Below are 70,466 nucleotides of genomic sequence, written 5' to 3'. Positions count from 1 at the left end.
GATTCTTCCTCAGGGCCTTCCAAGGGTTCACGGCCCTAACAACACTGATTTTGTACTTTTGCCCTCCAGAACTGAGATGTAATACATTTCTGTTGTTTTAAGCCACTAAGTGTGTGGTCATTTGTCACAGCCGCCCTAGGAAATTATTACACATATGAACACTTATCAGAAGGATTAGGAGCAAAAAAAAAACAAACCAGTTTTAACAACCAAGTAAATCCATCCATATGCCATGGACGGCTCAGAGCATCTTGCACTCGAGGTGGGGCCCAGGAGCCCAGAACTTAGGAGTTGTCATTGCTGCTGGAGCCAATTGTCAGGATGTGGGAGTTGAGCTTCTCCTGCAAAAATGTCCTGGGACATCCAAAAGGCAAACGCCTGGAAGTTACTGAATAGACTCGATTGAACTTCTTTCTGCAATCTGAGGAATTCAGTGAGCTCTGACAGGGGGAGGCCTCGCCTGATTTGAGCTTGCATTCCTGGGCAAATCACTCAGAAGCCACCATCAAAGCCCGGGCAGGCCTCTACCTTGATCTAATATGGCCTTCCTCGACTACAGCCCTTGATCTAGGAATTATTTTACCACCCACATAATAGAGGACAGGACAGACCATTAGGGAATGGTGTGCCTTACCTCTCATAGGCAGCCCTGTAGACTGAGAGGTAGAATAGGGCGTTGAAGACCGGCTTGACCGGGATACCATGGGTAGCAATTCCAGACCCGTGGTGACTTGCAGGAAATTATATGCAGCTGGAGTCCTGCAACTGCTTTTATCTTAGTACGAGCATCCCCCTGCATCTCGGGGGCTGGGTGTAAGGAAGGAGAAGTCATTATGAGCCACCTAATACCTACCACAACAGGGAAATAATTTGACTCATAACACTGGGCACTGCATTAGTTGGATGATGTTTACTTATGAGATTTTGTTTGAAGAATAACTGTCATTTGCCTGGTGTCAAAAGAAGAGATAGTTGCTAATCCCTTCAGCCAGGGGAGTGGGACAAGCAAGCCTACCTGGGCAAAGAATAGCACTGGTGTGTCTGTTCCCTCCCCCTTTAAGGCAACTGGCGTGGTTTAGTGATATTGCACAACACAAAGTTACCCTACTGAATATTTCTTATCCTATTTGGAGTCAGTGGATCTCAAAAGCAGAAGAGAAGCTCTCAGAACCAGACCATATGGATAACAATCCATTCACAAAGCCAGCCTGGTATGACAATCACGAGGTTTTGGGGGAAAAAAAGAAAACAATGTTTAATAGGTCTGCAAGCTTACCCATTTAACCTGAGGGTGAGAATGATCCCTGAGACTAGTAGAATGGTCCTTGAGGCTGGTGCCCCAGCATTTTGGCATCAAACCCCACCCAGTTCAGTGTGATGGTATCACACAATCCACTGGGTGATTACCCCAGAGGTAACATACTATATGAAATCAATCTACTACTGGCTATTCAACTTGCCTGTTTGAGGGAGCTCAAGCTTAGTCATGATTCCTCTTCATTGCAGGGGGTTGGATGGAGGAAATATTCCTTGACATAGGCAGAGCATACGGTTTAGATCTTTTTCCTGTCACCAAATGGTGTCTAAACCACACAATGAATGAGCCAGAGAGCAATGAGCAAGGCACTCTTGCCCCAAAAGAGTGAGAGGACTGCTTCACACCTGCACCAGGGGAAAGAGACCAGGGAGGGGGAAGAGGGGCTGATCCTGAAGCTGTAAACAGGGAAGATTTAAAATGTCAAATATAGGCGTTTGGGGTTGACAGATGCACCTTGCTATGTATAAAATAGATGAACAACAGGGACCTACTGTATGGCACAGAGAGCTGTATTCAGTTTATTGTAATAAGCTGTAATGGAAAAGTATCTGCATATATATATATATATGTATATATATATAACCAAATTGCTTTGCTATACACCTGAAACTAACATTGTAAATCAACTACACTTCAATTTAAAAAAGATAAAACTTAAAAAATAAATAAAACAAAATGTCAAATATTGTGAGAAAGAGGGAAAGAGACAGAGAGAAAAAGAAGTAAGTTAAACCTCACAAGTAGAGGTACAGAAACAGCTTGGATTAAACATATTCAAAATAAAACAAAGTTAAGCTAAATTTAAATTCAAATAAAAATCCAGTGCCAAATGGATAACAAATTAACAACTGAGTTTATGAAGTAAAGGTGGGCTTTATTTTGCCTGTCCTCTCTAACGCATTTAATGTTGCCCATGCTTTTAACCAGTTCCTGTGCTGGTCAGGGTTTACCAGGTGTGCTGCCCAAACCTTCATACCAGAAAAGGCTGAACCTGTGGTGAATTATCGTAGAGTTATGCCAAAGGTTTCATTAGCCTTTACCACCAGACATGGCAGAATGAGAAGTCATACCAGGGGTTCCTCTCATTCTACCCATATTTCTCCAGGCTTCTGTTATAGTGGATCCTACTCAGGCATCACTTTTTTGCAACAAACAGAAGTCACATCATTGGCTAGACCTCACCAAACTGCTCTTCCCAGGATGAGAAAATCTTCAGCACTGGGTACCCTGCAGTGACACTGGGGACAGCATCCACATCCCTTTGAGGCACTATGGCTTGCAAACCTACTTCCCAGAATCCATTTCTCTTCTAGACAAGGATCAGTTGGTTGCAAGGAACAAAAACTACCTCGGTTGACTTAAGCAAAGGTGGGTTATTGTAAAAGAATTAGCAGCTACCCCAGCCCCCAAAGCAGACTGTTGAAACAATTTATTGAGTCTGGAGCCCTTCCTGAATTAACACAAAAAAGGAGCCATTAAAGGATAATATAACTTATTTATTATTTCAATAGCTTCTCAGGCAGAGCAGGAAAGAAACCAGACCTCTTTTCTGCACAATAATAGGGCCCACTAACTCTGGGGAAAAGGCAAGACGCCCTTCTAATTGAGGAAGTATATCCTTTTTCAATATGGGTTTAGATCGTACTCTCTAAAAATTAATGTCTGTTCCTGGGAGCAGTGGATGGGCTAGGATAACAACTCTATTAATCAAGTGAACTGATGTGATTCCTACTCACACATGTAAGAATACTGAAAAGGAAATCCGACCAGGAAGACCTAAATTCACAACTAACAGACCCAGAGGCTCTTCATCCTCCTCCTCCACTCCCCTCCCCGCTCCCGTACACAGAATCCTGCACGGTTTGGGTGACATCATATTGAACTGGCTGAAGTTCTGGGGGCCCACTTCCAATTGACAGTCTCAGATTTAGGACTTTGGGTCAGATAAGAGTGGTGAATTTGAAGAGAGAGAGAGATCCAAGAAGTGAGATCCCCTCCTGTGACAGGTGTGGAAGTTGGTGGTTTTGAATGGAGCAAATTTTAAAAGGAGGCCCATGGAGAAGGAAAGTTTGGCTATCTGAAAGCCAGGGAGCTTGTGGAGGATCTAGACCTGTAGGTACCGTCCCTCCTTCGAGATGCAAAGAGAAAGTCTCCGATAGGAGTTTTGTCCTTCCTTCTTTGTCCTTCCTTCAAAATCTCCCTTCTGAAACTGCTTCAACTCCTCAGTAAAGAAACCTGCAAATACTCTGTTGAGACTAAAAGGAAAGAACAGTAAGGAGCAGAAAGATCTACCCAACCATCTCCTCCTTTGATTGATGGGAGGGAGGCAACAAGCTGGCTATAATGTGGCGCTCCCAGTGGTGACAGGCCAAACGGCGAGCAGGGAGAAAACACCCACAGCGACGGGGTAGCACTGCAGAGATGACAGATTTGAAGGGGCCGTAAGACCGAAGCTCTGGTGTCTTGGTATAGATTAGAGGGTGCTGCCCTCTAAGAGAGGGCATGAGGGAGGCTGGCCATTCACAGTGACCAGATATCATCTGGCTACAATTAGTTCTGAACCCCAGTTTCAAGTCCAAGGTCTACACACTCTGATAAACTCCTCCCACCCACCCACCCACTCTCTCAGGGCTCCCACACGCCCTCTTGCTGCCTTGATTTTCACAGGAATCTGGGTGTCAAGCACAGCCCCTTCATCAGTTTTCACAGATAAAACTGAAAATTTCTTATTTCAAGAGATCTGAAGTTTTGGAGGGTCAGTCCTGGGACATGTCACATCAGTGTCACAGACTCCGCTTCCCATGCTCTGCCTCTGGCTCCTCCCTCCCTCTCCAGAGGAATCCACAAAGCTTTCTGTTTCCCCTGCAGATGCTCTGCCCGTACGTGGACCCTCTGGCTTCCAGCTTCTATCTCAAATAAGCCTGTCATCAAAGTTCCCCCAAAAAACTACAGAGCTCTCTCTCCAAATGGTCTGTCTCAAATGACCACCTCACAGACTCTAGGAACAAGAAAAGCCTGGGGGACTAGAACCAGGAGGTCAGAGAGGCAGACTTCTCCCGCTGATTCTCCACTAATTCTGATACCTCTCTTGTCCACCCCTCTCCATGTGCCCGCTCCTCGCTGCATCCCCTAAGCTGACTCTCTGTGTCAACCTGCCAGCAATGCACCGGGTGGGAAAATGGCCATCTCAACCTGGTTCACGTGCCCTCCATCACATGTCTTGGTTGAATTTCTTGAGTGATAAGGAGAATGAGCATCTAACTAATAGCCTTGGGTCAGGTCCCATCAGCTGTGGGAATGAGATGAATGTGGTAAATGGGGCCAACCCTTACCAGATCTGTGAGCAAGGCAGGTACAAAAGCTTGTTGAATAAAAGTAGCTTGTCTGTGTATCCTTGGTGCCTGTTGCAGACTTTAGGGGTACCAATAAATAATACCCTTCCATTTCCTGCCAAAGTTCTGAATCAGTTGAGAAATAATGCAGAAGAATAAGACACTGAGAGATCAAAATAACAACAGCACAACTGATGAAGTGGATATTGACAAACGTGGCTCTATCCTTTAGTGAACGGGCTTCTTGATCTTGAACTCCAGGATTAGGGAAAGTAACCCACCCACTCTGTGCAAGAAAACTATAGCTCTCCCCATTCCCCACCCTGTCCCCCACCCCTATCCAGGGAAGACCCCTATAAATTTTACTTCACAGAAGGGGAGAGCAGAATGTGTGTATCCTGGGGAGCCTGGCTAAAGAGGGTCAGGGGAGCTGAGTTGAGCATGCCCAATTCATTTAATTCATTGTCCCAAATTTACCAAAGAAGTGACCCCTTTGCCCCAGAGGGGTCAGATCAAAAATCAAGTCTGAATCTGATCAAGTCTCCAGATCTAACTACCAATTCCCCAGCAATATGTGAGACAGAGAAACATCTTCAGTGATAACACAGCAATTCATACATACGGTGGGGTATTCTACAGGGCAAATGACCCAGATGCCTCAACCGATAAGTTTCAAAGAAAAAAAGAATGATGGAAGGGAAATATATAGATTAAAAGACATCTAAGAAACCTATAAACTAGTACTAATGACGAGTTCTCATTTGGATCTGAGTCCAAAAACAAGTTGAAAAAGATTATGTGATAATTTGGGAAATTTGAATGCTAATTGAATATTAAATAATATTAAGGAAATAAGTTGTGAGTATCATCGTAGTATCATGGTTGTGTTTTTCCAAGTGTCTTTAATTCCCTTACAGTTGAAAGTACTGTAGTCAAAACCTGGTAGAGGTGAATCAGAATGTTCTTGGTGACTCATCTCAGCAGATAAACGGTTAAAGTCAATAAAATACTTCTGGAACACAGGAAAAGTAAATTACAACTTTAATTTGTTCACACTATGATCTTTCTCTCTCTTTCTTTCTCATTTTGAGAAGCTGCCTCTTAATAGTTTCCTAAGTTTGGACCCTTTTGGAGGGAGTCATTCCAGGCAGTTCTGAAATCTGGACTTTTTTTTACCTTGTTAAATGTATTTAAGACCCAATCACTGTTTCTGACCTAGTAATAACTCAGACATCTCACCCTGTTCTGGTACCCTTCTTAAGAGCAATTAGATCTAGATGCATTTCCTTTTCCTTTTTTTTTTTTTTTTTTTTTATTTATCCACTTTGATTCTCTCAACATGTGATAAGAGGAGGTTAGTCCCTCCCTTTCTTGGGGGAAGTCATTTCAAAACAACATTATTTTGCATCAGATTTGCAGCAGCCTGTCTACACTGATGAATAATACAACTGATAATTAGTTGTTCTGCACCTCACCCCGTGTCTAAAAGGCTCGTGTACACAAGGACTCTCTTTTTTCCGTGACTGAAGCCTTGCCACAGCTGCTTCTGTTTATCAGGGCACCACAGCCCACCAGCACCTCTGTAACGTGGCCCATGCACATATGCTGTCTGGTATCTGACTAGGTCAAGGATAAACCGCAGCATGGTATACCCAAGGCTCTCACTTTTGCTGTGGCTGTGCCTTTTCTGAGAGCAGTGTGGCCAGCACAGACTGGCTAGGTCCCATGTAGCAGGCATCTGCTGAGGCCAGTGTCTGCTGAGCCACTCCCCTCATCCTATCCCCATCCCCACCCCCATCCCCAGGGTCGTGTCTGGCTAAGCCCTGCCCTTGTGAATGTCGAGTCACCTCCATGCCCTTTGACAGAGGCAATTTGGCTGAAGGCAGGAAAGACCCACCTCGCCGTGCCCCTGAAGCCAACCCACAGCCCTGCCTCTATAAAAACAAATCCTCACCTGTGGATAAAATCCTGAGAATTGTGAGGACCCACCAAGAATAAAATCCCATATGGCTGGCACTGAAAACCTGAAGTTGCCTGCCCAGTTACAACTGATAAAAACCAACTCCATCATTAAAAATCCAGCGCATTGTTCAGTGTAAGCTTCCACAAGCCACTGCAGCCACAAACACATGTTTACCAAGTCCAGACCTAAAGCTACAGACTCTGGCCTCACCAAAAGCTTCTTCCCATATTAATTGGGTCCCCAAATTCTACTCTGTGTTTCTCTCTTAAGGCTCCTGGTCCAGTGCTCTGTATGTTGAAGTTCTGTGGACCTTCAATAAACAGCCCCCTCTTTCCCTCTCCTGGATTCAAAATCAGTTAAAAAATAGAAGTCAATGATCAGAAAATACAGTTGTTCAAGGTCTGTCAGGCTGAATCAGTTAAAGCTATAATTTGTTTAATATGAATATTAAGCATGTAGACCTAGTACAGCATGGGAGCCACTCAGTAAGTTTATGTAGTTAATAAACTTTCATGCATGGAGGGTGATCTGGGAGGGATAAGGCTGAAGACAGGAAAACCAGGTGGGAAACAACTAGCTGTGTGGCCTTCGGCAAGTTATAGAGCCTCTCTGAGCTCCAATTTCTTCACCTGAAAATGGGGGTAATAGTCCCCATTTTATAGAGTGCTGTTATGATGAGTGAGTTGAACTATCACTAATGTTAAATGCTTAGTAAATGTTAACATTTATTATTATTATTTTCCTAAATTCTTTATTCTCCCTTACTTTTCACATCTACTTTGGAACAAAGTCCTATTCATGGTCCGTACTAAATGCCCCTCAAATCTCCTTTCTCCTCCTCTACTTAACTTTCAAGAACTCTAATTTTGGTTGCCTAACTGGGTTCTTGCATGCAGTCTGTTCCTCTTCTAATCTGCCCCACGCCTTGGTTACCAGAGTAATTAAACAGCAACCTGAATACTTCACCTGCCTACTTGAAAACCCTCTTGATTCTTCATCAGTTAAAGGACCATGAACAAGTCCCTAAATATAGGTTACACGATTCTTAATGATCTTTCCGCATGTACCCGTCATTCCGACCCCTCCCCATCTTCCCAGCCCACCCTACCCTGTATCCTATACCCTAGGCTTTGGGGCTGCACAGACATCCCTCAACATCCAGACTCTCATTCACTGCACATCGTTACTCACACTTCTGCTTCCACTCCAGACACCTTCCCTTATTTGTGCCACACAAACAAAATCCCAGTCCTTACTCTGAAATTTCACTTCTACAGTCATTCCTTCCCTGGACTCCCCCAACATGGTGTCCATCCCTGTATTACAGTTTTTATCACGTTTACATGAACTTAAGATGTCTATATTAATTTTTCACCTCCAAGACTATGGACTTCTCAACAGCAGTGACCTTGTTTAATCATTCTTGTGCCCTCAGTGCCTAGCACAAATTCTATCATGTGATGGACCCACACTTGCTGAGCAAGTGAATACATGAATGAATCAAACATAAGAAGTCACTCTAAGGGATAAATGGAGAGTTTAGGATGTGCAAATACCACTATATATAAAACAGGGAACTATATTCAATATCTTGTAATAACCTATAATGAAAAAGAATATATATATATAACTGAATCACTATGCTGTACACCAGAAACTAATACAACATTGAAAATCTACTATACTTCAATTAAAAAAATTTTTTAATTTAAAGGAAAAAGTCACTCTGCATTTGAAACTAGTAGGTCTGTTGATAACAGGACTCAGCCTCTAGGTGGCCTGAGTGTAGCGGCTCTCCCTTGGCCATTGTAGCCTGGTTCCTTTCTGCCTGCAGGGAGTCCCCAAGGGGGCGAAGGGACAAACTAATTTCCTCTCTCTCCCAGGAGTCACCTGCTTGCACCTGGACCCCACCTTGGAACCCAAGCCAGCCGCCCCCTCCTTGTGTGAGACTGCAGTGCCATCTACTGGTGGCTAGAAGGCCTGCAGATCAGGCCGAAGGAGGAAGGGGAAGGAGGAATTAGGGCCACTATGGTCTATTCTAGCCATGGAATCTCAGCTATTAGACCCACACTGGGCAGTTTTCCCCACTTATGTGAGTGCAGACTTGATGGGGGAGCCTCTTATTTGTAGTTCCCACTAACCAAAGACCCTCAGGTATGTCTCGGTGGTCAGAGCCCTTTCTTCAAACCTCAAAGCTGTGACCCCCACACTCAGTCCTCTTAGAAGCTAGTGATCCTAACACTGAAATCCAGCCCCCTCCACACACACCGGTCCTCTCAGGGAGTAGAGCCTGTCACTTAAAACCCAGTGACCACACTCAAGAATTTATGACCAGAGGCCTCCACCAAACCCCTGAGAAAAACAGGGCCACTGACTCAGATGCCCCAGTGATGAAGACCCTTCCTCACGTCCTCAATGACCAGTATTCACCATTAGCACTCCCAAGGACTAAGGACCCTCACTTCGGACATCTCAGTGACAGTGCCCCAGCTCAAGCCCTTCAGTGATCAGAGACCCTCCTTCAGACCCCTCAGTGAGCAAGAAATCCCTCACTCAGTTATCTCCAGTCCTCACTCAGATCTCAGTGACAGGGTCCCTCCCTCAGACACATTGTCAGAGACAGATTCCTTAATAGGCCAACAAGAAAGAGCTTATGGCATTATTAAAGCAGAATCACCAAAACGAAACCGAAAAAATGTTTCTTTCCAAGAATTCAATATTTGCAGAAAAGCCTCAGTGTGACCATGGTGGGATGAACCTGAACTTTGCACTTATTTTGTGGTTTAACTGTTTTTACTTTGAATGACATATGGAGACCAACCACAGTCTTTTTTTTTTTAATATTTTATTTATTTTGTCTGTTGGGGTTTTTTTGCCTCTTTATGGTTTTTTTGGGGGTGGGGGTGGTAATTAGATTTGTTTTATTTCTTTATTTTGACAAGAGGTATTGGGGATTGAACCCAGGACCTTGTGCATGCTAAGCATGTGCTCTAATCCCTGAGCTATACCCTCCCCCATACAATCTTTAATATATTCAGACTTATAACCATCTTTTTGTTTATTTTTTTAATTGAAGTACAGTCCGTTTACAATGTTGTGTTAGTTTCTAGTGTACAGCATAGTGATTCAGTTATACATAAATATATTCCTTTTCATATTCTTTTTCATTATAGGCTATTGCAAGGTGTTGAATATGGTTCCCTGTACTTAGACCTGTAACAGTCTTGGTCCAGGCCCATGCTCTCGGGGACCTGGTGCCCACCACTAGGGGCTTTGTGACCGAAGGGCCTTAATTAAGGTCTAGTGAGCACAACAAGGGCTCAGCTGGTCCCTTCAGATCGCCCGTCCACCTTCCCTCTGGTCCACGGAGGAGCTGCCAAGGCCTCTTGCCTCCAGGACTTCTGTCTCCTGCCTTGTCCCTGGGCCCCTTCTCCAGACAGGGGCCCCAGCTGTGCCTGTCTCCTGAGGAGATGTGGGCCTGCCGGGATAATTGGTCCAATGCCAAGGATTGTCCCCCAAAGGCCAGCTTTGGCCACCCTGGCCCCAGCCCACCTGCATCAGGACTGATTAGCAATAATCCTCTTTGAAATGTTGCTGCCACACACTAACCCACATGGCAGAGTAATAAACAAATACACCAACTTCCACTTTCACCCCAAGTCCTCTAAGAATAGCGTTCAGGGTCCAAAGCACACATGATTATGGGAGAAATTGGTGGGTCGGATGTAGGAAATTGTGACTCAACATTCCCACTGCTGTTCCCATCCCTTTCAGAGCCATCAGTTCTATTTTGGCCCAGGCCGGGGTCCCCTCCACTTGACTTTGCTGCCCACAGTGTCCCTTTAAGCGTTAACCACTCTTCTGGTCTCCAACTGCCCCAAAGCCTGTTTTTCCCTTTCACAAACAGAACCTTCAGCATTTAAGGCTTCCTTTCAGAAAAATGAAACCAACCTCAGTTTATTAAAGTCATAATGGGTCAGTCATTCAATCTACTAATTCATATATGCATTCATTCATTCATTTGTCCGTACATTCTTGCCACACATCTTTATTGGGCTCTGCTATGTATTGGCCTTGTGCTAGATGTTGAGGACACAGCAGTGAATAAAACAGAACCTGACCTTTTGGAATTTGCCTCCAAATGGGAGATACAGATGTTAGACAAACTACATGGTCACTTACTTAATAAAAATTGTAGTACATGCTATAAAGGAGACGGACCTACCATGTATGTAGGCCTGTGCTACCTACTCTGGGTGATATAAAAGTAGATAAGGCATTAATATACTGTCAAAGTGTCAAAATCTATGTGGAGAGCCAACTTAGAGCTCCTGCTGGCAGAAGAAGAAACCTGGAGAAATTCTCACTCTGAATAAAGTTCTTGAGAAGATCTTCAAGACTCTTGATGACTGGAAAAGATGAACCTTGGATAAAGGAGCCCAGGAAACAGGGCCGAGGTGTCAGGGCTGGGATGTTAGACTAGCACAAATAAGCCAAACAAGAAAGCTAACTAGGTTTGGAAAATGGAGCAGCAGAGGGCTGCTGGTGGCACCAACTGGGAACACAGGATGAGAAGGAAGTTGGGATTCCTTAGAATCAGAGCAAAAGGCAACCCGCCTTACAGCAAAATGAGCTCATTCACCCATTCATTCAATTGTTGCCCACTGATTAATGTCAGGCACTTTGCTGGGTGCTATGGATACAATAACTAACACAAAAGTTTAATTGGGAAAACAGACATACAACAAAACACAGTGATTGTTAGAAAAACTACAAGCATGAGACTTAGTGGTGACCCACTTCTAAGGTTGTCCCTATAATAATGTCACCCTCGCTACTTTAGGAGAGGAAGAGGTGGCTTCACAGCCAGTACCCAAGAACTGCTCCTCCAAAGCCTGTGCTACATGTGCAGCAGTCAAGAGTGGGCAGATCGCTAACACACCGATGGGCATGCCAATTTCAAATCTTCATGTTGCACTGAGATGTAATGATTATTTTTACTATTGGCTTTCACTTCCTGCAAAAATGCTTCCCGGGCTTAGATAAAATTGGGTTTAACCTTTGAGAGTGTGTATGAATACGGATGCCATCCATCGCACGTGGTAGGTGGAGAAAAGATTGAGAATGGCTGTTGCATGAGGCTGAGGATGAGTCACGCTCCTTAGACCAGAAAGGAGGCTGAGTGGGAGGCTGAGCAGAGGGAGCAGATTTATATTTATAAATCGGGGTTTTGCAGCCTGAAGGCAACAGTGATGTCAGGAGACCTCTCCCACGTGGAAGGATTGGAGGCACCGGATTTCCTCATGTCTGGAACTTGGAGAGAAAATCAGCTCAAGCCTCATGGTGGGTCCGGGTCTCCTTGTGGAATCCACAGGCTGTGCTGGGAGATTTGACTATTGGTGAACGATTTAGATTTTCTGTTTTCTTCCTCCCGGTTCTTCAGAAAAACTTCCCGAAATGCCAGCGATCTGCTTACTTTCTCCAATGAATATATATTGCTTGCTTAATTTTTTTCAAGATATTTATTAAAAGTCACAGAAAGAAAAGACTCTGAAATGGAAAGGCCAGTTTGAGCAGTGCTCAGAGGAATTAAAGAAAGTTTTGTTCACGTTCCCAGGAGAGTTATAAAAAAGGAGCAGCTGAGCCCCTGTTCGGCAGTGGGGGCAACGGTGGGCTGGCAGCTGGCTTTTAAGTCAGAAAACTCCAAGGTTGCTGGGGGCAGCGAGATGGGAAAAGTCAGGGTCCTCGGCCAGCTCCTGACCCCACTGTCACAGAATTGTCCCTCAGGACACCCCTGGGCTAGACCTCCCTGAGGTGCCATGGTGGTTTGTTTCCATGAAGAAAGTCCTTTCTGTTACTAATGGATAATGGTGGCCAGAGAGACACCAAGGAGAGTGTCCACCTCAAGGCCTCCAAAGCCCTGCAAAGTCAGAGAGAAGCCAGGAGAGGCGAGTAAGCAGGAAATGCCACCCCTGTGTGTGACACTGCTCCCTCCATCTCCATAAAGCTATGTCTTCCAGAACAAGCTCCTCCCCGTGAAACCTTCCCTGACTCCTTAGGCTGCCGTGGACCTCCTCCTCGTAGATTATTAAACTCATTATATATAGTACACATAGTATATATAAAATAGTATATATTATATATCATATAATAATTGTTAGATTATTTGTACATTGATATATTATATATCTTACTCAATTATTAAATTTTTCATTAGATTATTAATGTAATCTATAATTGTTAAGATTAAGCACTATTTCATGTCTTTCCTTTTTTGGAAACCATCTGATCACATACTCTGCCAGTTTATTCACTGGGGCTTGCATGTATTCTTCTAAACTCAATTTATGAAAGTTCTTGCTGTAGCTGACTGGGTTACCTTTTATTTTTTTAACGTGCAAAGGTTTAAAATTGTTCTATAGTCAAGTCAGTTAATCTCTCCCTGTGACTGCTTCTGTTACTTCTAAGATGGAAAATTCCTTCCTTCCAGAAATGTGATGAATAGGTTACTGTTCCCGAGGCTTTGAAAGCTGTTTAGTTAGTCTGGGAAGTGCCTGGTATACAGTGTGAGGAAAGGATGTAGCTTAGTTTTCTTCGGTGTTAGCCAGTTTTCCCAGGCCATGTATGGAATAAACTTCTTCCTTTGCCAATGATTTTTCATTCCACCTTTATTGTATACTGAACTCATGTCTATCAGAGCCATCTTTTATTTTTTAATTTGTTTTTTTAGGGGGAGGAGGTAATTAGGTTTATTCATTTATTTATTTATTTAAATGGAGATTCTGGGGTTTGAACTCAAGACCTCGCGCATGCTAAGCGCATACTCTACTGAGCTATACCCTCCCCTGCAAATGACTTTATTTTTTTTCTTTTCTTTTTTTTTTTTTTTTTTTTTTTTAGCTTTTTTCCTGGGAAGGGAGGTATTTAGGTCTATATTTACTTTTAGTGCCGGTACTGGGGATTGAAACCAGGACCTGGTGAGAAGCTATACCTTCCCCCAGAACCATCTCCTTTCCAGGCAACCTGTTCAGTTCCAAGAAACGACTATTTTGACACTTGATTGATTGTACGTCCTGTGTTACTCTGTTACCTATACTCAAAATTGTTTAAAGGAAGAAATCACATATTTTCCTCCCATTTATTCATTCAACAAATATTTATATTTTTTGTTTTTGTTGTGGTGGGGAGCGTAATTAGGTCTATTTATTTGTGTTCAGAGGAGGTACTGAGGGTGGAACCCAGGACCTCATGCACTCTACCACTTGAGCTATACCCTCCCCACCCCAACAAATATTTATGAAACATCGACTATGGGCCAGGAACTTGTTGGTGCTGGAAAGAGAGTGCAGAATAAGACGGGCTCAGTTTCTGCCATCACTGTCCTCAAGGTTAATTAAGCGATGATGGTGGAGAGTGAGGTGTGTTGAGCGGGCTTAGAGGTGGTGGAGGGAAGGCCTAGAGAAGGCCGGGGGCTTCCTCCAACACCTAAGGGGTCAGTGGGCACTAATGCAAAGAGGAGGAGGCTGGAGAATCTGGAATATGATGGGCCCTGGGCCAGGCAACCTCTACTGGAAGCTCAATTCCAGCTTCCGAGAGGAAAGGAAAGATGTGAAGGTGGGGAAACTGATGACTGTAGCTGGTCCACCCTGAGCAGGAAAGGGGAGCTCCTGCTCCGTGCCAGATATCCTGGCAGTGCTTCCCTATGACTCTCCTCTCATTCTCAGACTCCTCCTTGAGCTGATGCATCACTTACCCCACTGCATGCACGGGAACCTACGGCCCAGAGTGTTCACATGACACACTTGCTGGGGGCCTGGGTCCCAACACAGGAGCACGGGCATGTCCACTTTGCCCAGGTCTCCTCCTTCCTGGGAGGAACTTTGCCGTCCCTGAACCTTTGTGCTTCCTGGTGCCCAGTCGTGCAATCCTAGACCTAAGTGTTCCTAAGACTGTGCTGGCTCACTGGAGTCCTCAGACTGGCAGGGGCCCGGGTCAGACCTTGGAATCTCTGAGCCCACACACAGCACTGTCTTTTTTTTTTTTTTTTTTTTTTTTAATTGAAGTACAGTTGATTTACAATGCTGTGTTAGTTGCAGGTGTACAGTGGAGTGATTCAGTTGTATGTATACACACATACATTCTTTTTTTAGATTCTTTTCCATTATCGGTTATTACAAGATATCGATTATAGTTCCCTGTGCTATACAGTAGGATATTGTTGTTTATCTATTTTATATATAGTAGTGTGTATTTACAAATTCCTAACTCCCAATGTATCCCGCCTCATTCTCTCTCCACTAGTAACTATAAGTTTGTTTTCTGTGTCTGTAAGTCTGTCTTCTCTATTTTGTAAATAAGTTCATTCCATTTGTGTCCTTTTTCCTTTTTTCTTTTTTTTTTTCAGATTCCACATATGAGTGATATCATGTGGTATCTTTCTTTCTCTTTCTGGCTTCACTTAGTATAATGATCTCCAGGCCCATTCATGCTGCTGCAAATGGCATTATTTTATTCTTTTTTATGGCTGACTAGTAGTCTATTGTGTATATACACCACAACTTTTTTATCTGTCGATGGACATTTAGGTTGCTTCCATGTCTTGGCTATTGTAAGTAGTGCTACTATGTACATTGGGGTGCATGTGAGTCTTTTTGAATTACAGTTTTCTCCAGATACATGTTCAGGAGTGGGATTGCTGGATCATATGGTAACTCTGTTTTCAATTTTTTAAGGAATCTCCATGCTGTTCTCCATAGCGGCTGCACCAGTTTACATTCTCCACAACACTGTCTTTTCAAGTCCTAAGTTCACCACCCAGACATCAGTGTAGCTCAATGAGCTCATACGTAGGCACCCAGATCTCCTGCTTGTTGCCAGTACTTGCACGGAAGTTCAGTACAGTGCACACAAATGCAGGACCACAGCCTTACTGGGTATCTTTTGCGGCTTCTTTCCCGAAAGTTTCCCATTTCTATTTTGTTCCAAGCAGGCCATGCCCAAGGCCCACCGGCTGGCTGCCATCTTTCCTTCCTCTGTACCCTGTGGTCCGGTTGTTCATGCCGGCTGCCTCTACCCGACCCACTCCCCTGACGCCCCACCATAAACATGGTGACTATTCTTTATTCCAGTGCTATTCAAGGTTGGCCGATACCCCAGTGACAGGCCACATATTGTTACCAGTCCATGACGAGGTAAGTTCAGACATTAAGAGTAAGTGCTTAGAAACTTTTATAACAATCTGGCAGAAGAATTATATGTCATTTGCACCTAATAATAAAAAGTGCATTACATGCAGTGTGGTATCCTGGATTCGATCCTGAAACAGAAAGAACACATTAGCAGGAAAACCGCTGAAATCCAAGGAGAGCCTGTAGTTCAGTTAATGGTATGAGGCTGATTTATTAGTCTTGACAAATGTACCTGGGTTATCTAAGATGTTAGCTCGGGGGACGCTGGGTGAGGACTACACAGCAACTCCCTACTCTCTTTCCAACTTTTCTGTAAACTTACAATTATCCCAAAACAAAACGTCTATTCTTTAAAATATAGGCTTATATTTTGCATGGCTTTTTTTCAGTTTCCTTTTCCTAGCAATTTAATTCCACTTTACAAAGTGTCAGTCTGCAGCGGCTCCAAAGTGGGAATTTAAAAAAAACTAAACTAGTCTTTTACCACAGAGAGCTGGCAAAGCACTGCTTTATACACTCTGTATCCTCTCAGCACTTGTCGCCATGATTGTTACAGATGCTAATCATGGATTCTTGTGGATGATGGCCAAGCTCACAGGTGCAAGTTCTGAGACCAGCTACTGCACTCTGTGAATAAAGTCACAGCCCAGGGCCCTGTCATCGCTCAAATCCAGGCACTTGCCTGGGCTTGGTTGTGTACCCAAATACTGTCACAGCTCAGCTGTCACACAGCAGATACTCTCATAGCTCAGGGCCAAGCTTGGACTGTGACGGGACCCCCGGGAAGTGCCAGTATACACAGGATCAAGGCCCAGGTTGTTCCGTATACAAAGGGTGACGGGGTCCAGGGATGTGCCTTTTTCTGCAGGATGACAGAGGCCTGCTCTGTGCCTGTGTCTGGGATATGACACAGCCCCGGCATGTGACACGGTTCTGGACCATGACCAAGCCCCGGTATGTGAGGTATCAACAAGTTCTCGGCTCTGACGAGCCCTGACTCTGATAAGGTCCAGGCTCTGATTCTGTTTGGGTTTCACGGGACACCAAATGCTGGGAAACAGTCTCTGTAATGTTCAGGGCGGATCTTGGTTTGTCCTGCTCTGTGGACAGGGATGGCTGGACCAGTCCAGAGGGGACAGTGCACCTGGGTGTGTGAGGCCGGATTTGGAGCCGTTTCCTCTGAGCTCCAGAGCTATTGATCCAGGCTGTCCTGGCTTGTGGGGTATGAAACAGGCCCAGGTCTCCTAAACCACAGCATGGAATTCTCCGCTTCCAGGGGATCTGCCTGGGGCCATCACTCCAGGGAGTTTGCTCAGAGTCTAACTACCCCCACCACCCCACCCACCCCTCAACCCTTTCCCCCAGGGGTCCCTTGCCCCACCCTACCCCCACCTCCGCAGGTCCCAAAGCTGGTAGAGGCTGCACCTGAGCCTGTCTCAGCTGAGCTTCTCCCCTCAAGGACTGTTTGCCCGAGGCCACCGCCCTCCCCGCCATCGAGTCCTGACCACATGTGAGGCCACAGTGCCATCTGCTGGCTGTTCTGAGCCATGCTGGTCAGGCCGGAAACATGCAGAGCGTGCTGGACAGATCAGGGCTACTGGGAAGCCTTCCCCATGCACCTCAGCTCAGAGTTAATATGGTGGCCTCCCCCGTAAGCCCCCAGTGACCAGGGCCCCTCACTCAGACTTCAGTGATCAGAAGCCCCCTGCTCAAGTCCTTCAGTGGCCATGGCCTCTGGGAAAGGTCCTCGGAGATCAGGCCCTCACTCAACCCCCAGTCCCACCCACCCCCCATGACCAGGGCCTCTATCTCAGGGCCCATAATGACCAGAAAACTTCACTTGGGTTTCAACGGCCAGAACCGCTTACTCAAGCCCCACAGCGACTAGGGCCTCCCACCAGGGCCACCCCATGACAGGACCTGCAGCTCACCACTCCCAGAGACCAGGGCCCCTCAGTGACCTGCAGTCCCTCATTCCGGACCTTGTGCAGCTCAGTAGCTGGGGGCCCTGACTCAGAGCCCAGCGGGCATATAGAGCTGCATTTGGGGGACTCTGGGCTCCCCAAGAGTCAAGCATGTTTCCCTATCTATCCTCAGCCCCCAGAGATATCAAGGGAGAGGCCTCCGGTCACCCAGGCTTTCCATCCTGTTTTGCCTTTACTCCTGGGTCCCTGCCTGTGAACGAAAAATTGTGCAAACCATATCAGTAAACAAAGAATGCTGAAGCCATCAAGTCATCAGCGGCTGCCGCCACTCCCCAGTGAAGACAAGCCTGCAGCCCGGCCTCTGCAGCCACTCACAATGGTGCACCCTGAGGGGACTCAGAATAATTAAGGACAGGATACTGGCCCTAGATAGCTGGGTGCTTGTCAAAGGAATGAATTCAATGAGCCCAAATGTTTGCTTCCTCCCTTACATAGAAAAGCACTAAATTCTTTAACTTGAGATGCCTTGATTTCTTTAGTTAATCTTTTATTGTTCCAACTACCTGGTCTTTGTTGTAAAGCTCCTGTATATCCTAGCTCCTGCCCTACCTCTTCAGAGCAGTCCCTCAGAGTGATCTGGGAGGCTGTCATCCTGGGCTCGGAGGGGTTCAAGTCCTCAGAAATATCTGTCAAATATAACTGTCAAGTTTTAGGCTGTGCATTTATTTCAGTCAACAGTAGCTTCAGAGGTACTTAGCAGAGGCAGGTTTTAGGCTAGATTTGGGAGGAGAAATAGACAGGACTTGGTGATGAATGAAACTGAGAGATAAAGGGAGATGAGAAGTCAAAGATGACTCAAGTTTCTGGTACAAATAATATTGTTGGTTGAGGCACCTAATCCCCAGATAGAGAGGACTAGAAGACTGCCCAATTCAGAAAGAAAGATCAAAAGTTCCATTCTTGACATGGTTAAGTTAGAGATGTCTGAACTCAGAGGTGGAAACTGGAGATATAAATCTGGAATCATCAGCATAGAAAAAGTATTTGAGGCAATGAGCATGGCTGAGATCACCTGGCCCTCACGGGGTGCAGGGATGCCTGATTCTGGGTCAAGCTGACCCAAAAAAGATCCCCAAAGAGGCAGCAGATCTTTCTCATCACTTTGTGGACAGCTAGCCTCCCCTTATTTTACTTTTTCGCCTTGGTTAGGAGTGGATCTCTGCATTCTAGCATGGCTTTTAGACTCCTACAAGCAAGGCCCCTGCCCCGACCCCACGACTTGGGGGATGCAGCCTTGGAGTGCCTTCTTCAGAGTCTGCAGTCTCCTCTGGTGCCTGGGACTGGCTGGGCCAGCAGTGCTGCCCCGATGGTCATCCCAAATCTGTATCGGAGCTACGTCTGCCATAGTCCCTACTTCCTCCCCTCAAAAGAAAGCACAGGATTTTTCTAGAATGATTCTTGGAGTATGGAAGATCTTCCTAGGTATGTCACAGAACGTACAACCCATAAAAGAAAAGATCAAAATTTTAACAATGTAAAATAGAAATGGCAAAAACAAAAGAGAAAAAACAAAAAATCAAACTGGAAAAAAAATTGAAACTTTTATTAGTGATAAAGGCTTTGTGAAGGAAAAGCCAGGCTGGACTAACAAGCTAACTCACAAATCTAAGTGTAACAAGTGTCGGATTACTGATCTGAGTCCTGCTGGGTTAACTCGTAAATCTAAGTTAATTAGTGTCGGTTTGCTGATTCCCCGTTCATGTTTTTTTTGCTAGCCAGCTGGATTTTCAAAGAGACATATCTGGCCTTGAAATGTTGGCTTGCTGCCTCCCTGCCTCTACTTTTGTGATAATGATGCGGCTAAAGCTGTTCCATGCCTATTGGCCGAATACCCCAAGCTTGTAATTAACCCTATAAATCCTCATGCGCACGTCTTGGAGGTGCTCAGAGCTTTGGAGCAGAAGCCCCTCTGAGCCCACCGGCGTAATACATCTGAATACTCCAACCCTCCGAGTGGTGCTTGTTTCTTGCTGGCCTGTCGTTTCCATAACAGCTTAATTTCTCCAGTATAGGAGAAACTCCTGGAAATTAATAATAATAATACTACCAGAATAGTAATAATAATCCAATAGCTAAAGAATGTACTGATGGCTCAAATATGAAAATGGTGCAGGAAAACAGATGTGGTGCACAAGGAGGGCTGTGTCCCAGGTCTCAGTTGAGCCCCTGGGACGTGCCCCGCCAAGTGTGGGTCCTTGGCTTTGCGCAGGGAAGAATTCAAGAGCGAGCTGCAGTTGAGTGAAGGTAGATTTATTCAGAGAGATACATTGAAAGGCAAGAGAAAGGCCACCAGGTGTGGGGGTTGGGTGCTCAGGTTAAAAGTAGGTACACATTCCATAGACAGAATGTGGGCCATCTCCAAAGAGGGAGACAGAGGGACAGCTGCGAAGGGCCATGTTGCCAGTTTTTATGGGCTTGGTGGCTTCATATGCTAATAAGTGGAAAGATCAGTCTAGCTAGCCTGGGGAAGGGGCTGGGATTCCCAGGAATTTGGCCGTTTCCCACTTTGACCTTTTGTGGCTAGCCTTGGGACTGCCATAGTGCCTGTGGATGTGTTATTCACCATGTTAATATATTACAATTGGCATATAATGAAGCTCAAGTTCTACTAGAATTTACATCTCTCATCATCCTGAGCCTCAAGGCCTACTGGGGTTGAATCTTTCACCATTTTGATGTTAATTGCTGTGGCGTTCCTTGAGTGGCTGTGCCCTGCCCGCTTCCTGTCTCAAAAAGATGCTCAACCTTACTTACAAAAAGAGAAAATGCAAACTAAAACAACTCTGAAGTAAGTTTTATCCTATCAGATTAGCGAAGATAATGGTGAGATTGTTAAGAGATGGGCATTCCCAAATATTTCTTTTTGTATTCGAAGAAGATCTCTGGAAAGATACCAAAGAACCTGGTAATAATGTTTGCCTCTGGGAAAGGGAACTGGCTGTGGGGAGCAGGGATTTTTTTTTTTTTTCATTCTATATCCTTTTGTGCCTTTTGAGTTTTGAACCATGTGAATGTGTTGCCTTTTTTTAAAAAAACCTAATAAAAATTTAATTAGTAAAATAAATAAATTTAAGGAAATAAATATGGTTATTATCTGAGCCCAAATCTGTTTGCAAACTTGCTTGGAGGGTGCAGCACCTCTGCTTGGTCTAGACAAATCTCATGCACCCAGTACAACCCAGTTCAGGTACTGCTTTCCCCTGAAGCTGTTCTTGACCTCTTAGCACACACTGACCTCTCCCACTGAATACAGTGATCTGTTTTTCACAGTGTGGGTCAGGTAAATATAAGTGGTAAAAAAAAGCATCAAAGTCAAAACAGAAAGCTTGAATTCTTATCAAGCACTTAAGTCATTCAAAAATTCAACACATTCTCTGAGCTTCTGTGGGCCTCATACTGTGTGGATGGAAGAGAGCAGAGAGGGAATATCAAGATAAGTCTAATTGAAACAGTAAGGGGGCAGGGCACAGCCACTCAAGGAACGCCACAGCAATTAACATCAAAATGGTGAAAGATTCAACCCCAGTAGGCCTTGAGGCTCAGGATGATGAGAGATGTAAATTCTAGTAGATCTTGAGCTTCATTATATGCCAATTGTAATATATTAACATGGTGAATAACACATCCACAGGCACTATGGCAGTCCCAAGGCTAGCCACAAAAGGTCAAAGTGGGAAACGGCCAAATTCCTGGGAATCCCAGCCCCTTCCCCAGGCTAGCTAGACTGATCTTTCCACTTATTAGCATATGAAGCCACCAAGCCCATAAAAACCGGCAACATGGCACCTTGTGGCTGCTTCTCTCTCTCCCTCTTTGGAGATGGCCCACATTCTGTCTATGGAATGTGTACCTACTTTTAACCTGAGCACCCAACCCCCACACCTGGTGGCCTTTCTCTTGCCTTTCAATGTATCTCTCTGAATAAATCTACCTTCACTCAACTGCAGCTCGCTCTTGAATTCTTCCCTGCGCAAAGCCAAGGACCCACACTTGGCGGGGCACGTCCCACGGGGCTCAACTGAGACCTGGGACACAGTCCCCCTCATGCCCCACATCTGTTTTCCTGTATTGCAATTAGACCTGGCATTGGAGAGTCGCACATCGTGACAAGGGCTACAGTGCTCTCCAAGAGCCCTGTTCCCTCTCCTTCCTTGGCCCATAGCCAAACTAGATTCCCCAGGCCTCCTTGTCCCACTTCCTGCCAAGGGGATCTGGGCAGTAGCAGTGGGTACTGTTTCCAGACCTGGCGCATAAAAGCCGCTTCCCAGCCCAGGTCATCTGCATGAGCCCCTCGCCTGCCCCACCCTCTTCTGATATCTGGGTCTCAGCAACTTCGGGAGTCATGAGTTGAGTGTGATGGAACCTCTATCCACCTGGTGTCCCTCTCACTTCTCTTTCACCACAGATCCACACTGGACAGTGACAAGGGCCAAAAATAAACCTGAATGGTGTTAAGTCACTGATATTTCAGGACTGTTTCTTGAAGCAGCTAGTGATACTTATCCTGATTAATGTACAAGTATGGGAATAGAGAGCTAATAATCCTATAAACCCAAAATTGTCTCGTAACATTACTATGCTCCCCTAATCAAATGGCTTCTGTTCCATCTATAGCACTATTTTTTACCTTCCCTCAAATCATCAACTTCCCATCCTCACACTCTTCATTTATGTCTTTCTACTAATGGTGATAGAAATCTGCCTGTCCGGGGACAGAAAGCCAAAGCCTCATCCTTAAGCTAAGGAGGAAAGCCACTTTCTTAGTCATTTTTTACGTCTCTAGCTGTCTTCTTACCCAGGCAAAGGAGTGGAGGGAAAAAACCTTTCTGTTCATTTGCAAAATTACTCATTATGTTACTGGTAGACATTGTAGTGTCACATAAGCTTTCCACCTTTGCAAAAAAGGTCCCATCCCTGAGGCACATGATCTGAGAGGTTTCCATGGCATTCTGAAACCTACAACGGCCTCCCAAATTGGAAGAAATCTGAAGATCTTATAGCCTGTGTGACTGGCAAGATTTTCACAATGAAATATGAGCAGAGAGACAGTGCCATGGGATCACTGAGAGTATGGCCAGGATTTGGACAACCTGGAATTAAATCCCAAGCCTTGATGCCACCACTCATTGGCTGTATCACTTCAGTCAAGTTGCTTAATCTCTCTCAGTCTCAGTTTCCTGAGAACTGAGGATAATTATAGTACCTGTCTCAGGGTCGTGTTGTGATAGTTTAATTAAATTTTCTGATCCTCCTAGGCTTCTCCCCTAATTCTTAGCTGTGAAGATACCAGAACCCTGCTCCAGAAGCTAATTTTATAACCTCTCCAGATTTCATAGATTTACTCTCTGACTGCAGCAAGTGAAAATTAGAACTTGATCATTTGCCTCCAAAGAAACAGTGAGAGAGACAAATTGTGTTACCAAGACTGCTGCCCCAGAATCATACCCCTGCCCCTCCCTTGAATAGAAACCAATTACTCTTATCTAAGTTTCAGAAGGAAGCTACAAAGAAAAACAAAACAAAAACAAACAAACAAACAAAAAACCAACAGAACTAATTAGAACCAACTAGGCTGAAGATGGCAGAAAATCGGACTTTCAATAGACCTTGAGCCTCATTATACACTCATTGTGATACGTTAGCATGTTAGATAACACACCCACCAGTGTCAAGACAGCTGACACTTGCAATGACAACAACCGGAAAAAGGGACAATTAATACAAGGACTGAAAAGGAGAGTTGCATCCGTTCCAGATCCAAACCACACCTCTGTTCTCAGATAATTCATGAATATTCCTCCCACTTTTTTCAAATCCTTCCCTTTTACTTCTACCCTCCCATATATCTTGTCTCTGCCCAAATTGGGTTGAGAAATTGATTAACAAACTAGGTTCCCACTTCTCCACTCTTTGGCCATGAATATCTGTTCCAGTCTCAGCATTGGTTTCATTATTGACTGCATGAATCTGATTGGAAAAAGAACACCCCTGGCCTAGACAAGTGTCTCAGCCCAGGCTAGGGCCCTAGGGTGGGTCTGGTCGACCAAGTCAGTAACAAGTGGATTTCAGCAGAAAGGATACCACAGACCGGGCAAGTTCTGGAAAGCCACCTGCCCTGCCCGCACAGGACAGCTGCCCTGGCAGGACTTGGAAAGCAGCCAGCTCTCTAGTGAGGTGTGGCCTCCAGGCCTCAGCCACAGTGGTTCCCAAGTATCTTTCAGTGGTTCATGTGTTAAGGGTCTGCTTTAACACAGGAAAGTTAAAGCAGGAAGGCTGCTTTGGGTTGGAGTTCTGCAGCAGATAAAAAGCAAAAGAAAGGCTGTTATTGGCTACTGGTAACATCTCAGACAGTGTCACAAGGAGGACTAGATACAAGCAATAGCTATAAGATATATTTGAAAAAGAAAGAACTAAATAGGAAGAAAACTTGCAAAAAATAATATACTACCTTCTTGGCTTAGATTCAAGAAAGATAAATACCAAGAGGTAAAGTTCTGAGCCAAGCAGGCAGAAGATCCTGTTATGGGATGTAGCCTTGTGATAGACAGTGGAATTGTTGCCAGAGCTGCTCCAAGTCTTTGCTCAAAACCCTTCTACCCCCTACCCTTAGCAGGAGTTAACACAAATCTTTAAGTTAAAGGGCCCACAGATAAGAAAGGAAGGTACAAACAAAAACACCAGATGGAACCAGCTGGGACCAAGGTGGTGGGACAAACCTGACCTCCAACAGACCCTGGGTCTCATTATGTGTTGATTTTACTACATCAACATATTAAATGATACACCTACTAGACATGAAGGACCAAAAAAGGGTAACAAAGGGGTGGCAATCTACTCCCTCGAAAGCCCTGCCCCAGGAAACTAATGCACACGCCTCCCCTTCATTAGCCTTACTTCTCCTCCCTTTATCTTTAAAATTAAATCCCTCTCGCCATGTGGACGAGAAGTTGATCTGTGAACTTAGCTGCATTCTCTCCGTTCTTTGGCCACTGAATAAAGCTTGTTCTGTATAGACCTCAGCTTCAGTTTTGTTCGGCTGCTCGAACCCAAATAGAAAATGAACCATTCCCCACTGAGACAGAGAGCCTCCTCTGGGTTAGGGCCCAAGCAAGGTCCATACAACTGAATTCAGCAACAGCCTTCCTTATACTTTTAGATGATAGAGGCTGAAATTATCTACCTGGCTCAAGAGGAAGTGCCTCCTTCCCCTGCAAGGCAAAATGCAAGTGTATTGCAGCTCTGTTTTGTCAGAGTTGCCTGGTCTAAGGGGAAATAGCATAAAGCCAGTGAGACAAGAAGGAAGAGGGCAGGGCACAGTCATTCAAGGGACGACAGCAATTAACACCAAAATAGTGGAAGATTCAACCCCCAGGAGGCCTTGAGGCTCAAGGTGGTGAGAGATCCGACTTCTAGTAGAACCTGAGCTTCATTATATGCTCATTGTAGTATATCAACATGGTAAATGACATTCCCACAGGCGCCACGACAGCTTCGAGGCTGACCGCAAAAGGTCAAAGAGTGGGCGGTGGCCCAATTCCTGGGAATCCCAGCCCCTTCCCCAGGGTAGTTGGAATGATCCTCCCACTTGGTATGTGAAGCTACTGATCCCATAAAAACTGGCACTACCATACCTCGTGGCTGCCTCTCTGGCTCTCTCGTTTTCAGACACAGCCCACACTCTGTCTATGGAGTGTGTATCTACTTTTACTTTACCCTGAGCACCCAACCCCCACACCTCATGACCTTTCTCTCATCTTCTGAAACAGCCTATACTCTATATAGTAGGTATCTCTCTAAATAAATCACCTTTACGCAACTGTGGCTCGCTCGTGAATTCTTTGCCACATGAAGCAAGGACCCACACTTGGTAGGGCACATCCCAGGGACTCAACCTAGATCTGAGACACAGCCATCCTCTAGCCCCTCATTTGTTTTTTTCATGAATCACCAGAAGGTCATTCTAGAGGAGGGTAACACAGGGGGCTGAATGTCACAAACTGAAAGGAGCTAGAGTTTTTGATGCCATTTAAAGCTGACAGCAGAACCATTATTTTGCCTATCAGCCCAGATTACTTTCCTGCACCTTGAACCCTCCGCTGATGCTAGGCTGGGTTAGCAAGTAGTTTGTAAAATCAAGGTCCTTCTGCCCCTCTGGTAAAATCATAATATTGTTAGAGCAGGCAGATAGCTAGATATGAGCAAAGAAAGGGGGACACAGACCAAATGGCAGGAATTGGGCAGAAAGGAGGGGCACAAGCCAAATGTAGGAAAACATACATCATGTAAGCACCAGGGGTCCCTGGGCAGAGAAAGAAAAGCAGGAAACTTTGGGCTGATAAGGGGCCACATCTTTTGGCCTGGAGACCAGCAAGGAAAGGTCAGAAAAGGCAGGAATTTCCAGTGTCTGAATGTAACCTTTTGCTCATTATGCCCTCATTTCAATAAAATTAGCCTTGCAGATCAGAAGTACCCATCATGCACCGATGCCATGACACTTCTGATCCAGACTAAATAAGGACAAAAATCCCTCCTCCCATTGGGAAGGAGGAGTTGGGATGATAATCAGGAAATACGACCCCAAGCCCTTTCCTCCTCAGTGAAAATTCCACCCACTCATTTTTACACCCTATGTAACTAACTTGTCAAAGAAACACAGGGCAGCCGCTCACCTGAGCCTGCCCGCTCTCCCCTTGAGAGTGTACTATCCATCCTTTAATAAATCCTCATTTTACTTTTTTTAACCTCTATAACTTGTCTCTGAAATCTTTCTGGAACAGGACAAGAACCTGGAACACCAGTTGGATCCACCGGCAACAATATGAGTAAAGAGCACTTGTCACCTTGTGTTGGTAGCACTTCCTGTTCAGCCCAGCTTCCTGTGTGAAAACAGGAAGTTAAAGTCGCAGGGGTTCCGGAGAGCAGTGAGGGGAGAAGGAAGAGCAAAGAGGGGAGAAACGGAAGAAAGCCAAACCAGAGTGACAGAGAAGCTGAGAGGAGAGTGCTTGAAGACAGAGTAATCAAATGTGCCCAATTCTGCTGGTAGATCCAGAAGAGAAAGACTAAGACGTGTCTGTTAGATCTCTTATGGTGGAGGTCATTGGTGCCACAGACGTTTTGGTAGATTGGTGGGGTCAAAATGAGATTGGAGGGTTTTGAAGGACAAGTAAGTGAGGAAGTGGAGACAGCACGTGTGGAGAGCTGTTTGAGAGAGCAACAGAGGCATAGTTGGAGGAGGAGATCAGGTTAGGTCTACAGAGGGGGCTGAATTTGTTTGGCTTGGTTTGCATCATTCTAATTTTTAAAGATGGCATGTCAGTTGGGTTTTCAGGTTGAGAAGAAGAGGTTGAAGAAGTCAGAGAGGGAATGAGACTAAGTTCCTCTAAAATCAAGTTCCTTTGCTGAGTTGATGATTAACCTTTCTCTCCAAAATATTATTCCGTTTCTTGTCCAACACCTGTTCCCCTCAAGATTCAATCAAATAAAAGAAGGGGTTGAACCAAGCAGGACCATGTGGGACCTCCCAGGGATAGAAGCCTCTTCTGTGTCCCCCATTCCTTATTTATAAGAAAAAGACTTTCTGCCTCTAGACCTTCAAAGGGCAAATTCAAACAGTTACTAATTAGGAGAGTAAGAGAAGGCAGGAAAAAACAACAGTCCAAGGATGGGGCCTGGGCCTGGCTCCTCCCTGGGGGATGTGCATAACAGCATGATACAGATCTCTGAGTTCTTCTACAGGAACGAAGGCCCCTACTCTGGTGGAGGAAGGTAACTTCAGGCTGAGCACAGGCATGGGGACCCCAGACTGGTTGGAACCAGAAGGCTGATGATTGAAATTCCTGGATTACCACCTTGTTACCTCACCACCAACCCAATCAGAGGGGGGTTACACCCTGCATCCCTCCCCCCAGATCTTGCCTGTAGAAACTTCTCCCTGAAACCCGTCAGGGAGTTCAGGCCTTCTGAGCATGGACTACCCATTTTCCTTGCATGGCCTTTCCAATAAAACTTCCTCTGCTCCAAACTCCGACATTTCAGTTTGTTTGGCATCACTGTGAGTCAGGCGTGAGAACTTGGTTTTGACCACAGGAAAAGGGGGTGATATGGCTGAGACTGTCATTGTCCTTGACTAGCCACTCTCCCACTCTCTGTGGTAGTTGAGAGGGATGGGACAGAGAGCAATACAAAAAAGTCCTGGCCTTCGGTTAGAAGGAGGGATGCTTCCTCTACTCAGAACTGGGCTCTACCACTTGCCAGCTGTGTGATCTTAGGCAAGTTCCTGAACCTCTCTGTACCCACATTTATCATCTATAAAAACAGCGTAAGAGTGGATGCACACAGTACGGTGCTTTATAAGTGTTCGCTGGGCTGTTAGGACACAGCAGAAGGGAAAGGAGAGGATAGCTACAGATGTGAGTAGGCTTTTAATTTATATAGCAAATCTATAAATTAATAGATTAGAACATAATTATATGTAATATTTTATGTATAAATAATAATATATAATAAAAATATAATAAAAGCAACAGTGTTTCTCTGGGTGGCTCCTAAATTATCTGTGAAAAAAAGGCAAAATCCTTAAATGCAACTGCGTGGTGTGGGGACAGAGCAATCAGAGATATAAGAAAATTTACAGAGTTATGGGACAATTTTTGTAGCAAAAAATTGGGCAAACTCTAGAGACTAGAGAAAGACAGAAAAGTTGCCAGGCAGCACTGATGGCCCATGTGAGGCTGTGGCTTATGAATCTACCATCGTATCAATCTTCTCACCTGTAGAATTTTCTATAACATGGATTTGATAGTAGAAACGCCAGATGAAAATGACAGAGGGAAGAGGAGCAAGGGAGCTGCAGATAACTGTGGAGAATCCTTGTAACCTTAAATTATAGCATATGGTATAGAAAGGATGTGAAGCCAGGATGAGGCAGACAAAAGAGGGAGAAAAATAATGACAGACTTGATGGGGAGGGTATAGCTCAGTGGTAGAGTGCATGCTTAGCATATAGGAGGTTCTAGGTTCAATCACCAGTACCTCCATTAATAAATAAATAAACCTAATTCCTACTCCCCCCCAAATTTTTTAAATATTAAAAACAATAAATGACAGACTGAAGTTATCGATGACCTCAGAGAGCTATTAAGGAAGGGGAGGAGGGCTCATCCAGGCTCACCATTCCCATGCACATGTCCACACAACTATACATATTGGTTTTCTAGCTAAATTTCTGTTTTCTGGCCGAAAAGTGCCTCCAAGGCTTAGCGTCTGTAGACACTAGAGATGCAAATAAATGTAAATGGTCCATAGGTTGTGGGACTGAATCCTAGCCCCGTTCTGCCCCACCCCAGTACGGGATGGTCCTTCCGGCATTGCACTCCACCCCAGGTGTCAAAGATCTGACCGCCTGCTTCACTGGAGCTCAAAGTATCCTGAGTTACTGAAAGTGGGGTCCACATAGGGCAGTGTGGTTGGGGTGAAGCACTGTCTCAGGACACACACAGGTGCCCTGCATCGTTAGTAACATGTGGGCACAGTGGGTGGAGAGCCTCCTCCCAGTAATGACTGGGAGATCATCAGCCAACACTGGTAACAGGGGGTGGTCATGTGACTGTTCACAGGACATCCATAGGGCGTGGCTTCTGTGCAGCTTCCTGATGCTGGCTGACGGAGGCGGTGCGGGCTGCTTGGGCATCTTGGTGCTGACCCTGGCATAACAATCACTCCCGGTCCAGGCTCCCAGCCCACCTCGTCACTACCAGCTCCTTGCTGTAGAAGTTCCATGGATCCTTATCTAGTTTCTCCAGTGCAAGAATGGGGGATTTGAATTCCTTGCCTATCACTGTTCTGTTCCCTGTCTATTGCATAAAGTCTATGCCTTGATCCCTTCCCTTTTTTATACCAAAAAACTTGTTTGAAAATAAGCAATATACCCAGATACACAGACAGACACATACACACACACCACACTGAACAGTAGCCCTTTGTTTCTATTTGCATTCCTCCTACTAGAATAATCCTAAATTTCCTTGAGATAATATGCATTTCCCACTGTCTAGAGTCCTGCATGGCAAACATTTCCTCTAAAAGGCCAGGTGGCAAAACGCTTTAGGTTCCAGGGGCATCAGGTCTCTGTTGCAACCATTCAGCTCTATCACTCTGGTATAAAAGCAGACACAGACAACAGATAAACAGGTGAGCGTGGCTGGGTTCCAACACAACTTTATTTACAGGCACTGAAATTTGAATTTCCTGTAATTTTTATATGTCACAATAAATAATTCTTCTTTTGAATTTCTTTACTTAAAAACGTAAAAACCATTCTTAGTTTATAGGCTGTGTCGACTGAAATAAAATGCACAAACTAAAAGTTGAGCGTTGTGTTTTATTTGGTGGATTTCCTGAGGACTCGAGCCCGAACACAGCCTCTCAGACCATTCTAAGAGACTGTTCCACTCAGGCAAAGGAGAAGCCAGGATATAGGAGTTTTTTTGCAACAGAGACCAGGTAGACAGAACATCAAAAGATGACTGTTAATTAAAGAAAACCAGAGATACCAAGTTAAGGAATTTAGCTTTTCTATATATGGGAGGGTGTAAAGGTCTGGGCTCATTGAACTCATTCCTTTGATATGCATATAGCTGTCTAGGGCCAGTATCCTGTTCTTTCCTACCCTGAGTTCCCTCAGGGGGCATGGCTGTGGGTTGCAGCAGAGGCCAGGATGCCTGCTGGTCCGAATCCTGAGTCCCCTCCTCTGACCATCAGTGGTGGTGGTAGTGGCTAATGTTTGGTGACCATAGCATTCTTTGTTTACTGATAATGGCTGGCAATACTTTTCATTCACAACTGTCCCCCCTAAACAGTGCACAAGCCAATACACTGAGGTGCGAGAATAAAATATTAGACTATTAGAAAAGGTTCTTATTTCATTCTAATAATGTTAATTTTAATAATTTTTCAAGAAAAAAGATACAACAGTAAATTTATATGTAGTCATTTGTAAACAAATGAATATTTGAGGATGAGTGCTCAAAAATCATTTATTCATAGGAATTTGCAAGTAAAAAGTGTGTTTCTCTCTCCCAGTAGATGGACTATATGTCAGGTTGTGGTCCTCTACACCTCTAGCTGGGTGAGGAATGGTCTACAGCCTCAATTCTCTCTACAGATCCATCCCAAAGTCTAAATCTGGTTGAAGGGTGTCTGGAGGAGAAAATTCTTAGGCAAAAGCTCAAGTTGGCCTCCGAGCCACACATCCTCCTCCAATACACTACCAGGTTGAAGGAGATGGTGCACCTCCATCCTCATCTGCCTCTGGGCATTAACCCTCCATTCAGAATCCAAGGTGGGGAGGGTATAGCTTAACATGCACAAGGTCCTGGATTCAATCCCAAGTACCTCCACTGAAAAAATAATAGTAAAAATTTTTTAATTAAAAAAAAAAGAATCTAGTGCAGAGCCTTGTGATTAACTGGCTCCCTGGAACTACCCAGAAGTTAGCTCTGTGTAGTTGATATGAAAAGATACTTTGCTAAGTGAAAGAAACAACGTACCTTTTTTTTCCTGTTACGTATTTTGTATTGTTGCCTATAAATACACACGTACTGGATTACTGAATGAACTGAACTCAGTGGCGTACAATCAAGTCCCAGCTTTCTTTCTAACCACAGCTTTCACACAAGCTGAATGACCTTTCCACACCACCCATGCTGTCTCAAGTAAATCTCATAGATTTCTGGTCATTTAAGATGGAAAGAGTCTCACATGGGTAAATAACAATAAACTCACTTTGATATATTAAAATGACTCAGTCTTGCCTAAATCAAAATTTAAAATATTTCTAATTCAAAATTTCCCCTATGGGCCTAGCACTTCCAGCTTAGACCAGTTTTGCGGCTCGGGGTCATGTGGTGATGAAAGGTGATGTGAGCAGCTCTTTTCTTTTCCATCCACCTCCTTCGCCTCCTGCAGCTGGCTCCTCCAGGGTCCCCACAAGGTGTTTGGATGTGCATTTATACGTGAGGCACTGGACTGTTGTAACTGAGCTCTTTATACCTTCTGTGTAGAGGTGTCTGAATTTGGCTCTCTCCTGGGGATATTTGTGGATTTCAGAGGCCCAGGAAGGATGGTGATCCTGTACAGTTTCCTGGCATGGCGGATGGGGGAAGAAGTGGGCAGGAAGGGGTAGGTACCACCCCCAAACCCCCTACCCCAGACAATCTATCTCCTCAGTTCCTCTTCACACTCTACAGTCTCTTAGCCTCAGTGCCCAGCACACCCTTGGACAAGGTTCCTTCACATCAGTTCTCTTATGCAACATCCATTTGACTTTGCCATTTCAAGCTACGAGCATGCAGACGACCCTACTGCTGCCTTCTCTCCCTGCTCCAACATTGATGGTGGCCCCAGCCAGCCTCGCAGTTTAAAAATTATATAGGTGGTGATAAAAGAAATTTTCACCTCTTGAGATATAGGGACATCATTCTGGCTTACACATGAGTTAACTTGAATTTTCTGCTAACTAAACTAGCTTGTTTGTGACCTATCAAACGTACATTAGACATCTGCTTTAATTATTAAAGAAAAGGGCACACTGACCAGAAGAAAAGAATGTCCATGTTGAAGATTAAATGCCTGTCTACCTGGGATATCAGTGCTAGTCTTCCTTGGATGACAAGATCCCCTTCCCAGGTGCCAAGGCCACACTCTACATGCTGGTCTGTTTTGGGGGGTCTTTTTTTTTTTAAACTTGAAGAAATGTATCCCCAACTTGTTTAATGTTCTTTGTTCTGACAAGATATAAAACTACTGAAAACGCTGCTTCTCTGGGGCAGTTTCTCAGAGGAACCTGGGAAGCAGGCTTCCAAGCTAGTCCTCAGTTTGGCTCAAATAAAACTCTTTTCTATTCTTATTACTGATTGTTTCTTGATTATTTTCATCAACAGTGGAAAGAGGGCAGGGGACGCTATGTCACATAACAAGCTCTTCCAGGAACTCCCTCACCATACTTTGCTCTGGTAGCTGCACTGGGTATATTCATTGAATATATTCACTGGTTATATGTTTCTGCAACCCCCCCAAGCCTTTCTCCCCAAGAAAATTATCAGGTTCCCAACCACTCTGAGTGGTTTTCTTGGAACACCCTGCTTCCCCACCTGACACACACGTACACAAATATACACGTACTTTGAAAACCATAGCACTTGCCCCCTGTGTTTTGACTTTCATAGAATTTTGGGCTTACTTTATATAGACTGAAGGTGGATGCTAGGGTGAGGGTCAAAGGATCTTTTCAGCCAACCTTAAGTAATCCTTTGGGTATGTGTATTGTCTAAAGTTAGAGCTTTTGTCAAAATATTAAGATACCAGAAGTCCCATTCGACATTGTTACACACACACACACACACACACATTATGGTAGAAAATTCTACACATACAGAAAGTAGTCATGGTTCTCTCCAGAGAGAAGCTCAGGAGTTTGGGGTAGGAAGAAAGCTTTCTCTATTTAAAGTACACCCATTAAAGTACTTGAAAACAATTTTTAACATGTATATACTACTTTTTCAATTTGAAGAAAACTGGCCCTTAAAAACATTGAAATCTTCCCTATTCACTCTCCCATCTCCAGGACGGGTCGCTGAAACCCCTTACTGGGGTGTGGTCCCTACACCAGTGTAACAAAGTGTTGGTGGTATTACTCACACAAAGCAAAGCAACAGCTTTGTTAAAGTAACTTCTCAGACAAGCTGATTTCAACCAAGGGTTAAAGGTTTTTTCCCAAGCTTCCCCTCATGGAATCTAGGCTTCCAAGAAACCCAGTTGAAAAAAATTTGTCTCTGGAGGAAGAGTCTGTAGATAAAATTATTAGATAAAACACAAGAAAAATATATTTGGTTAAAGATCATTAGGCTTATCACAAGACTAATGCCCAACTGTGAGGGTTAAATTCTAACTTTCTAAAAGGAGCTGTTCCTCAGATCAAGCAGACCAAATACAGTTATTTTCCATTTAGTCTAAGCTGTTCAACTTTATTACTTGTGCTATATGTTAAAAGGTCATCTTTTCTCAGGCTTTAGATCATTTTTTTCTGGTTCTAACATCTGGATTCCCATTCCTTTTTTCTCTCAGTTTTACTGAGATATAATTGACACATATCACTGTGTAAGTTTAAGGTGTACAGCAAAATGCCTTGACTTTCATATATTGTGACATGATTACCACAGTAAGTTTCATTAACATCCATCATCTCATAGATACCAAAAAAGAAAAAAACAGTGGGTTTTTTCCCCTCCAATGAGAACTCTTAGGATCTACTCTTTTAACAACTTCCAAATACACCGTATGGCAGGGTTAGCGACAATCACCGTGTTGTACATGCATCCCCAGTACTTATTCATCTTATGATTGGAAGTTTGTACCTTTGGGCCTGGGTTCCCAGTCTTCCTGGTCAATAAGGTTGGTTTTTTCTGCTTAAATTCTTTGTTGTTCTGCTTATCTCTGTACTGTCAACATTCTCCTCCAGACCCCAACCTCAGCACCACTGCTTTCTCAGAAATCAAACAGTGAGCACTATACAGGAAGTGGGGATAAAGCAGTGAAACTGAAGGCCCTGCCTCTCCATGTCCCCACTTCGGCTGTGGTCTAGTGGGGCAGACATCCGGTAATTGTCTCCGGTTTGGGTACCTGATGGTGTGTTGCAGGGGAAGCATGGGGAGGGGCATCCTGTGACTGCTGGAGTGGCTGAGCTGAAACTTAAAGGATAAGAATTTAAACAGAGCAGAGGGTATGGCTCAGTGGTAGAGCATGTGCTTAGCATGCACGAGGTCCTGGGTTCAATCCCCAAACAATTAATTAATTAAAAATAAGTTAAAGAAAAAAAAAGAATGACTAGAAGTTAATTCAGTGAAAGAAGAGGGAAGAACTTTTTAGGTCAGAGGACCAGCATAAGAGTCCCTGAATAAGCTGGGAACATATTGTATAGACTCTGAAAGAACATTAGTGTATCTCAAGCATTGAGAAGAAAGGGGAAACCACTTCTCAGTCTGGTTCTCCAGGCACACACAAACTCGTCTTTCAAGACTGGCCTCCTCTGGAAAAGCTATTTCTCATCCCTGTCAACTCTTACTGCCTAATCAGCAGGAATCCATCATTTCCTCCTTTGACCTCCTCAGGACCACGGTAGCTTGCTTCATCAAAAGATCTTTATAGCAGGTCTGTGCTTTCAAGTCTTCCCACAGGTTGATGAACTGTCTGAGGAACATACTGGTGTCTTAGTCATCTCTGTGTCTCATGGTCCCAAGCACAACACGCGGCACAGAGTAGACTTCTAAAAGTGTCTTTTGTCACCTGGATGGCTGGCTGGCTGGCTGGCTGAATGAATAAAATTAACAATAAATATATCCATTCTTTGAGGATTAAGACTAAACTCTTTATTGTGATCCTCCTAATCTGGCTGGTACCAGCCTCTCCTGCCTCCAATCTCCACAATCTCTCTCATCTCCCTCTCAGGGCTCCTGCCTTCTCCCTCAGTTCCCGAACCTGCCCAGCCCTCCCCTGTGCTGGGGGCACACCTGGGCACACAAATCACTTCCTCCCAAAACCTCCACGAGGGCCCTCAGTTTCAGGCAACGCTCCTCCTCTCTGCTCTCATGATTCCTCATACTTTCCCTGTGGAAGAGCTTATCTGATTGGAATTGTTGGGTTACTGGCATGGTTGGTGCTCAGTAACCAAGGGTTTGGCATTGGCAGATTCAGTCAACTGAAACCCGCAGTTGGTTGAATCCAAGGATGCCAAACCCAAGGATACAGAGGGCTGAGTGTATTCATGTACATTTTTTGTAAGAGAGTTGAGCATCCTCAGATTTGGGTATCACTGGGTTCCTGGAACCAACCCCCCAACGGATCCTCCAGGACAGCCATATAACAAGGCATAGAGATTTCTAATTGTATTCTTCTTAGATGTAGAATTTTTCCCTTTTTTTTTTTCAGCAGAGAATTGTTTATTTGTTTTTGCTATTTTTTTTAATCGAAGTACAGTCAGTTACAACGTATCAATTTCTGGTGTATAGCACAATGTCCCAGTCATGCATATACATATAGAGAGAGAATTGTTTGTATTGAATGAACCCTCTGATGAGAAGTTTAGGGGTGGAGAGAGTGAGGCCCAGGAAGGCTGCATGAATAACAATAGATGACTATACAGTAGGGCTTTTCTAGGGAGGCTGAATTCAATGAGGGTTTTGTTTTAATAAATGTGTGTGTGTGTGTGTGTGTGTGTTTTGAGTGAATGAATATATGATTGCATAGCAATAAAAGGAGCTAAGTTACTGTCTGTTGAATAAATGTTGCTTCCATCTTCCCCAGGGTGGGGGAGGATTTTTCAAAGTTTCCCACATTCTTTCCTTTGACCTTCACCTCACAGCAGCCAGAGTTTCTCTCCCCTGATAGTGGACACCATGAATGAGGTATGGGAAGCTGGGGAGGGCTGGGAACTGGACTTCACTAAATCAGCGATAGTCAGTACAGATGGCAGATGCAGACATAATGTATTGCTTTTTTTTTTTAAACTGAAATATGTCAGTTTACAAAGCTGTGTTAATTTCTGGTGTATAGCATAATGATTCATATATACATATATTCCTTTTCCTATTCTTTTTCACTATAGGTTGTTACAAGGTATTGAATATAGTTCCTTGTGCTATACAGTAGGACTTTTTTTTTTTTCAGATTCTTTTCCATTATATGTTTTTGTTTTTTATTGAAGTATAGTCAGTTTACAACGTTGTGTCCATTTCTGGTGTAAGCATAATGTTTCAATCATACATGTACATACATATTTTTGTTTTCACATTCTTTTTCATTATAGGTTACAGGACTACTCTTTATCTCATTGAATCTTCACCACAACCTTGTGCTATTATCTCCATGTCACACAGGAAGAAATGGAAGTTTGGAAAGTGACATGCTTGCAGGGTCACACAACTAGCAGAGTGGCAGAGCCGGGATTCTAACAGGAGCCTGATTCTAAAGCCCATCCCCTTAGCCACCGCCCTGCCCTCTGCCCTGGAGGGCTCTGTGCATATCGGGGTGAAACTGCCTGTCAGAAAATCCATTTCTTCAGGGTCCCTGCCCTTAAGTTCGTAGATGTCTAGCTCCCTGGTATTCTCTATAAATTCCACAAGAGGGAGAGCTTTCCCCATCAATTCTAGCTCTGACTGAAATTATGGATTTAATTTGTAGTTTCCTAGGCAGCTCAAGAGTATAGAATTTGAACAGGTTTCCTGACACAGTGGAACATAGGTACCCTAAATGGGATCAAATTAGCCCGGACTGACTAGGAAGTTCATGGTCCCCACCAGGCAGCCCATAGTATCCCTCTGCCAATCACTCTCCAAGACTGGAACCCAATTTGCGATGGTGGCAGGGGCTGTGTGAATCTTAGATCTTTAAACACTGGGCTCCATTCCCTTTCCCCAAGTTCTCCCCACTGTCCGGGAGTCTGGGAGCCTCCAAAATGGGTTTCCAAGGTTCTAAAACCTAGAGAAAATCAAGAATAAAGTTATCCTTACCACTCTCGCTACCAGCCCTGAGAGTCTTTACAATTGATTTTTTATCTTTGCTATGGTTACTTCCTCTGCAAACAGTCTTGTTCCCTTTTTTCCCCTTAGGATCTTTATTACTGAGACCTCTTCAAGGGCAAGCATTGGTCCAAGCTTAGATCACAAAATGGCTTAGGCCTAAAATGGCTTCTTTTAAGTCAAAAATCTATATCTGGGTCTTTTTCCTCCAAGGACCCCCTACCTCATCTGTCCCAGGTGGCCACCTTTACTTCTGAGCAACCAGCTATAAATTCTAGGGTTCCATGACCTTCTACTGAGGTTTGATAATTTGCTAGAACAGCTCACGGAACTCAGGAATACACCTCACTTACATGTCCTTGTTAATACAAAGGGTACAACTCAGGAATAGCCAAATGAAAGAGATGCCCAGGGCCAGGTGCGAACTGGGGGTGTCTCAGAACTTCCATGCCCTCTCCAGGTATACCACCCTCCCAACACCTTGATATGTTCACCCACCTAGAAACTCTCCAAGAGTTTATTTACAGAGCTTAATCTCCAGCCCCTCTTCCCAACCTGGAGATTGGGGGTGAGATCGAAACAAGTCTCACTCTCTAATCACTAGTTCTTAATGGAGACTAGCCCATCCTGAGGCTATTTAGGGGCCCTACCCTAAGTCACCTTATTACTACAAACTCAGGTGTGATTGAAAGGGGCTTGTGCAAATAACAAAAAACACTCCTATCACTCAGGAAGTTTAAAGGATTTTAGGAGCTCTGTGCCAAAAACTGGAGAGAAGACAAAATATATTTCCTATTATACCATCATTACTCTATCTGATATGATGCCCACAGAACTGGGTGGAGGGAGTGGCGGAGGAGAGTCACTTGGAAGAAATTCTCAAAGGAAAGAACTGACAGGACTTGGTAGTTCTGTGGATCTTGGAGAAGCACTGAATTAAACAGTTTAGGTTTTAATTGTCATTCTGCCACATCCCCAGGCTTGTTTCCCCATCTGTAAACTGGAGATAATAATAGTATTACACTTCTTTCTTCGGATTGTTGTTAGAACTGAAAATTAATAACTATAAAGTGCCTGTTTCAGTGCCTGGAACATCCTGTAGAGCTCAGTCACTGATAGCTTTTACCATCACGGATACAGGAAGATGGGGAGACCCAAGTTCTACTCCATGTTCCTGGCCCTTCTGGCGGATATGGTCTTTACCATTCTTAGCCACTTCACCATCTCTGAACCTCAGTGTCCTCATCCATATAATGAAGGTATAGATGTCCCTCCATGAGTCCAGGGTCCTTCCATCTAGAGAAATATGAATCAAAAGGATTCTCAGTCAGGGCGACTCAAGGGTGTGGGTACCAGCGGTAGGACAGGAGAAACTGAGGAAGGGGGCCCTCTGGTCCAAAGAGGCAACAAGGTGAGAACACGTTTGGAGAGGCGGTGCCTAGGAACCTCAGATGGGCCTCTCACCAGCCACACGATCCACGCCAGCAAGGGCGGGACGGATACAGCGGCCCCCCACAGCTGTGACCGCTCGCGGTCAGGGCCGGGGCGGGACCGCGGGCGGGATCCTGGGCGGGTCCCGGGTGCGCCCGGCCCACTCCGCCTCCGCCTCCGCCTCCGTAGTCTTGATCTGGCCCCCAGCCAGCGCGATCAGCTGCTGCGGAACCGGGGAAGAGGAAGAGGCGGAGCTGCTTTGCCGCTCGCGTCTCAGCGTCAGCCGACTGCAAAGGGGTGCTGGTCGGTGTCCCTGGCACCGCCTGGGATCCTGAGAGCCAACCAGAGCCTACACTGGCCGGGGCTGTCGGGCGAATCAGCCCGGTCTAGGAAGACGGGTAATGCCCCGCCAAGGAGTGTCTCCCGGCCAGGGCCGCCCCAGGTCGGGCCGGGAGCAAGGACCGGACAGGTCCTTGTGGGCCCCCAGCCCGAGGCTCCTGTGGGTGAGCCTGGCCATGGCGCTGGCCCTATCCGACTCCCTGGTTCTCTGGGTCCCAGCCGGGGCCCACCCTCTTCCCGCCAAAGGCTATCCCGCCAAATCCAGTCGCATAGCGCCCCAGCTCCGAGAAGCCTTTGGGTGGTGGAACCTCACTTGCCCAGCCTGCAAAGCCCTGTTCACCGCCATCGACTTCGGGCTGCGGGTGAGTGGTAAAGGGGCTGGGGGAGGGAGAGTGGGGGCTGGGGCTAAGGCCGGCGCTGTCGTGTCCCCTAATGGAGAGGCTGTCATCCACAAGCCTTTACTGAATTTGCTCTCCTTTGAGGACACCCATGGCTGCATGGCACCACCACCACCACTACCTCCATTGTGACCTTGTGAAGTAAGGCAACAGTGCAAGTTACATGCTGGGCACTGTGCTAGCCCATGTATGCAGTAACATCCAGCCTGCAAGGTGGTTTCATTACCGTTGTTATCTCCATTTTACAAATGAATAGAAACCGCTGGGAGCTGAAGTCTTTTTGGCCTGAGGACTGGCAGCTGGTGAGGGGTGAGCGGCTGGGACTCCAACCCAGGTGTGCCTGACTTGAGTCGCTCTGCCTTACACTTATCATCTCCATCTCTGAGCTCCGTGCCTGGGACTAGCTACTCAAAAGGGACTTGAATTAAGAAATATCCAGAGGTGTGGGGCTAGATGGGGCTGCCTTGATCCTGATGGGCCCTGGTTGGTAGGCAGGCTTTGTGGGGATCCTTAGGGAAAGAGTGCCCTGTCCCTGTGTATGTCCCCAAACCCTGGGCAGTCTGTCATTCTGCCCAGCCCAAATTTCAGGGCACTCAGCAGACAGTGCCTGAGAAAGCCAGCCCGGCAAGCAAAGGCCTGAAATGCTGCTGAGCTAAACCTACTAGCCTGGTGATGCCTGAGGGAGGCAGGGATGAACTGACATCTCTTTACTGTGGTGGAACTGAGTGCATTCTAGCCTCAGTTTGGGTATAGAGGCCCAAAGGATGGTATCCAGGGGTTGGCCTGGTCCCTGTACACTGTCCCTGACCTCTCACCGCTGGTTCTTCCCGCCACAGAAAGAGCCCAGTGTGGCTTGGGTGGGCTCTGTGGCCATCAAGCTGTGCAAGCTGCTGAAAATAGCACCGCCCGCTGTATGCCAGTCGGCTGTCCAGCTCTTCGAGGACGACATGGTGGAGGTGTGGACACGCTCAGTGCTGAGCCCATCTGAGGCCTGTGGCCTGCTCCTGGGATCCTCCTGTGGGCACTGGGACATCTTCTCATCTTGGAACATCTCTTTGCCAACTGTGCCAAAGCCGTCCCCCCAGCCGCCCAAGCCCCCAGCCCCAGGCTCCCCTGTCAGCCGCGTCCTCTTCCTCACTGACCTGCACTGGGATCATGACTACCTGGAGGGCACCGACCCTGACTGTGAGAACCCACTGTGTTGCCGCCGGGACTCTGGCCTGCCGCCTGCCTCCCGGTCAGGTGCTGGATACTGGGGCGAGTACAGCAAGTGTGACCTGCCCCTGCGAACCCTGGAGAGCCTGCTGAGCGGGCTCGGCCCTGCCGGCCCTTTTGATATGGTGTACTGGACGGGAGACATCCCTGCCCACAATGTCTGGCACCAGTCTCGTCAGGACCAGCTGCGGGCCCTGACCACCGTCACAGCCCTTGTGAAGAAGTTCTTAGGGCCAGTGCCAGTGTACCCTGCCGTGGGCAACCATGAAAGCACACCCGTCAATGGCTTCCCTCCCCCCTTCATAGAGGGCAACCAGTCTTCCAGATGGCTCTATGAGGCGATGGCCAAGGCATGGGAGCCCTGGCTGCCTGCTGAAGCCCTTCACACCCTCAGGTATTTGAGGCCCATAGAAACCCAGGAAGGGAGAAGACAGGTGGGTGAAAGTGAAGGGAGCAGGCACCTGGCACTATCTGTGACTGCTCTAGCAGTGAGTCCTCCGCTGTCCTCACTGGCCCTCACAATCTGACCTCACTTTCTATTTCTACCCTTATCTCCACCCGCCCTCCTTTATAGGGCTAGCAGCATCCTCTCCCCATGCTAGTCTGTGTCTTGGCTCATGTGAGCCCTCTAAAGTGCCTTCTCATTAGCATCCCAACTTTTCCCAACTTGCCCAGGCCCAGGCCCTCTTCCCTCTGGATGACCTTCGCTTCCTTTTCTAGCTCACTTTTACCTCTCCCCTGACTCCCAAAGCCTTTCACCCTCTGAGCCACTCTCCTCATTCGTAAGGGCCCTGTAATCAGTGCTGTTTGGTCTTCAGCTAGAATGTGAGCTTGAGGGTAGGGGTGATGTCCTGTGTGCCTCTGCCCTCCCCCAAGTTTCCTTTTGCAGGACCAGGATTATGAACGCATGCTGACCCCTGGTGTTCACTTTGTTTCAGAATTGGGGGGTTCTATGCCCTTTCCCCACGCCCTGGCCTCCGCCTCATCTCTCTCAATATGAACTTTTGTTCCCGTGAGAACTTCTGGCTCTTGATCAACTCCACAGATCCTGCTGGGCAGCTCCAGTGGCTGGTGGGGGAGCTTCAGGCCGCTGAGGATCGAGGAGACAAAGTGAGGGAGAGTGGTGGGAACCTGCTGGAGTAGGTGTGGGGGGGGTGGGTGGAAAAGCAGACCCTTCATGAGCAGACTCCTATCTGGAGCTGAGCACCTGTGAGCCGAGAAGCTTGATTTTTCTGGCACACCCAACAAGTGTTCCCTGGGGATTCAGCTCATGGTCACCCTTAGAACTAAGTCTTTTCACTTGCTCGCCCTCTCTCTGGCCAGGAATGCCAGCGATTGTAGGAGACATGAGTACCAACTCTCCTGGCCAGGGCTTCCTGGACCCTTCTTGCCCTGATAACCTTCCTTAACTCTCCCCACAGGTGCATATAATTGGCCACATTCCCCCAGGGCACTGCCTGAAGAGCTGGAGCTGGAATTATTACCGAATTGTAAACAGGTAGGAGGGAGGTGGGGCAGGGGGGTGGGTTGGAAATTCCCTTGAGCATCTCACCATCCTTGCTGCCCCACTGGGGTGGGGAAACTACTTATCTGAACAGGATGGAGAAAGAAAGCATCCTGTCTGCACCAGACTCCCCCCCACCCCCACCACTAGAACCTAGAACCTTCTGAATATGATTATTGTCTCCTGGCTAGGTATGAGAACACCTTGGCTGGTCAGTTCTTTGGTCACACCCACGTGGATGAATTTGAGGTCTTCTATGACGAAGAGACCCTAAGCCGGCCACTATCTGTAGCCTTCCTGGCACCCAGTGCCACCACCTACATCAGCCTTAATCCTGGTGAGTGGGGCAGAATTGAGTTTTCGGGATAGAGGGAATTGGTGGGAGAAAGTTGGGGAGATAGAAAAAAGCGGAGGCGGATTTGGGGGCGGGGTCGGAGGAAAGGCCGCGCAAGGGCAGGCCTGACGTGTGGTCCCTCCCTGGAGTCGCCTTTGCCTCTTCCCTCTACAGTCATTCCTCCCTCTTGCAGGTTACCGCGTCTACCAAATAGATGGCAACTACTCGGGGAGCTCTCACGTGGTCCTGGACCATGAGACCTACATCCTGAACCTGACACAGGCGAATGAGCCCGGAGCCACGCCGCACTGGCAGCTCCTCTACAAGGCTCGGGAAACCTACGGGCTGCCCAACGCGCTGCCTGCCGCCTGGCACGACCTAGTGTACCGTATGCGGAGCGACATGCGACTTTTCCAGACCTTCTGGTTTCTCTACCATAAGGGCCACCCGCCCTCGGAGCCCTGTGGCACGCCCTGCCGCCTGGCTACTCTGTGTGCGCAGCTCTCTGCCCGCTCAGACAGCCCTGCTCTATGTCGTCACCTGGTGCCAGACGCAAGCACTCCTGATGCCCAGAGCCTGTGGCCAAGGCCATTGTTCTGCTAGCACTCCCAGGGCCCAGAGTTGGGAAAGCATGTGTCTTAGGAAAGGAGTGAAAACCCCTGAGAGGCACCACAGCGAGGTCTGGCGGAAGAGCCTATCCCCCCGCCCAGGCACACCTCCAAAACAAGACTGCCATTCTTGGAGCTGACTTAGCAAGATATGGGAGTGGGGCTGGGTGCCCTGAGGCTGCTGTCCTTTCGTGGCCATGGAGCAGAGGTCTCAGTTGGCACTGCCCTGGACAGACCAGACAGAAGCTGTCACCCAAGGCCTGTGCTGGCCAGCCAGGAACCCTGTACTGCTGCTACTGCCTGGTTGCCAGGCTGTTAGAATAAAAACAAGAGACTTGGACTCAAGACCCTGCTGTGACCTGATTTCTTCTGAGGCAGGCAGGGCAAGGGGGCCCTGGGAGTAAGAGCCTAACTGAGGGATCAGGGTACCAGGAGTGATGGTGCAGTGCAGGCACAGGAGGCACACAGTTCAGCAGGGCAGACAGACTTTATTAGTGATATCAGTACAGCAGAGGTGCCCACGGAGCAGGGGGCAGGGGACCCATGCCTGACCAGTCCCCTCCTGCCCCTGCAGGACCCTACAAAGATGGGGCCTGGCCTAGACCGCTTCCTCCTGCTCCACCTGAAACGTGGGGATAGGGACCCTGGGGCTGGCCTTGCTTCCTGCTCCTTTCTCATCAATCCACCAGTATTGTCACTTCCTTGCAGGATTAGATTTCCCTCCCCAGCCCCTAGGCAGGGAACCCTAGCTCATGGGGAGGGGCAGCTCTGAGGTCTAAGAATAGCCTGTAGGGCCCCTCCCTGCCCCGAACCCTTGAGTTCCCTGGGGCCCAATGCAAGCAGGTGGAGGGAAGACAGGGCTTCAGGGGCTGTGGGCACCCAGCCGTTTGGGTTTGAGGGAGCCCCACAGTGACTGAACGCCCCTGCGGACAGTCCACCCTACACGCCGGGCAACGGACTCAGCCGGAGGCGCTGGGAGGCAGGAGGTGGAGGCCTGGGAACGGGCATCCAGACACTTCTGGTAGCGGAGCTGCAGAGAGACAGGAGGGGCAGTCACGACCCAGCCTGCCCACTGTGGGCTGGGTGCCACCGCTCCACCACCCTGCCCACTTACCATGCATGCAGCCTGCACGGCCTCTGAGAGGCTGGCAGCATTGGGCTCGCACCAGAACATGTGGCAGCAGAAGGAGGCTGGGCCGGCAGCCATGATGAATGCAAACGTGTGGACATCTCTGCCCACGGCCAGGAAGGACAGGAAGCGCACCCGGCACTCCCCCAGCACTGCCTCTGTCTGCAGGGAGGGGAGCCAGTTGGAAAGGAACAGCCCGACCCTCTTCCACTGGGCACCTCCATCTTACAGGCAGCCCTTCCCCTCGCCCCTGGGCTCCCCTCCACGGCAAGGCGCGGCAGGTCTTTACCTGCTGGTGCAAGATGGTGAGGGTGGCAGGGGCCACACTGACATGACTTGGGGTCCACTGCTCACGGCTACTGGAGGACAAGACTGATTCCAGGGCCCCATTAATCACATCTACCCCTGAAAGACAAGGACATGAGCATGGCACTGCTGGGGGTGGGGAAAAGACACCCCAGCTCTACCCTAGACTTTCCAGCTCTGCCCCATCAAGCTCAGGGCCTCGGCTCCACCCCGGCTTCACTAGCCTACACCTCCTGACAACACGGCGCACGTACCCCTTCCTTGGTGCTCTCCTCCTTGGCTTCGGGGACTTGGCACTTCTCTGGCCTCTTCCAGCATGAATCCCAAGCTTGGTTTTCCTCGCTGACTGCCTCTTCCTCCAGCCTCCGAAGCAGACTGACCCTCCCCAAGCTCTGCCCTCTCTGTATCTTGCTTTCAGTGTTCATCCACATTCAGACCTTCCAGGGCTTCACACCACAGTGCCTCCCAGGTCAGCCCCTACAGGCCAGTCCTCTCCAACCTTTGGTTTTTTGTTTGTTTGTTTTAAGACATCCATTTGAGGAATGTTTACTTTCTTGATCATTACAGTGCACTCTGCCATTTACTATCTCACAACAGATTCCTTTATCACCATTTCACAGATAAGGAAACTGAAGCTTTTAGAAATCAGGTAATAAACCTTAGGTCACACTGAGGAATGGGGATCTGAAGGCAGGCAGTCTGATTCCAGATCCTAGGTTCTTAGCCAGGCCTTTCTCTTCCCCCTTCTCTATATTCTTAGTTTTAGACCCAGAAGGGCTGTCAGAATCTTCACTGCGCTCAGTAATTTCTGTGATGTGCTCCAAGGCCAAGGAGCCCAAGTTTCCAGGCTTTTAGATCAATCAACTTGCCATTGTAACAATGTCTTCTCAACCTTAAACTGCTGTTACACATTTCCACCCATGCATCCCACTCCTGCTTGTACTCAGCAGAGAACCAAGGCAGGAGAACACGGCACGGTGGGGCACGTGTCCTGGTATCCACACTGCTCGTGATCTGGCTCTGTCACCTGTGCACCATCACAGTGAAGAGGTTAGAATGAACGATGCCAGCGCAGAAGCACACACCACCGTGGTCAGCTCGCGGGCCCTCTTGCCCCTTTCAGTGCCTCTGAGCTACCGCTAGGAGTAGACCAGGTGGACCCTTTATGGGCAGAGGACAAATGTCTTACTCAAAGGTCCTCCCTTATCTTGGCCTTGCTCATCTTACCTCTGGTTGGATCAAAGCCAAACTCCTCTCCTAAGCATGCAAGTCCTCCAAAAATTGGCCTCATCTGACCTGTCAAGCTTCACATTTTACTGCTCCCTGAACTTTGAATAATTTATGTAGCATTTATTAACATCTAATCTTGGCAGATGCCCAGGTAGACCAATGGAGAATACAAAGTAAGAGAAGAGGATGCCCTCAAGGGACAGACTGTAAGTGAGGGAAAAGCCTCTGTCTAGAGGGTCCTTCTCCCTTGACTGAGAAACTCCCAATTTTCACGCTTCAGGGTTCACCCAGGCCCCTCCTGGGAGGCCTTCCCTACTGCAGGGCAGAGAAGGGGCATTGCTAGGACAAGTGTTAGCACAACCCGTAACTGCTGGGAACCCTTTTCTCCACACTGGGCTATGGCCATCTCAAGTTTAATTCATGTCTGTGTCCCCAGTCCTAGAACAAGGCTTATCTACTGAAGGAATTCCAGATGCATGAGTAAGCCATCCTCAAGGCGACACGGGCAAATGTACCCAAACTGGTACAACCAAGCCACCCAGGAACCATGGAGGGTGATGACACAGGCAGGAGTGGGCGGGCCAGGGCAGAATGCAGAGGGCTCAGATGTTAATGACACTGATGCCAGTCAATGGAAAAGCTCAAGGATCATGAGTGTGAATCAGACATCAAGGTCAAAGTGCTTAATAAGCAGATGGAGCTGTGGGGGTGGCACCCGGCCCCAGAGTAGGGAGGACCAATGTGGAGGCGGGGAAAGCAGTGGAACTACGTGGCCTGGGAAAAGTCTGTCATAACTGGAAACAGTTCAGGACTGAAATCTGCACCCTGACCCCAGCCCCGAACTCCCAATCTCCCTTATCCTGCTGTGCATTTTTTTTTCATCTCAACTGTAGCCTTCCAACATTCTACATAATGTACCAATTTCATTGCCTGCCTATCCGAATAGAATGTCAGGTACTTGAAGGCAGGAATCTTGGTCAGTTTTGTTCATTAACATATACCGAGAACCTAGAGTAGAGCCTGGCTTAGATCAGGCCCTTAGTCATTTGTTGAATTAACGAGTGAATCTTCCCGCTTCAGGAGGGGCCAATGTTAAATTCATGGAGGTTAAAAGGGGAGCATAAATAAAGCATAAAATGAGCTTAGGGACGAGTGGGCGAAAGCCCTGGCTTCAGCAGAGCCGACTCATCGAGCCGGTGAGCAGCAGAGGGGCCGTCCAGGGCTGCAGGGGGCTGCTGTCGTGCAGTGAGAGCTTACGTGGGTGGCAGGTGGACAGGGGAGTAAGCATAATAACTGGAAGAGGCCACAGGGTTTCAAAGTTGGGGGTGAGGGAGGAGGAAACTCAGGCAAAGGTGGAGGGCTCAGCCACGCCCCCTTCCTGACCCCAGAGCAGGATCTTCTCACCACCTCCAGCTCCATGTCTGTGGCAGTGCCACTCCTCTGCAGATCCAGGCCTTCCTTCAAATCCCAGCTCAATCTCCACCCTATCTAAGGTTTTCGTCACTGAATGTAAGATGCTGATCATTAGTCAGCACGGTTTGAGAGGACAGCAGAGAACTGAAGATGACCAGGCTCTGAGTCCTGGGTCTACCATCTCCCAGCTATGCCCTCTGAGGCAAGTGTCATTCATTCTTTCATTTCTGTGTTTATCGATTCACCAACCACTATCAAGTTCTTCCCAAGTGTCTTTTGACATGACACCCAACCATTTGTTGAAGCAGTCTCCTTTTTCCCTCTGCCCTGTCTCCCTCTCACTCCCCTGGGCAGTTTCATCCTCCTCCACTGTCCATTAGATGTTGGAGGGGCTCACGGCCAGGCCTAGCCTCATTCCCTTCTCGCAGCAGCTGCCCACCTGCCAGGGTCAGTCTTCTCCACACGCATGGCTTTGATTACCTCTCTAACCCAGTGATGCCCACCTTCGTATCTCCAGCCCAGACCTCTCCTCTCTCAATCCAGCTGCCAACCCGAGTTTGCCATTCAGCTTTCCCAAGGCACATTAAACTCGGGATGGCTGAAATCAAACTCAAATCTCCATACCAAAATGGGCTTCTTCCAGTGTCTGCTACCTTTAGAGAATGGCACTCTCCAGTTAGTTCCGAAAGTCAGGAAGCTAGGAGTCAGCCTAGAGGCCTCTGTCCCTCACCCTATATCCAACCAATCACAAGGCCTGTTGACTTTAACTGTCTAAATATCTCTTAAATCCACACACTCCTCCTCAGCCCCAGCAAAGTCCAAGATACTCTCATCACTGGCCACAACTCCTGCAAGATCCGCCTGAGTTCCCCAAATCCACCTCCACCTGCCGATCATCTCTCTCCGTGGTATAGCCAAGGTGAGCATTACAAAATTCAAAGGGTTACACCAAGTGTGCTCTCCAAAACCCTCTCATAGCTCCTTACTGCTCTTATGATGAAGAACAAATGGTTTACATGGCTTATGAGGTCTCACAGGGTCTGACCGCTGCCCAGCTCCCAGCCTCACCTCATGCTGCTGGCCCTCTCACAATGCCTTTGAAGTGCCAAAGTGCCTTTCCCTGTGGCACACACTGTTCACTCTGCCCAGAATGACCTCTCCTGACTACTCCCATCTCCATCCCACTTGACCACATTAGATCCTATCCATTTTTTAATCTCAGTTCATATATCACTTTCTCCAGTCCTTTCTGACTCCCTAGACTAAGTGAGGCCCCTCTGTTACATGGTTTCCTAGCTCCTTGCTACTTTCTTTCAATGAATGACTCAATTTGTAATTATACATTTATTTTTGCAATAATGTAGTTCCTTTTTTCTACTGTAATCGCCTGTAACCTCCAGGAAAGAAGGACTGGCTATTGCTCTCCCAGGACCTGGCACGTGGTAGGCTGCATAGGTATTTGCTAAGTGAATGAACAAGTAAATAACCGGCAGTGTGAAAGCACTGGAAATACGAGAGAATCTAATAGTCTCTACCCTTGGCTTCCTTATCTGTAAAGTGGGTATTATCATAATCCCAACCTCATAAGCTAAATGACATTTAAGGGAGTAGTTTATAAACAATAAAGCACATAACAAACATATTCCCTGCTTCCTGTCTAGATGCCCGCAGCCCACAGTAGGTGCCGTAGTATCAAGCCCAGCTCCTGGCTGCTCCGGTGTTTCCAGCCATCCAAGACCCGCCTCCCAACCCAACCAAAGCTTTTCAAGGGGATTCAAGAGTAGGTCTCCCTGTGTGCCTGGTTCACATTCAATGAAGGCAGGACACAGAGTGCAGCTGGGACAGAGGTACAGGAAGCGGGATGCATTTTGAAGAACAGGGTGACACCAAGCATGAGGAAGGTCTGGTAGAAGAGGCACTGGGAGAAAGAGGGTGGGGGCAGAGCTCTAGGATCAAGGTAGTGATCCCTGGGTGAAAAAGGACACACATACCAACAGGTTTAGCAACAGGCACATTCCCCAGGTAGTAGACTTGGAATTTTTGTACCAACTCATTCTTGGGAGCTGGGAATTCCACTGCAGGAGAGAAGAGGAGGATCAGTCACATGGCAGGTCTTGCTGACTCCCAGTCCCCAGAACCAGGGCATAAGCTGGACAGTCACCCACCCTCCCCCTCCACCTGCCTCTCTTTAACCAAAGTCCCTACACTCTTGATCCAAAGGATTAAGTCTCCGTTTTTCTACCATTCTGCCCAGTAGCTTGTGACGCTTCTTGGTTCACCCTACCTTTGCCAATAAAGGTGAGCTGGACCTGGCAGGGTTGTGACACTGACCTTGGAAAGGGACGTCCACAAGTTTAGAGTGGTCCAGGGAGAGTCCATTTACCAAGCAGCGGGCATTGCGCCGTTCGGCCATGATCTGAGGAAGGGAGGGGTGGAGGGGAAGAGCAAGGGAGGTCCTTTAGGGCTTCATCAAGCTGGAGACGCCCACCCCAACTCTGTGACCCCGCCCACATCCTTGTAGAGCAAAGGTGGCAGCTAGTCCAGGGTGCAGAGGGGCCGTGCCTTAGAGCAGATCTCATGCAGGCTGGTGGCGATGTTCTTGGCGGGTGCCTCACAGCGAAACACGTGGCACTTGAGCATCTGGGTCAGCTTATCGCGAGCTACGTAGGCAAAGTCCCTGTTGGGGGAGGGGCACCTCAGTGTCTCCCAGTGCCACCCAGTGCTGTGCCTCATCCCCACCCCACCCGTACCCTCCCTGTCCACTGCAGCTCCTCCAGGGCTTCTGCCCTCAGGATGGTGCCTTGTGGGTGCTGCCTTCTGGCTGGAGGGTAGACAGGCAAGCATGCCGAGGTAGGGGAGGATGGGCGAGCACAGCGGGCACGAGGGGCAGGGCAGAAGAGGGCAAGTCGGGTGCTTCTTAGCATCTGGTCCAAGTGTGGGGTGAGGAACGGTCAAGGTAAATTAGGCATAGTACCTCTCTCTGGGTCCCGCAGCACAAGAGAGGCAAAGAACAGAGTTAGGGAGGGGGGCCCCGTTCTGACTGCAGCATGAGCCCCCACCCGAGGATCCCTGGCCCTGCTCCCACCTTCCACTGTCCCGCCCGACGCCCCACACGCGAATGCTGACGATGGGCTGGGCGTGCAGCAGCGCCTGACTGTGTGGCTCCACCAGCTTTAGCGTCTCGTCCTCCAGCTGTAGCAGCAGATCCTTCCCCTGCAGGCCCAGGAAGCAGGCGCTCAGCGGTGCCGCAGCTGGGAAGGTGGCTGATCTTCACCACCTCCAGCTCGAGGGAGGTGAGCCGCAGCTTGGGGGCCCTTGCTTTGGTGTCAGTCTGGTAGGGGTCACACCTGTCACCTCTGACGTGACTCCTTTTATCATCCCCATCGCCATGAGACAACCATCTCCTGAGGGCCCAACCTGGAGTCACAAGTCCATCTCATAGGCTGTCACTCGCTGGGTCCATACTCCCTGCCCCAGCCCTCCCATGGGCAGCTCGCTGTCCCAGCCCTTACCTCCCCTTCACTTCTCTGCTGCCCACCACCCTGTCAGCTCAGGCCCTCACCTCCCCCCAGCCCCCAGACATGGGGTCGTGCAGGTTGTTTTTGTGGTAGGAGAGCTGACGGATGCAGTTGTTGACAGCCACGCTGCTGCGGCCAGGGGCCAGCTCCTCCTCGGTCATCTCCACCCAGCCTAGGGAGCGCACGGCGAAGCACTGCCAGACACAAAAGAGGGTGTGGGGGTAGAGGGTCTGAGCTAAAACCGGAAGAGCCCCCAGCCCAGGACAAGGGAACTTTACTGAGACCAGAGGAGTTCCTGACTCAGAACATGGTGGGTAGGAGGGTTTAACACTAGGCTCTATAAACAGGATATAGTTGGCAGGAGGGGTGATGGTCTCGGAGGAGACCCTTGCTAGTCAAGGAAGCATCTGAGTCAAGTCTGGAATGGCCCCTGCCAGGCCACTGGGCTGGTTGAGTTAAAAACTGAGGAGCCTCCCACTCAGACACAGGGGTCTGTGCTGAGACTGGAAGAGCTTCAGACCTGGGGGCTGGACTGAGACCAGAAAGGCCCCCAGAACATGACCCGAGGGGCTCTCCTGCACATGGGCCCGGGGGAATGGGCATTGGTCTTGAACAAACCTTGACCCCTGGGTTGGCATTCCGTGGGGACAGCTTCTCCTCCTCCTGGGGCAATGGCTCTGGGCTGGAGGCAGATGGTAACACTTGGTACAGGCCTCCAAACAGGGAGCTGTCCCAAGGCCCCTTCCAGGTAGATCCATCCCACGGCTAGCCCATTGTGTCATGCCTTCCCTCTCACCTGTGGCTCTGAGCCGGGAAGGGCAATGTCCCCTCCTCAGGGTCCTTCAGTCCTAAATCCATCGGGGCTTCCTCATTAGGTTCATCCTTGGGGAGAGGAGAGAGGAATCAGGACCCAAACGATGCCCCTTCTCCAGCTCCCCCATTGTGAAGGAGGGCCCCCCTCTCACCTTCCAAAATTCTCCATCCTCGAAGCCTTCTCCATGGGTGAAGCCCGTCCAGGTGAGCTAGGAGGGGGGGACGGGAGCAAGGAATGGGTGGCTCATCTTGCTCCAGCAGCACCACCCTCACCCCTGGTCAAAGTCATCAGGCCTGTGAGCCTCACCTGGGACTCCTCTCGGGGGCTGCTCCCCTGTGACGGGGAGGCCCGGCCCGGGGGCTCCCACTGGGTGGTTCCCGTTGGGATGTGCCAGTAGTAGGTCCCTGAGGTGTCCTGGACCCTCATCCATCCGGCCGGCAGGTCGGAATCCGTCTCGAAAGCGTTGGGGTTCCAAAAGGAATCTGCCAGGGGGGGAGGCTTGGTGAATGTCTGCCCCCACGAAAAGCAGATAGTGAATGGGTGCTATGCCCACCCCCTCCCGAGACCCCATGGTGGAGAAGGGGTGGGGAAAGGGCTCCAGCACAAGGTTCCTGCTTCCCCCTAGAGCCTGAAATCTGGAGTCACAGCATGGCAGGGGGCACCAGCAGAGAACATGACTCAGGTCTCCTCCTGGGCTCTGCTCCTGGCTAATGTGGCCACACAGAGGGAAAGAGGAAGGCAGAGAGAAGGGAGGGAGGTTGAGTGACCCCAAATGACCTCCTGTCACACATATCTGTATCTCAGGTGCACACATTTACCAGCTCCTGCACACACATACATGCACACAGACATACAAAACATACAACACATACAAGCCCTACTACACACCTGTGCAACCACCACAAACACAAGGATGTGCACAAACAGGAAATAGCTGCACAGACAGCAGGTTTCATATACAGGTGCATTCGCATGTGCAGGGGCAAACACACACACCATCTCCAGCCATCCACGAATGCAAACACCACATACAGAGGTGTGCACACACAGCTCTCTATTCCAGCCCCTGCCATACGTGTGTGCAGAGACCACACCCACAACGACCACCAACACGTGTGGGTACCACAGACAGTGAATACACATTCAGACACTCACACCCTGACCCCTGCCACACACAGATGCAGGCAAACGTTTCGTGCACATGCACACACACCCTGCACCTGTGACATAGCCCCTCCTCCCCGGCAGAGCCACACCGCTCCAGTCCTGCAGCCTGGCTCTTGCCTCCTCCGATGCTGCTCTCCCTGCCAGCCCCACCCCACATCATGTCCAGCCCCGTGCTGCCTCTCACCTGGGCTGCTGTCCTGCAGGATGATGGCCAGGAAAATGTCCTGGGAGAACATGGCGCTGGCTTCCAGCCCCTCCTGCCTCCACCCTCCCTCCTCACAGCCCCTCCAGCCCAGCCAGCTGGGCTCACAGCCTGGTGCTGGGCTGCAGAGAAAAGCTCATCCCGCCCCCTTCTCACCAGGGCAGAGTGCCTGCCAGGCAAGATCCTCCCCCGCCTGGAGCTCACTAGGGAGGGGCAGGACCACCAGGGAAGGGGATGGGGAGTGGGTTCGTGAGACCCTAGCCGTCCCTGTTCACACCTCTTCTTTCTGATCCTGACTCCCCTCCCCCAATCCTGAATCTCCATTCCACCTCACAGCGGTCACCTCAGTGTTACAGTCACACAAAGTCTTAGGGACACCAGGAGGCTCACCCCCTCGGGAATACCCCAGCCACCTGGGGCCCTGCAAAGCCTAGAGCTCTCAGCACAAACAGGGTGTGGCTTCAAGGCTTCCAGGGATCCCTGCCTTCACCCAGAACCTGCCCAGCAGTTCAAGCCCAAGAGTGGGCCTCAGGGGCTGGGCCCCAGCAAGCTTGAGGCTGGGCTTGGGGCTTCCCAGCACCAACCCCCCTCACCTGCCAGGGCCCAGCCAGGCTGCAGCGTCTCCTCGGCAACCGCAGCACCAGGACCGGCTGGGAGCGCCCAGACTGCTGACGTGCTTCCCGTTACCAGGGAAACCAGGAACCCTGACTGGTCCAAGAGGCAGCGCTGAGGGACAGGCAGTCCCCAGACCCAGGCTGCTGGGCAACCAGGCAGGAGGGCAGGGAATGGGCGTGGTTACACCCGGGTGGCTGCATACCTGATGGGAGAGTCACTGGGGCAAGGTGCCTCACCACCCTCCGCTTCCAGGTCAGGTGGGCCCACACAGGAGGCGCTCTTCTTGCCCATCCAGCCTTCTAGGTACCCACTGCTGCTTCTTTTCCCCCCACCCTCCCCTCACCTCAGGCCCTAGGAAATTAGAATGCCTCCTCTTCCCCAGAGACCCTCCATCGCCCTCAGGCCAAACCTTCCAAGAGCACCACACCCAGGACAGCCGTGCTCCCCAGAGCCATACCCTTCTTCCTGAAGGGTCATACACCCCTTGAATCTGGGGACTAGTTCGCCATCTTCTGACTGAGTCACACACACCAATCCATCTGCCATCCCCGTCAGCCTGCACCTTCCTGCTTCAAAGAGCTTCATCCTTCCGATCTGTCCTGGAGGGGCCGCTCTCCCCGCCCCTACCCTGACCATCTGGGAGGCCCTTCTGGAGCTTGGCACGACTCCCTCTGAGTATAGCCCCACCCGGGGCCTTTGCTTCCACAAGCACACATTTATTCAGGAATGTACACTTTAACTCCTGCATCAGTTCATTCAGGTGCTCCCCCACGCATTCAAAGGTTCATGTATCATTCAGTCATTCATCCATCCACACATGCCTTCCTGGCTAAGCCAGATGTAGTCACCCGCTCAGGAGTTAGTAATGCTCTCTCCTTTTCTCCACCCCCACGTCACTGCCCTAGTCCAGACTACCGGTATTTTCACTTGGATCACTGCAACAGCCTCACAAGTGGTCTCCCTCTTCCTGTCTAGTCTCCTCCAACCTGGGCTGCACACTGCAGCCCAAATGATTGTTCCAAAATGCTAAACTTCTCTCCAGCTGAATACTCTGTTCTCTTCACCCTCAGAAGAACCCAAATTCCTCTGCAGGGTATGTGCGCCTTAATCGCCTGCCTCTCCGCCTTACCTCTGACCACCCCCAAACCCCTGGTCTCTCTCTCCCTGCTTGGGACATGCCCCTTATCCTCTCAGAGCCCAGCCCCCTCCCCTGGATCTCCACCTGGCCTCACCCACTCCTCCCTCAGGCATCAGTGTAAAGGTGGCTTCTCAAAACTGACCCACTCCCCTCTCCCCCACCGGGTACATGGCAGCGTTGGGCGCCCCTCCTGCACCTCCCCCACCCCAGTGCTCAGACTGCCTGTTCATTTCTGTCTCCACTCTAGACTTTGAGTGTCACGAGGGCAGGAACATCTGTCGCCTGCAGTACGCATTCTCACATTTAGGACAAGGCCTGGCACCAAGTAAGAACCCAACACAAGTAGTAAAGTTCATTCACTCATCATTTATTCATTCATTCATTCACATACATGCATCCAATCAACAACTTTGTGGAGATCCTAGAGTAGGAAGGAGAAAATAATGTTTAATCAATTCTACTACATTCCTGCAGGAGCCCAGACCTCCTCTGTGGCCTTCCTGGTGATAACAACACAGTCACAAGAGTAAGTAGTGATACAGGCTGGCCCTGCACCACCACCCTCCACTTCCACAGCCTCCAGCGGAGCGGGATCCTTCAGGTTCTCTCGTCACACCAGCTCCCTTGCTGAGGCCGCTGCCCGCACCCAGCATTCCTTTCCCAGCTCTTCAGCAGTTCTGTCCTCCCACTCCCGGCAGGCTCACAGACCAGGCCACCAAAGTGACCATGCAGGAGGCCCTGAGCAACCAGGTCCTCCGTTATTTGGCCTCTGACTCACACCCCCTACGGCAGGGGTAGCAAACAAGCAACTTGCAGACTGATGCAAGCCTCAGATAGATTTTGTGTGGCCTATGTGGTATTTTTTAGAAAGCAGAACTGGTTGTTAACATTAAGAAATTAGGATGTTTCACATCAATATCTAGTTTTCAGTCTCCCTTGAAAAGTTACATGAACTGGCTGCATCAAGACTACACTTTTCCCTGCTCAACCCTATAAATGAGCAGCTGGAGTGGAGTAGTAGCTGTTCCCTTTAAGGAGGATCCAGGCGCTGACCATCAATGGCCACTAAAATCCTTCAAAAGCGAGTCAATCAGACTGTGAATTTGACAAAAGTACTCAACACCTATGAAGTATTCTTGCAAAAACAAAGCCCCAAAACCCTCAAATCTGAACCTGACCATGGTTCTAGAGCTCACTGCCAATTTACGGGGTATCCAGGGGGAGAGGACCATGTTCAACACCACACAGGAGGAGTCTGCAAAATCAGCCCACAGAAAGCCCAGGACAAACAGCGCAGTGGTCTCAATTAATACAGCAACAAAACTGGGAGCAAAAATAGAGGGAGGGATCATGTATAGATCACAGGAAACTCTGAGATGTATCGACCATCAAAAAGTCTGCTCCTGTTTGGATATTGATGCAAAGAATCAAATCAAAGGGGACAAGAGGACACTTGTTAGACAACTGGGAAATGTAAACATTGACTGGAAACTGTGATATTAAGGAATTATTGTTAAATTTTTGTAGGCATGATACCGCTATTGTGGATTTTTTCGATGAGTTTTATCTTTTGGAAATGCATGAATGATGTATACGCATGACTGGGACATTGTGCTGTACACCAGAAATTGACACATTGTAACTGATTGCACTTCACCAAAAAAAAAGGAAAGAAATGCATGAGTGAACATTTACATATTTGCTTCAAAATAACCTAGGGTGGGGCCCAGGAGTAGCTTGGGGTATAGATGTAGCAAGGTTAGCCATGTGTTGCTAATTGTTGAAACTGGGTCATGGGTAAATCAGGCTCCTTATTCTATTATTTTTGTATATGCCTGAAAAGGCCCATAGTAAGCTTCTGAAAGAGGGTGGCGTGCTGCTCTTGGCTCATCTGAGCCGCATGCTCCCTTCAAAGGTCCCCCAGCCTGGGCTGTGGGGATGGTGCCTGCTGCCTAGTGCCAGAGGAGTCCTTCCATGCACTCCAACCCGCTCCGGGCTTGCGGCTGCAGCCCTCTGCTCCTCAGTTCTGTCTGCATCTCTAAGTGACACCAGCAAATGCAGAGACCCAATTTATTTAAACGGGACACATTTAATGATCAATCCTCAGAGTCCTAATATCTATCCCCCCAGCCCAATGAAGCATGTTTATTCTTCCTTTGTTTCCTAACTTTTAGCCAATATCCTATTCCTGACAAAACAGCATTCTTGCAATGCCCAGCACAGTGCTCTGCACATAACACCCCTGGCCTTTCCAAACAGACCCCGGTGGGGAGGTGTTGCCTGCTACAAACTGTCCTTGGTGCACCTGGGCCCATCGTGCTGTATGCATTGGTGACAACATAAGGCAGGGCCAAGAGCTCAGGTCCACACTTGGACCTGGTGTAGATCTCAGGACCACTGTGATCTCAGGCTACCTGTGACCTTGGGAAAGGGCTAAACCTCTCTAAGGCTCTTTTTCGTCACCAGCAGTATGGGCATAATAATGGTATCTACTTCACAATGTTATAGTGAGGACTAAATAACAGTAAGGCTGAGCACAGGGCCCGCACCTGGTAAGTGCCCCACAAACAGACCGAGTCCATAATCCATCACGGGGTGTGTGATGGGTGGGTCCGTCAACTTGTTCAAGCACTCTGAATGTAGGGACAGTTTCCTTCGGAGAACCTGGGCATGGCCAGCTGAGGACTGGGGACACGGGCTCTGCGACTCACACCCAGGCTGGCCCTGGCCTCTGTATGCGGGGACCTACCCTCTGCCCTCCTGCCCTCCCACATTCTCCAGTCAGTCTCCACAAGGTACCTGCGTCCTCCGGGGAGCCATAGGAGGGGCTGCCCTGGGATAAGGTAGCCCAGCTGGAGTCCTCGTCACTGGCCGCACTGTTCCGCATGCCAAACAGGAGGCTGGCACTCTTGCTGTGCTCCCGGGGGCCGTCTGCAAGGGCCCGGGGCCCCGGGGGCACCTCCGTACTATCCAGGGGCTCCGGCAGCCCTGGGGGAGAAGACAAGTCCTCCTCCTCCTCCTCATCTTCATCATCCTCCTCCTCCTCGGCCTCCCCTGCCGCCTTCTCCTCTCCGTCATCGGGGCCCTGCTCGTGGGCACTGATGATCAGGCCGGGTCCTCGGAGCCCTCTGTTGGCCGCGTTGTGAGCGGAGAGCTCCAGCTCAGAGTACAGGTGCATCAGGCCTTTGGGGCCCAAGGGTGCTGTCTCAGGCTCCTGGCCGGCCTCCTCAGCCAGGGTCAAGGTCACGTTGCGGTTCTGGTCACGGTGAGCCGTGGCAGCCCGCCGGAGCTGGTTCTGTCCCTCCTTTAGCCACTTGGCGTTGGCAGGGCCTGGCTCGGGCCCGCCACCCTCCCCCATGGCGCTGCGCAGGTCCTTGGGTCCCACGGCCGTGGCCTGCAGTTTGGCGTTGAGCAGCTGGTTGTGGGCGGCGTGCAAGGGCAGGGGCAGGCTCAGGGCGGGGCCTCCGTGGCTGTTGGCATTAATGGCCGACTGGCTCAGGGGTGATGGAACAGACATGGCCTTGGCAGATCCTGCAGGTGGGGAGGGGAGACCATGTTGAGCCTTCTGCCCCAGGCCCGTGTCCTGTATCTCCTTATCTCCCTACACTCAGCTGGCTAGCACACACTGCTGTCCGCTGAGCTATTTTCCCAGGAGAATAACTGGGCTTGACTTCCGTCCACCATCACCACCACCATTCGTTCCACCACCACCCCACTGGCCAGGCCCAGGCCCATAGCCCACCCCATCCCCAAATCCCCAGCCCTGAGCTTCCTGGGACAGCACAGCCAGCCCCTGCTTTGCTCTCACTCCCAAGGGCTGAGACTCCACACAATGGCTCTCTGTGCATCCCCACCCCCAGCTCATCCGACTGGGGCTTACTGTGCCAGGGCCACAGCTGGTGTGGGACCGGCTCATGTGTTCTGGACGCTGAACACTGCCTGCCCCCTTCCTCCTGCTACCCTACTATCCACAGCCCCACCACTGTGAGCTCCCAAGGCTGTGTTCCTATCATCATAGGAACCAATCAGCCCCCAAGCCCACCCTGCACTAGGGACTGTAGGACAAGAGAGAATGAGCCACAGACCCAGCCCTTGAGGGCATGGTCCTGGGAAGGCAGGTCACAAAAGAAGGACCTTCAGCTCCAATTCATGGCTCCTTTGGCCAGCTGGAGCTGCATTTTGGTGACTGTTTCTATACAGCATCTCACCTCGGGTACCCGTTCCTCTGCCAGCCCCTATAATGCCAGATGCCTGGGCCACCGCAGAAGCCTTTGATTGGGACCCTCCAGCCCTTCAGGTCTTTATCCAAATGTCACCTTATCAGCGAGGCCTTCCCTAAATACTCTTTTTAAAACTGCAGGCCACCATGCCCCCTCTCAGCAATCCCCAAACTCTCCCCAGCACCTCACACCACCTGACATGCTAATTTATCATCTAGTTTGTTTAATGATTGTCTCCTCGTGACCATAATTTCAGTTCCATGGTGGTGAGGACTTTGGCTTTTTTTTTTTAATACAGTTTGCCTAGAGCTTAGCCCAGTGCTGACACAGAGTAAGACCTCAATAAATATTGGTTGAATCAATGTATTAATCTCCCCTCCTACCTCCCCCAGGCCCTGTTTAACAACTCCTCAATCAGTTTCAGAAAAACTTTGGTCATGTGATTGTGTCTCAATCATTGCTCCTAGTACCCACCCAAACACCACGTGCCCTTCAGGTGAGGGACTCTCCTGTTCCACAGTGACAGCTCCCCGCTCCTGTCCCCTTGGACTCCCTCCTCCATCCTCAGAAGCCCTTCATGGATCACCTTCTCCACCTATTAGCCTTCCAATCCCATTTCCTTAATGATCCCACCCTCAAGGTGCCATTCCATGTCCCCATCTCCCTGACCTTCCTCTGCTGGGCTTCTCTCCTTCCCTGACCCCCACCATAAGGTACTTCGTCCCTGGGGCCTCCCGGCCCCCCATCTCACAGTTGGTTCTCCCTGATCAACCACTCCCCCATTCCCTCTCATCCTGGCCCTCTTAGGCAGCCCCTCTCACACTCCCCTCCCCTCCCTGACACCCTCCCTTAGAGTTCTCCCTTCCCACTTGACCTTCCCCCCACCACACAACTCTCCCTCACCAACTGCCCCCTGACACACACCTTCCTCTCTGACTCCCACTGCACAGCTCCCTCAGTTTCTCACCTGAGGGTTCTCCACCTCCCTGTTCCCCCCGAGTCCTTCCTCTCCCTGACGCCCCTGCCCCAGTTCTCCCTGCCTCCTCAGTGTAGCTCTCAGCACTGAGCATAGGCTGCAGTGAGGGGTTCAGGCTGCCTGGCAAGGCTCTGCCATCTCTCGGGTGCAGCACGTGGTCCTGAGGCAGGAGCCTTCACGCACCTTTCCATCATTTCTAGCTCCTCAGACCCTGGCACAGTGCTATGCCCTCACCTGTGAACTAAACGAAAGAAGGTTCCTGTCTGTGTCTGCCTCACGTGTAACTGCTGGTCTGCTTGGTACAGCTCCACCTGGGCAATGAGAAATCTCGTGGCCACTGGTATAAGTGAGAAAAATAAACGGCTCTGCCTCTATCCAGAACCAAAGCAATCTTCCAAAAATGGAAACCGGATTGTGTCACTCTCCAGCTCAAAAAATTAGATGGCTCACCGCTGCCTTCAGGATAACGTCTGTGCTTGTCAGCAGATCACCAAGAGCCTCACTGAGCCAATCCCTATGACCTCTCAGACCTCCTCTCCTGTCCTGCCTCCTTCACACCTTACACTCCAGCCATGTGAAGTATGGGGATTCTAGAGCACGTCACACACACACAGTCCTGGCTCTTTGTTTACACTGCTCCCTAGGCTTGGAATTCTGTCTCCCCTTGTGAGAACCTCTGCTCATGTTTCAAAACTTGGCTCAGCGGTCACAGCTCCTAAGCAGTGAGTCTTTCCTGTTCAGTCCCCTCTCTCCATCCTCAGGTGTCCATTCCCTCCTCTGTGTCTCACGATACCCAGTACGGGATTCTATCAGAACATCTGACACCGTGTCTTATTCAACTTCACACTCCCATTACCAAAAAGAGTGCACTGTGCATCTGCACAGAGTGGGCCCCTGGTCAGGAGGGAGCGGTGAGAGGAACTAGGAACTAGGAAGCTTGGAACTAGTTGGGAAGAGACCCTGAGACAGGTGTGTGTGGCCCCATGGGCTGGGGATGGCAACGGGAGTGTCAGGGAGGGTCCCTGAGAAGGGACTAGGATGTGGCCCTACACAGGTGAGGGCTGAGATCTAGGAAAAAGGGAGGGAAGGGGTTAGCTTAAACCGACATTCTGGCTCAAAAGCTGTTCCTTTGCATGGCATCTCCATGAGTTCCTGTGACTCTGCCATGCTCAGAGCAGCATAGGGATGATGGGCCTTCTCTGAAGCAGGAGTGGATGGAGCCAGGTTTCTCAGCGCTCAGGCTGGGACCAACCTCCTTTGCACTTGGACGTGTGGTCTGGGAAGGGCACAGGCACTGTGAGGCTGGGATAGAGTAAAGCCAGGGTGACTTCAGGGCACCCCTGCCCATCTGGTCAAGGAGACAGAAAGCACTAGGGGAGGAAAAGGAAGCTGCCCATCTGGTCACCGAGGCAGAAAGCACTAGGGGAGGAAAAAGAAGCTCTGTCGGGAGTGAGCACTGAAGCCTGAGCACCTAGCCCAAGCCAGAGTGGTCACCTTTTGAGGTCAAAGTATGACCAGCTTCCCAGTATCTTCAAGAAGGGGCACAACCTAACCTCTCCCCTCTCACTGGGGTTACCCAGCCCTGGAGCCTCTCAAAGGATGGAAAGAGCCACATGGATTCTGACTTAAGTCAGGGAACTGGGTGGGGCTCTCATGGGAGGAATTAAAAGAGTGGCCACTAAGCCTAACGGGGCTGGTATGAGACCACAGAGGCAGGTGATGAGACCTGCTCAGGGTCAGTGGTCTTCTAAACTGATTGCTTACTATATGCCAGGCACCCCCACTGGGGGGTGGGGAGAGTGATGAATAATAAAGAAATGGCTCCTCCCCACGGAGCTCACAGTCTAGTGGGGAAATAGTCATTGAACAACTTGTTGCCATGCGGTGTAATGCAAGGATCTAGCACTCTAAGCACTTTTAGTAACTCTAAGCACTTCCTATTTGTTGAATAAATGATTGAGTATTATGATGGGAAAGAACAGGGCACTACAGGAGCCCAAGCCTTACTTTAGCCAAGACATCGGCGAAGACCTGCCTGAGGATGTGACCTTCAAGCTGAGACGAGAACACAAATCTCCTTGGAACACTAGCTTCACCACCCCTCCTTCCCAGAGGATGAGCCCCACTCCTAATTCACAGAGGGAATGGAAGCCATCAGCCCAGGAAAGTTCTCAAACACACACACTTACTGACTCGGTATCTATCCTTTTCTCTACGTCTTCCTAAAACCAACTACTTCACCTGTCATTTAAATCCTTCCTTTCATGCCTCCTTCCAGAAATTTTATGCCACTGTTTATCCATTTTCTCTTTTATCTAATCAATTTCTCCTCTGGGATCCACTATCTCCAGCTTAAATACAGACTCTTTCTTGACCAGACTCTCCTCCAGTGCCACTTGCTGCTCGATCTCTTTGCTCCCCTAACATGCAAAATCCTTGAAATGTTTTCTTCACTCACTGTTGCCATTTCCCCACCTGGCTCTCACTCCTCAACTCTTTCCTGCTTCCACGCCCAATAAACCTCAGTAATAGCTCCTACCGAGGTCACCGTGACCTCTGTGTCATTTAATCCAACAGACCCTTGGAGTCCTCATCTTGGTTGTAGTCCCAGCAGCATCTGACACCATGGGCCTCTCATGGGCTTCCACACACCACATCTCCTGGTTTCTTCCTACTTTCTAGTTACTGTCTGGTGGTTTCTTACACTCCTCTGCTGGCTCATTTTCCTCCGCCAGCCATTACATGTTGGAGTTTCTCACGGTTTGTTCTTACACCCTTTTCTCTTTCTCATGCCCCTGGCTTCAGTTACCACCTATACACTGATGATTTCCAAAAGTACACCTCCATTTCAGACCCCTCATTTGAGCTCCAGACATATACATTCAACTGTCTACTCAATATCTCCACTTGGATGTCACAAAGGCCTCTCAAACCAATATCCCCATTCATGGTTCTCTCTCCCACAGCCTAACTGGTCCCCTTTCAGGATCCTGGCTCATGGGGTGACATGACCACCCATCCTGGTGTGTAAACCAGAAGTAGAGGTACCATTCCTGAAACTATCTTTTCTCTCACTCCCTACATTCAATTCTGGATTTGATTTACTCTCCATGTCCACTACTGTCAACAGTCCACACCAAGGACAAGGACCTTAAGATCAAAATTCTTAACATGGCCTAAATAGTCTGGCCTGTACCTTCCTCTCCAGCTTTACACTCTGCTATCCAGCCTCACTGGCCTTCTTTTGATTCGAAGATATCATGCTCTCTCCTTCCACAAGGTGTTTTTGCACATGACTCCCCTTCTGCCTAGAACCTCTTTCCCCTACCCTCTCAGCCTAACTCCTCTTCATCCTTCACCTCTTAGTTCAAAATGTCATGTTCTCAGAGGAGCCTTCCTTGACCTATCTCCCTACCTCCAGACCAGTTTAGCTAGTGCTCTTATGTGTTCTTAAAGCACCATCCATCTTTCCCTTCGTAGTACTTACTACATTTGTAATTTTATTCTTATCTGATTTCCCCCGTAGACTGTCAGCTCCAGGGGACAAGGACCAAGTCTCTTTTGCTCATAATTAAATCTTCAGTGCCTAACAATACCTGGTATATATTAGGTGCTCAAAGCATATGTTGAATGAATAAATGATGAGATAGATGTGCTTTTTTTTAAGGAAAATACTATGTTAAAGTATTAATGGGGGGTAGATAAGAGGGTATGCTATCAGAGCAGTCAAGGGAAAAAGGGGGTGTGTGGTCTAGATTATGTTTGGCAGCAGTCGGTGGGATGGAGTGAAATGAATGGATTTGAAAAATACTTGGGTAGTGGGTGCGAAAGAACTTGGTGATATAGATGTGGAGGGTGGAAGAGAGAAGTTAATCTAGAATGCTGTCCAGGACTCCAGCTCTGGTAAATGATTAAACAGTAGCCATTTCTGAGAGCTGAAGGAGGAACAGGTTTGGAAGAATGGCAGAGAGGGAGCATAGGGAGGGTCACACAGCTTGGGGTCTGGAAGCGTTGAAGTCCTGCTGGACTTCCAAGGGGCTATCATGAGACCAGGTGGATACTGAGTCTGGAGTTCAGGAAAGAGATCTGGGCGAGATATTTAAATCTGGTAACCATATATATGTGAAACCTGAAGACTTGAGGGTGATTAAAATATGAGGAGGAAGTGCAGAATGAGGGAAGATAGCCAGGAAAGAATCAAGAGCCTCCCACCATCTAAAGGGTGGGGAAGGAGGTCGCAAATCAGACTGAGAAGGCGCAGACAGTGCTGCAGGAGAGAAGCCAGGAGAACGTTTCAAGGAGGGTTGACATACACCACTGATAGTACGGAAATGTAAAGGGGCTAACAGGGAAGTGTCCATTGGAGTTGGTCTATGGTGACCTTGGCTTGAGCAGTTTCGTGGGTGCCAGAGGCAGAAGATCGAGTGAAGTCGTTTTAAGAATGAATAGGAAATGAGGAAATAAAAGACAGCAAGTGTAGACGAGGCTTTAAGGAGTGGAGAGAGCTAGGACTTTGCTGGAGGGGCTGGGAAAGCAAGAAATCCACAGGCAGATTCAAAATAGGTTGGGGATACCTTCTGAACCGGCGGTGGGAAAACGGCTCTAAATGAGCGCTCCTGCGAGTGCTAGGCCTCCGGGCTGAGCTGGGGACACCGCCGGCCCCAGGGCACACCCCTCGGTCGCGGAGGGCAACAGAATGCGGCTTGTCAGATTCCAGGCCTAGGGCCCTGCAGGAATCCGTGTGATCTCTCTGCCTACCTCACCCCACGTCCCCTTCCCAGGCCTTGGCCTCCCCTCCCCCATCCCCTAGCTCCCATCCCCCACCTCCTAAAGCCCCTGCTTTCCATCCCCTATTTTCGTTCCCTATTCATCCCGGAGGGGCAGGAGGTAAAGGTCGGGGAGGGGACGGTGTGAGGACCGAAGTGGAGTCTACAAGGGGTGGGGTGGGCTGGGGTGGGGTGACAGAAGGGCGGTCAGAATACGCGGTGGGAGGGCCGCCCGAGGGATAGGGCCTGGCCGGGGGATCAGGGCTGCTGCAGAGTCCGCCCGCCGCTGGGGGTCCGGATCCGACCGCCCGGGCTGGGCCCCGACAGGGGCAGCTCCTACCTGTGAGGGGAGGCCCCAGGCCCAGGTAGCGGAGGTGGCTCAGGCTGCGGGGCTCGGGCTCCGCGGTGGCTTCTCCATCACAACATCCCCCGCCCAGGAGCGCGCGGGCCGCGGGACCGCGCCCGGAGCCGCGGAGGCGCGCGCGGACCAGGGGGTGGGGGAGGGGCGCCATCTTGGGCCGGGCGCGAGCCCCTCGGGGGCGCCACTTGCTGCAGCCGAGCGGAGGGCTCCTCCCTACGGGACCCTCGGGCCTCGGTGAGCCCCGCGGCCCACACCCCCTCGCCGGCCGCCATCCCTGCGCCCGTGTCCCGGGGTCCCTGAGCGCTGCCCCCGCCTTTGCCGACCCCCGCTCAGCCTGGCACCGCCCTCCACCACGAGGCCCCAGACTCACCCTGCGCGCCCCGCAGGGCCCTGGCCACGCACCCCAGCGGGGCGACGCACGGACGAGGTTGCAGCCGGGTGGTGCCGGGCCGTGGCTGCGCGGGGAGGGGCTCCGAGGAGGCAGCCTGCTCCGCTCTTGCGGCAACACTCCCTGACGTCCTGGTGGAGAGGCGATGAGGACGCAGCGTTGGTGATAATAATAGCTTGTATTTATTGACTGCTCACACCGTGCCAGGTTTTGTGTTAAAACCCTTTACATGCATCCATCTTCGCGTCGGCCCTGTGAAGTCGCCACCGTGATTAGCCTCAGTTTTCAGAGGCAGATGCTGAGATTCAGAAAGATAAAGCGACTTGCCTGCAGTCGCAGGTAAGTGGTAAAATCGAACTGGAACTCAGATGTTTCTTCACACCCTGCCCCTGCGGCTGAACATGAAACTGTGACCCCAGGGCCTTGCAGATGTGACCAATGAATCATTCCCTGGTAGAAATTCACAAGAGGGAAGGAAGAAGGGGAGAATGTGGGTGAAAAGTGTGAAAGAAGGAATGGTGGGGCCCCAAGTTACCCAGACACCCTGGGTAGTGGGATAGTTCCCAGTGGTCAAGTCAGTGGCAGGGGAATATTACCATCCAGAAACCTTCTCCTGGCTCATTCCTCTAAGACAGAGGTTTTAATATATTATACCTACTAACTATTGAGCAGCTGGCTCCGGAGGCCCTCAAGGTACCTAAAACTAAAAATGTCCAAATCTAAATTCATTATCTCATCCTCTTTATTGGCCTTTATTCTAAGAAGTTTCACTAGGGTGAAAAAGAACCCTCCCCAACACGTGCGCGCGCGCGCGCGCGCACAGACACACACAGACACACACAGACACACAGACACACAGACACACACACACACACACACACACACACACAGACTGGATGCAGCGCTACTTCATCCATCCCAGTGAGTGGCACCACCATCTACTACTGCCTTGCCTAGGCCAGTTGCCTCAAGATCATCTTTGACTACACTTTCACTTGACTTGAGTGAATATAAATGTTTTAACTTTTTATTATAGAAATTTTAAAATATATATATATTTTATTTATATATATACAGAAGGAGACAGAACAGTATAGTGAACTCTCATATACCCATCACACAGCTTAAACAATTATCAACTCCTGGCCAAGAATTTATTATGATTTGACAAACTTCTATGATATAAGAACCAGGTACCAAGTCCCAAGCTAGGCCCTGGGGATCCAAAGATGAATCAGAGTTCACGGTAACTCCAACCTGGAGGATATAATGTGGTCTTGGTCCTTGAAAGATGAGTAAGAATTACCCAGAAGAAAGGTGTCCTCACTCATTCAGTCATTCTCTCACAACAAGTAATTGTTGTGTGGGAGGCACTGTCCTTGGTGCTAGGAACTTGTAAAGAAACAAGATTCAGTACCTGCCCTCATGAAGCTTGACTAACAGGGAAAGAGACATTAAGCATGTGATTAGAAATGTGATGAGTATCTTGCAGGAGATATGATCACAGGATGCTATGTGAGTGGACTAAATTTGTCCTCGGGAGGTTTGGGAAGGCTTTCTCATAAGGAAGTGGCACTTCTATGAGGGGAAAGGGTGAAGGAGATAGAGGTGATCCAGGAGAAGAGAAAAATGACTCCAAGTCAAAGGAGCAGTACAAGGAGGCCAGTATGGATGCAACAGTGGAGAAGAATGGCATCAGGTGAGGTGGAAAGGTGGACAGGTACCAAATCGAGGAGGGCTTTGTATGTTGAGCTTAGTGTTTTGGACTCTTTTAAGGGCAATGGAAAGTCATCAAAGGGTTTGAGGCAGGGGAAAGGCATGTTCACCCCTGCCTTTTAGATGATCGCTTCTGGCTGCTCATTGGAGAATAGATAGGAGAAGAGCAAAACTAGGCAGTGTGGGGACCAGTTAGAAAGCAACTGATGTAGTCTAGGTGGGAGATGATCATAGTGGTGGGAGTAGAGATGGAGGAAACTGCATAGGTTTTAGATATACTCAGGGGATAGAATTCACAAAAATTAGTGATTGATTGGCTATGGTAGTATGAAGGAATGGATGACTTCCAGATTTCTGCTTGAGCAAATGAAGAAAAAAAATCCAGAAATATCACCCATTTACAAACAGCCCACCAGAATACTTGTCTTGCTAGTCCCACTGAGCAGGATGGCTGCAGTATCCAGGGAAGTCTCACCAAGTAACCAGAAGCTCACAGATAGGATGGTGAGGGTGGGGAAGAGGAGTCTAATTAGCTAAGATGCAAAAAGGAAAATTTACAGTTCACACTCAGTACAGTTTGGCCCACACACAGTCTTCCTGAATCTCTGATCCTAGGTCTGCAAAGCCTCCTAATCAGTGGGGAGTCAACTGGTGTCCTTTATCCATCCTTTCTCTTCTGTATCTCACCCCTCTTCTGGTGCTCTTCTTGGCTTAGGAGCAGCCAGTGGCCTATGAGCCACCTCAGATGCTGTGTGTGGTTTTGAGCAATGTAGGTCCCTCTGAGGCAGCATTCTTTTAAAATTATTATCTTGGACCTATCAGGAAAACCTTGAATTAGAAGCAAATCCATGCAGAGTAATTTACCAGGAGTACTGGCTTTATGCTGTTTGGTTTGATAGGTCAGACTGGTGAATACTTGTGTTACCAGGCAGTTGGCACCCAAGGCCCCCAAAGGGAAGAACAGAGCTTTCAACTCTTTCATCATCAAAGACACTTATGGAGTATAGGCAGTCTCTTCTACCATTACATGTAAGTATTGCTTTGATATTATCATTTTTCTTGTAGTTGATCCAATAAACCTTTTTTCTTCAGGGTGGTTGTTATCACTTGGGAAATCCATAAGGAGTAAAATCTTCCCACATGTTATATGCAGTGGAATTCATAAGACAGGTGCTAGGCCTGGCAAGGACGTCCTCAACACCCATCTTCAACAGGACCATTCTAATACATTCCCAGGTGGAGCGTATAGGAGGAGAAGAGAAAGGGACAGAGGACTGAACTTTGGGAATGCCAGCATTTGGCAAGGCAGCAGAGGAAAAGAAGGCCAAGAGGAAAACTAAGAAGAAACAGAGAATAAAAGAAGATCAGGAGAGAGTAATGTCATGGAAGAAATCCAAGGGAGGAAAGACTTTCAAGGAAGAAAATGTGGTCAGCAACCTCAAATGTAGCAAAGACTTCCAAAGTCAAGGCAAAAAGTTATCCTTTGAGTTTGGCAACATAGAGGTCATGGATCCCCATGATATGATCTATATCAGCAGGAAATGGAGGCAGAAGCCATAGTGAATTGAGGAAAGGAAAATGAGGAAGTAGAATAAGTGCAGGGTCCCCTTTTGAGGAATATGGAAGAAAGAATAGACAGTAGATGAAAAGTGATATAAAGTTAAAGAGATTCTGATTTTGTCTTTTTTTTTTTAAAGATGGCGAATACTTGAACATGGGTGTGAACTACAAAAAGATACCAGTAGAGAAAATGAATTTCAAAGTAAAAAAGAAGGTGAGAGATCCTGGAGGTGATGAGAGGAGGTGGGATCATGGGCTCATGTAGAAGAATTGGACACCTGAACTTTACAGGCTGAAGGGATAGGGGCAAGGATAGGGGGTAGGTCGGGTAATTAATAAGGTGGGAGCAAGCAAGAGGTTTCGGTATTTCATGCCTAGTGATATCATTATTTTCAAAGTCTTGGGCCGAGGAAGGGAAGGAGGGTTGGTTGGAGAACAAGGAAAACCTTGCAAGATAAATATCCTGTCATGAACATGTTGTTGTTGCCTTTGTTGTTATCTGTGCAGCATCCTTTCCCCCTCTAATTAGTAACAGCACATCAGTTTTCTGTGAAGACCCATGCCCTCCCCAGTCTAAGTCCATGTGGTTCAGATGGGTATCATCCCAGCCCCACAACCCACTTTAATGGTGGGCTCCTAACCCAGGTCAAAGTGATTAATTCAAAGATAGGCACGTGACTGTGTTTGAGCCAGTGAAAATAGATCCAAGAATTTTCCTGCAACTGTTGGGCAGGAGGTGCTGGTAGAATGTAAGCCTGGTCTTATCTTGCTATCAGGTGGGATGAGCTTGCCTGAGAATGAAGCCAACTCAAAGAAAGCACAGCTAAGGGATGGAGAGGGACAGATGCCTGATAACATCAATTTAATAGCTATTTACCTTTTCCTGAAGTCATATGAGCTGATTTTTTTTTTTTTTTTTTTGCTTACACCACTTTAAGGTGGGTTTTCTTGTTTGCAACCAAGAGTTATGATGAATACATGAGACAGATATTGCCTGTTGGTACTCAGCCCCACATCCAGTCTTCTATAATCTCCTCTGTACCAACGAGGCTGGAAATCTGAAAACCATATTTTACAGATTTCTGTGTCGCCTCGTTCCGATTAGGTTCTGCCAATGAGAACCCTCACTTGAGGAAGGTGGGAAGAAGGGAAAAGTCCTTCTGCTTTTGGCAGTGCCTCTGGCAACATCAGCAGCAGTGGTTCCAACCTAGCGAATGGAGACCCTTCCAGTAGCATCAGCAATACAGACTCCAGCTGTGTCAGCAGCCAGTGCAGATTTGCAGGTTCTACCTCCTTGATCTTTGGCAATACCTTTTCTCCCTTTTGCTCCTCTAAACCAAGATTACTGGTAGTTTCCTGGTCTCTGGTAACCCTGCTTTCTCCTTCTGCTTCTCCAGACCTCCCCCACAACTTTGTAACAAATTCCTTGCTTTAAATTCCCATCTACTTGGAATATCTAGAGTGCTTTCTGTATCCTTATTGAACAGTGATTGAAACAACAAACATTTTCCTATTTTGCATACACATGTGCGTGCACACACATACACACCACACACAAAGCTCAGAGAGGCCGAGTGTATCAAACCTCCAGAGTTAGTAAGTGGCCTAGCTGGGACTGGAGTTCAGATATGTCTGACTCTAAAGTTTTCACTCTTTCTCTGACCTAAAGCTGGGTTTTGTTATTCTTTTCTATTTATTTGTTTGTTTGTTTGTTTGTTTTTTTATTTATGTATTATTTATAGAGGTACTGGGGATTGAACC

The 70,466-nt window shown here is 48.5% G+C and overlaps 2 protein-coding genes and 1 long non-coding RNA gene across 5 annotated transcripts; 2 read left to right on the top strand and 1 right to left on the bottom strand.

Moving 5' to 3' along the window:
* The first annotated feature begins 39,012 nt into the window (after window positions 1–39,012).
* SMPD1 (sphingomyelin phosphodiesterase 1) lies at window positions 39,013–43,531 on the top strand. Of its 2 annotated transcripts, XM_010964964.3 has the most exons (6): window positions 39,015–39,489; window positions 40,362–41,134; window positions 41,679–41,850; window positions 42,162–42,238; window positions 42,436–42,581; window positions 42,772–43,531. In XM_010964964.3, exons 1-6 carry the CDS (start codon window positions 39,190–39,192, stop codon window positions 43,179–43,181), a joined length of 1,878 nt encoding a protein of 625 aa, XP_010963266.1. In that variant the 5' UTR covers window positions 39,015–39,189; the 3' UTR covers window positions 43,182–43,531. The 2 variants fall into 2 exon arrangements, with proteins under 2 accessions (XP_045379858.1, XP_010963266.1); XM_045523902.2 differs by lacking the exon at window positions 41,679–41,850 and having other exon boundaries at window positions 39,013–39,489; window positions 40,362–41,174.
* A 123-nt stretch (window positions 43,532–43,654) lies between these two features.
* APBB1 (amyloid beta precursor protein binding family B member 1) lies at window positions 43,655–65,557 on the bottom strand. Of its 2 annotated transcripts, none has more exons than XM_074372481.1 (14): window positions 65,412–65,557; window positions 57,518–58,249; window positions 51,903–52,078; window positions 51,748–51,804; window positions 51,579–51,664; window positions 51,401–51,464; window positions 50,827–50,976; window positions 50,350–50,477; window positions 49,827–49,941; window positions 49,596–49,680; window positions 49,256–49,339; window positions 44,605–44,720; window positions 44,301–44,477; window positions 43,655–44,216 (listed from the first exon to the last, which is right to left on the bottom strand). In XM_074372481.1, the coding sequence occupies exons 2-14, from the start codon at window positions 58,233–58,235 to the stop codon at window positions 44,049–44,051; spliced, it is 2,124 nt and encodes a 707-aa protein (XP_074228582.1). In that variant the 5' UTR covers window positions 58,236–58,249; window positions 65,412–65,557; the 3' UTR covers window positions 43,655–44,048. The 2 variants fall into 2 exon arrangements, with proteins under 2 accessions (XP_074228582.1, XP_074228581.1); XM_074372480.1 differs by lacking the exon at window positions 65,412–65,557 and adding an exon at window positions 65,021–65,374.
* A 73-nt stretch (window positions 65,558–65,630) lies between these two features.
* On the top strand, window positions 65,631–69,945 carry LOC105076698 (uncharacterized). The gene is made up of 4 exons (XR_006728210.2): window positions 65,631–65,768; window positions 68,045–68,174; window positions 68,843–68,919; window positions 69,811–69,945. It is a non-coding gene; the product is annotated as an uncharacterized LOC105076698 (long non-coding RNA).
* Window positions 69,946–70,466: the final 521 nt, after the last annotated feature.

This window comes from Camelus bactrianus, chromosome 10 (assembly GCF_048773025.1).
Source record: "Camelus bactrianus isolate YW-2024 breed Bactrian camel chromosome 10, ASM4877302v1, whole genome shotgun sequence".
NCBI lineage: Eukaryota > Metazoa > Chordata > Mammalia > Artiodactyla > Camelidae > Camelus > Camelus bactrianus.
The sequence above is the reverse complement of the archived record's forward strand: the minus strand, read 5'-3'. Positions and strand labels throughout refer to the sequence as shown.

What these genes read in the sequence shown, in the direction of transcription:
- SMPD1 (XM_010964964.3), top strand. Translation starts at nt 39,190, where the DNA reads ATGCCCCGCCAAGGAGTGTCTCCCGGCCAGGGCCGCCCCAGGTCGGGC. An exon ending in CTGAGGATCGAGGAGACAAA is followed by an intron (nt 41,851 to 42,161) that starts GTGAGGGAGAGT and finishes CTCTCCCCACAG; the next exon opens with GTGCATATAATTGGCCACAT. An exon ending in TATTACCGAATTGTAAACAG is followed by an intron (nt 42,239 to 42,435) that starts GTAGGAGGGAGG and finishes TCTCCTGGCTAG; the next exon opens with GTATGAGAACACCTTGGCTG.
- APBB1 (XM_074372480.1), bottom strand. Translation starts at nt 65,192, where the DNA reads ATGGCGCCCCTCCCCCACCCCCTGGTCCGCGCGCGCCTCCGCGGCTCC. An exon ending in GCCCCCGAGAGGAGTCCCAG is followed by an intron (nt 51,805 to 51,902) that starts GTGAGGCTCACA and finishes CCCCCCTCCTAG; the next exon opens with CTCACCTGGACGGGCTTCAC. An exon ending in CCGTGCAGGCTGCATGCATG is followed by an intron (nt 44,217 to 44,300) that starts GTAAGTGGGCAG and finishes GTCTCTCTGCAG; the next exon opens with CTCCGCTACCAGAAGTGTCT.